Source organism: Rana temporaria, chromosome 2, assembly GCF_905171775.1.
Source record: "Rana temporaria chromosome 2, aRanTem1.1, whole genome shotgun sequence".
Classification (NCBI taxonomy): domain Eukaryota; kingdom Metazoa; phylum Chordata; class Amphibia; order Anura; family Ranidae; genus Rana; species Rana temporaria.
In genome coordinates this window covers 136,296,196-136,368,284 of record NC_053490.1, presented here as the reverse complement: position 1 = coordinate 136,368,284, position 72,089 = coordinate 136,296,196, and the positions used below count along the sequence as shown (strand labels likewise).

The 72,089-nt window shown below is 45.0% G+C and overlaps 1 protein-coding gene across 1 annotated transcript; it reads left to right on the top strand.

Annotated features, from left to right (window-relative positions):
• Positions 1-26,109: 26,109 nt before the first annotated feature.
• On the top strand, positions 26,110-47,134 carry PRPH (peripherin). The gene is made up of 9 exons (XM_040341159.1): positions 26,110-26,725; positions 32,833-32,893; positions 35,012-35,107; positions 36,679-36,843; positions 38,349-38,474; positions 38,600-38,820; positions 41,522-41,571; positions 42,390-42,472; positions 46,385-47,134. Exons 1-9 carry the CDS (start codon positions 26,202-26,204, stop codon positions 46,433-46,435), a joined length of 1,377 nt encoding a protein of 458 aa, XP_040197093.1. The 5' UTR covers positions 26,110-26,201; the 3' UTR covers positions 46,436-47,134.
• Positions 47,135-72,089: the final 24,955 nt, after the last annotated feature.

The following is a 72,089-nucleotide window of genomic DNA, read 5'->3' as shown; positions in this document are numbered from 1 at the left end:
GTAAGCAGGATGACAGGATGATCAAAATCAATGTCAAACTGGCCAAAAAAATCTATTTCAGTGGGGGTTGAATAATTTTGAATACAACTGTATGCCTAATAATATAACAATGGGCAAATAGAAACAATGCTGTATAGTATTTAAGCAGAGAGGGTTACTTTCTATAAGAAAACGGAGGTTCTGGAAAGACAGTGAGATCTTTTTTCTGGGATTGGTGACAGTAAAGAGCATGTGGCCAAATTCAGGCTTTCATCAAACTATCCCAGGAGAGTAGCTGGTGGGACGGGATACGTAAGGAAGCAGATGTGGGCTTAGGCATTCTCTGGATGGATGTGTATAGCAGAGGAGACAGAATATCCCCTATCAAGTTTCCGGGATGGCAGGTAAAGACTGATTATGTGGATTCTTCCTGTAAAAGAGCTTTGCTTGGGCTCAGGTGATGCCTGTGACAGTGGCAGATGTCCTGTGTGTTCCCTAAGGAAAAAGTAAATACAAATTTTCGACTCTACAGCAAAATGAGTAAAAAAATTAAGATGTACAACGTAACCCAAAGTTAACATTTAAAGTGTATATGAAGCCAAAAAATGTTTTAAGAAGTGATAAGAAATTAGAACCCTGGTCAGATTGTCAGAAGAGGTAGGCCCTTTAATGGGGATACTTGTTTTGGTGACAGCTGTCTGAGCCTGGGTTCAAACTAGTACGAATTAGATGCGGTTTTACCGCATCCAATTCGCATGACAGGAGATTATGACTGGCTCTCTATGGAGCTGGTTCACACATCTCCGTGGCGGCTTCAGAACGGCTGACACAGGAGTCCTGTGCGTCTTTGGCTCTGTTTCAGTGCAGAATTCAGGCAAAAATTCAGCCCTGATTTGTCCCTGAAACGAGAACAGGGACACACTGGACCCCTGCTAGGAACCGTGTCCGGCATCAGTGTGAACCCTGCTTGAAGCTCTCTATACACTAGTAGATTTTGGAATGAATGTTAGTACTGTAGTCATATTTGTTTGGCTACTCCTTTGAAATTTCTCATTAGAACATTTAACCAATTGCCGACCGCATCCTGTACTTTTACGTTGGCGGAATGGCACAGCTGCGCAAAGTAACGTGCCGCAAGCTCCGTGACGGTGCCCACAGACTCAATGTCCACTGGTGTCCCGCGATCGTGTCACGGAGCTGCAGAACAGGGGGATGCCTGTGTAAACAAGGCATCTCCCTGTTTTGCTTAGTGACAGGACACTGATCTTCTGCTCCCTCTCATCGGAAGCAGTGATCAGTGTCGTATCACAGTAAGCCCCACCCCCACACAGTTAGAATGACTCCCTAGGACACACTTAAATTGGAGGTTCACCCAGAAATTACAATTTTTAACCTTAGATGGATGCTCATTTTGTCTAGGGGAATCGGGTAGTTTTTTTAAAATCGAAGCTGTACTTACCGTTTTAGAGAGCGATCTTCTCCGCCGCTTCCGGGTATGGGCTGCGGGACTGGGTGTTTCTATTTTGATTGACAGTCTTCCGAAAGGCTTCCGACGGTCGCATTCATCGCGTCACGATTTTCCAAAAGTAGCCGAACGTCGGTGCGCAGGCGCCGTATAGAGCCGCACCGACGTTCGGCTTCTTTCGGCTACTCGTGACGCGATGGATGCGACCGTCGGAAGCCTTTCGGAAGACTGTCAATCAAAATAGGAATGCCCAGTTCCGAAGACCATACCCGGAAGCGGCGGAGAAGATCGCTCTCTAAAACGTTAAGTACCCCCTAGTGGTTAACCCCTTCCCTGACAGTCACATTTACACAGTAATCAGTGCGTTTTTATAGCACGGATCGCTGTACAAATATGAATGGTCCAAAATAGCGTCACAATGTGTCCGCCATAATGTCACAGTCAAGATAAATCGCTGATTGCCGCCATTACTAGTAAAAAATAATAATAATAAAAATGCCATAAAACTATCCCCTATTTTGTAGACACTATAACTTTTGCGTAAACCAATCAATAAACGCTTATTTGCAATTTTCGTAACCAAAAATATGTAGAAGAATACGTATCGGCCTAAACTGAGGAAAAAAAAGTAAAAAATATTGCTTTTGTTTTTCAAAATTTTCACTTTATTTTTGTTTATAGCGCAAAAAATAAAAAACGCAGAGGTGATCAAATACCACCAAAAGAAATCTCTATTTGTGGGGAAAAAAGGGCCTCAATTTTGTTTGGGAGCCACGTTGCACAACCGCGTAATTGTCAGTTAAAGCGACACAGTGCTGAATCGCAAAAAGTGGCTCGGTCATTTGGCAGCCAAATCCTCCGGGGCTGAAGTGGTTAATGACCTGATGAACATTGTTTGAAAGTACTTCAAAAACCATTTGCTTTTAGGCCTCATGCACACAGGGCATTTTTACAGCTGCTTTTACCAGCATAAGATGTTTTTTTTTATTTGCAGATTAAAAACGTCTCTCCATGTTATTCTATGGCTTCATGCAGACACAGGCTTTTAGGAGCTGTAAGTGGCATAGGCGTTTTCAAGCTGCAAAAAAAACCAAGGCCAGCGCACTCTGAGGACCAGCGTTACAGCTGTAAAAATGTTGAGCCACGTCAATCGTTTTTGTTTTTTTTTGAGATATCAAAATCAATGGTTCCCTATGAAAACCCATTGATTTGAATAGAAGTCGCATCCAAGTCGGATCATGATGATCTGACTTGTGGTGCGACTTGTGCTTTGAAGATCTTGAAGGGGAACCCAATGTCAAAATAAAAAATAAATAAAAACAGCTTGAGGGTCCCCCCCAGGATCCATACCAGGCCCTTTGAGTCTGGTATGGATATTGAAAAGGAATCCCATGCCAAAAATGGGAGAGAAAAAAAACGTTGTGGGGTCCCCCCCAAAATCTACACCAGACCCTTAATCCGAGCATGCAGCCCGGCAGGTCTGTAAAGAGAGGGATGAGCGAGCGCACCCCCTCCTCCTGGACCGTACGAGGCCACACGCTCTCAACATGGGGAGGTGGATGCTTTGAGGCAGGGGGCTTGTCCATGTTGAGTCGGAGGCCAGGAAGCTTATAGGAATATGGATGCCCGCAGTAACAAGTGGGCCCCCACCCTATGTAAATGAGTATGGGATCCATTGTACCCCCACTCAATTACCCCAAAAAAGTATAAAAAATAAATAAAAATAATACACAGGTTGATAACAGTCCTTTATTAAAGTAGCTCCAACGTGTCTTCTTCCTCCAGACTTCTCCCCTCTCTATGATGTCTTCCTCCTCCGGTTCTTCTCCCTCCGCTGTCTTCTTCCTCTGGTTCTGCTGCCTCTGTTGATAATATGACGTGATGCCTGGACTGATTCCTGTGACATCAGTAGAGAGCGGACTTCAGACCGCTCTCTGCTCAAAACGGGTCACAGGTGTGCAAAACGAATTGCACTCCTGTGACCCTTAGGAGAAGCCCAGCCAAACGAGCTCAGACTGGACTTCTCCTTTAACGGCATACTTAAACATACAGCATATTTAAATTAATTTTTTTAATAGTGGATATTCCTTTAAGGATGGCTTGAGCTGTAAATGTTTGTCAGGACTATATACTTTAATATCTAATTTCTCTATCACACCTTTCTACACCATTATAATCTCACATTTTGCTGTTGCACTGCTTAGCAACGATTGGTATTTTGGGAAAAATAACCAAAGAGATCTCTCTTCTCAGCAAAGACAGTAATAGCTCCTAAATATTTAATGCTTCCAGATAGAGCAGAGGCCTGCCAAATTACCAGTACTTAGAGGACCAGCTTTCTGGAAATAGTTTTGCTGCCTTAAATATTGACTTAGTTCTAACAGTAGATACTTCTATGTACAATCTAGATGGAAATGTATAGCATGCATTTATCTAGATTGCAACAATTTATGGGCTAGCCTCTATCTTTTGCATTCTATCACAGAATTATTTAAAGTGGAGGTCCACACAAAACGTGAACCTCCGCTTTTTGGAACCCTCCCCCCCTCCGGTGTCACATTTGGCACCTTTCTGGGGGAGGGGGTGCAGATACCTGTCTAATACAGGTATTTGCACCCACTTCCGGGAATAGACTCCCGTGGCCCTTCCCCTTCTAGATTTTTGAGATTGGGTTTACATACACTTTAAAACCAACCCTTTAAATGGACCCTGTCATTAGGTAAAACAATCCATCAATAGTTATATTTTTAAAATAAGAAGGCAAATACTGTATATACTCGAGTATAAGCCGACCCGAATATAAGCTGAGGCACCTTATTTTACCACAAAAAAATAGGAAAACATATTGACTTGAGTATAAGCCTAGGGTGAGAAATCCAGCAGCTACTGTAAGTGGAAAAGAGGGTCAACAATGCTCATCTGCAGCCTCACTGTGCCCATTTGCAGCCTCACTGTGCCCATTTTCAGCCTCGCTGCCCATTTGCAGCCTCGCTGTGCCTCACTGTGCCATTTGCAGCCTCACTGTGCCATTTGCAGCCTCCCTGTGCCTCACTGTGCCCATCTGCAGCGTCACTGTGCCCATCTGCAACCTCACTGTGCCCATCTGCATGCCTCACTGTGCCCATCTGCCTGCCTCATGTACCTGATCTCCCACTGTGACATGCAGTCTTAACTGCCGTCGGCGGCCATCGATTGTAAACAAAGCCCCACCTCCTCCTCGTTCTCGTCCGTGACAGAACACTGATTCAGTTTTCCAGCAGTGAGTCAGTGTTCAGTGTTCCATCTATCATGGACGAGGAGGAGGTGAGGCTTTGTTACACTGGACAGCTGCCGACTGCAATTAAGACTGCATGTCACAGCGAGAGATCAGGTACATGAGGCTGCAGATGGGCACAGTGAGCCAGGGAGACTAAAAAGCCGAGGGGGGCTTTTTCAGCACAAAAAAATGTGCTGAAAAACTCGGCTTATACTCAAGTATATACGCTACTTACCTTTTGCACTGCCAGGCAATGCAAAAGGTAGTCCCCTAAAGTCCTTTGAGAAAACGACCCTCCCAGGACAAGATCGCTTTATGGATGGCCATGCGCTTTTTTAAGCTTCATAATAATAGTATATTTCTTTTTTTTTTTATGAATATGATACTTTCTTACCACAGAGACAACATTTAGGTTCAATACGTTTTTATTTTTTTAAGCAGATTTCTAACAGAAAACAAAAGGAACAGGATCAGATGCCCGACAAAGGGCTGACCGATCCACAAAACATGAAACATATACATCCAATAACAATACAATACAATACAATAACAATATGTAAGCGGGTGCGTACAAATGAATACTTCATAACTATATCTGAAAGGCAAAAATAGGTATACAATGCTAACCTGCATCCAAATGGTACTTCCCTCGGCCTGGGCGCCCCTATGGGAACTTGCTGCGTCCAGAGTCCGGGGAAGTAGAAGGGAGGTAATTAACCACTTGCTTACTGGGCACATAAACCCCCTTCGTTCCCAGGCGAAATCTCAGCGTCCGGCACTGCGTCGCTTTAACTGACAATTGCGCGGTCGTGCGACGTGGCTCCCAAACAAAATTGGCGTCCTTTTTTCCCCACAAATAGAGCTTTCTTTTGGTGGTATTTGATCACCTCTGCGGTTTTTATTTTTTGCGCTATAAACAAAAAAAGAGCAACAATTTAAAAAAAATATATATTTTTTTTACTTGTTGCTATAATAAATATCCCAATTTTTTTTAAAAAAACTATTTTTTTTCTCAGTTAAGGCCGATACGTATTTTTCGACGTATTTTTGTAAAAAAAAAAAAAAAATCACAATAAGCGACTGGTTTGCGCAAAAGTTATAGCGCCTACAAAATGGGGAACAGAATTATGATTTTTTTTATTATTTTTTTTTTTACTAGTAATGGCGGCGATCTGCGATTTTTATTGGGACTGGGATATTGCGGCGGACGTATCGGACACTTTTGACACAAATTTGGCGCCATTCACATTTATACGGCGATCAGTGATATAAAAATGCACTAATTACTGTATAAATGTGACTGGCAGTGAAGGGGTTAACACTAGGGGGTGAGGAAGGGGTTAACTGTGTAGCCTGGGTGTGTTATAACTGTGTGGGGGGAGGGGGGTGACTGGGGGAGGGGACCGATGCTGTGTCTCTATGTACAAGAGACACAGATCGGTCTCCTCTCCTCTCACAGCACGTGGAGCTCTGTGTTTACACACAGAGCTCCACGTTCCTGCTGTCACCTACCGTGTCACCGACGATCGCGTGTACCCGGCGGACATCGCGGCCGCCAGGTACACGCATCGGGTCTTCGGCGATGCGTCGGGACAGTTTTTACCCGCCGCGCGCCACCCAGTGGCGCGCGCGGGTAATGCACACAAAGGCCGTTTTTAAACGGCCACTTGGCACTTGAGAGCCGCGCTGCGGACGTATTTCGTCTATAGCGCGGATCTCAAGTGGTTAAGACATGAGTGCTGTCAGCATCAAAACTTCAATGAGTTTGTACAACACACAAGTTTCTAAATTGACACATGAGACTTACAGGGTGTATATGAATACTTGGTGCGGCCAATTAGAGTTGGCCCAAAAAATAGGGACAGAAGACAAAGAAAAAGGTGAAGAGGGAAAGTGCAAGAAAGAAAGGGGGAGGGGGTAGGGAGATAGGCGAGCTCAAGTCCAATGCACAGTGGATATTTTGCTATGTGAAGACGTAGGCAAGGACCCAACAAGGGTTCAGAGGACATTCGTGGGTGGAAGTCTGATCTTAAAGGGGTTGTAAAGGAATTTTTTTTTTTCATAATAAGCATCCTTTACCTGCAGACATTCCTCTTTTCACTTCCTCATTGTTCGTTTTTGCTCAGAAGTTGCTCTATATCTTCTCTGTTCTGTTCACTTCCTGCTTGTCTGATTATTACTGACCACCGTGACGGGAGGCTTTACTGCGGTGGTCAGTAACGTGCTCACCCCCTCCTGGGAACTACATCTGTGTGGCAGGACGCTCTCTACGTGTTAGAGACTTCAAGGAGGTGTGAATTACTGGGCGTGCCGCAATTCATACTGGGAAATGTAGTTCTTACATGAACAAACGATGCAAACCAGGAAGTGAATGAGAGAACAGAAACTAAAATGCCGGAGGTGATATAGATGAAGGAATATAATAGGTATTTACTCGTTTTTTAACAGAATCATTACACTATTCTGTCTGTCTACCTTGCAGACATTAATTTTAGGCAAATTTTTTTTTTCCTTTAGTGACCCTTTAAGTTTATCTGAAGTGGAGTTAGAGACAACATTTAGCATATTGTTATCTAAATCTTTCATCATTCAGACATGTACTGAATACATCTACATTCACTCTTTGGGGTCTATTTACTAAAGCTAGAGAGTGCATAGGCAGGCTCACTTCTGCATAGAAACCAATGAGCTTCCAGGTTTTATTACCAAAGCTTAATTGAACAAGCTGACGTTAGAAACTAATTGGTTTGGTTTCCAGCTTTAGTGAATGTCATACTTTAACCCAATTAAAATTATTTTGTCAACTTTCGTCCCAGAGCTGGGCTATGTGTGTTTCTAGGCGCACACAGTGTGGATTGGCCCCGCCCCCCCACTCTCTGCTTACAGGATTTGATTGACAGCAGCAGGAGCCAGTGGCTTTTTTTTTAGTTTTGGAGTGGAGAGGGATTAGAACCCCTATCAGTTTTTATTGCTGTCTGTACCCCTGTTCAGGAGATTCACTCGCTCTATTTGTCCTGTTTACCATAATCATTGAAAGTAAAAAGAAAACCCCAATTTTTGGGTTGTCCCCAGAAAAGTAATAGAGGGGGAATCTTCCAATGGGGACACTGGTTCTGGTGAGCTGGAGGTCCCCAAAAAATTCCTTTAATTTGAAAATATATCCTCTCACTTCCTGTTTGGTTATTGGACAGGAAGTGAAATCTCTGCAATGGGACAGAGATGGCAAAAAAAAAAAAATCTGACGGGGTTATTACCCTCCCTTAGTTCTACTTTAAGGTAAAAATAAGTCTAGCCTTTAGAACCACTTCAAATGAAAGCTACAACAAGCATTTATAGACGACATGTAACATTACAAATTTCCGTACATACTAGCAATCAATTTAAGTACAGCTACAAATATAACAGTGCTGCCAAGACCATCACTCAAATCATTTTGGGATTGGAAATTTCCATTTAGATTATGTCAGGATTAATACAGAGCTAAGACATTTATAAATAATTAGCATTCTCAGTATTTACCTTTGCACTTATGACAGTGTGACCCCTTTCAAAAGACCCCTGTAACCACAGCTGCACCACTCTACTTTCATTCTCTTCTTATGATCAATGACATCCTGTACATGGAGCAGAGTAACAGATGGGCCCTGTGCATTTGCTGAACTCCCTGGAGGTATTATTGAAGAAAGGGATATGTAAATTAGTTAAGTGACTGTCAAGCTGTCATTGATAAACGCATATAGGGTTAATTATGAGAAAGCATTTTCATGTTATATGTAAAATTCAGTCTGGCCCTTTTTTTAGCCCCTTTTATTTTTTAAAAAGGCAAGAACATTAGGGCACAGATGCATTAAATAGATTAATAATGTCGCCAAACGAAGGAAAGAATAATAACACAATTTACAGTATAGAAATCTATCTATCTATCTATCTATCTATCTATCTATCTATCTATCTATCTATCTATCTATCTATCTATCTATCTATCTATCTATCTATCTATCTATCTATCTATCTATCTATCTATCTATCTACCAACTAGATCAGTGGGCCAGATCCACAAAGAGCCGGCGTAACGTCAATTTTTCCATTTAAGTTACACTGCCTTAAAATTTCTACCTAAGTGCCCGATCCACAAAGCACTTACCTAGAAATTTTCGGGTGTGTAACTTAAATTCCGCCGGCGCAAGGCGTTCCTATTCAAATGGGGGTGATTCCCATTTAAATTAGGCGCGCTCCCGCGCCGGCCGTACTGCGCATGCTCGTGACGTCATTTTCCCGACGTGCATAGCGCGAAATTACGTTACGCCGAGCTTTGTGGATCGCGTCGGGTCAATAAAGTTGCGTCGAAAAAAAAAAAAAGATACGGTGAAAAAAAAAAATTCAAAACAAAAAAAAAATTGCGTCGCTGGACAGAAGGGTCTGTTTTTACATTGTGTAAACAGTTTACACTTTGTAAAAGCAGCCCTAATTTTGCGTTTGCAAACTAAAACTTACGGAGAAAAAACGAAGCGTAAAAGCTTCGTGGATCTCCGTAAGTGCTAATTTGCATACCCGAGGCGACATTTCGACACGAAATGCCCCCAGCGGCGGATGCGGTACTGCATCCTAAGATCCGGCAGTGTAAGTCCCTTACACATGTCGGATCTTCTGCCTAACTATGGGAAACTGATTCTGTGGATCAGTTCCATAGTTAGAAACAGGGATACGACGGCGTAACAGCAGTTACGCCGGCGTATCCCTTTTGAGGATCTGGCCCAGTGTTTCTCAACTCCAGTGCTCAAGGCGCCCCAACAGGTCGAAATTCGGCCGACCAAGCCTTCATGTTGCTACAGAAAATCATTTTCGTGCCCGGGAATCTTCATTTCTCTCCGGGAATTTTCTTTTCTTGCACATGCGCATTTTTTTTCTATTACATTTTTTCGCACGATTCTTCCATCATTGATTCGAAAATCGTTGGTTTTTCAAAAAATGTCCAACATGTCCGATTCCTCAACTTTGATTGCTGCACGAAAATCGGCTGTTGCTGCAGCCCACTAGCAGGAACAAAAATTGTCTCTGGACAGCCGCACTCTGAACAAATTGTAGCCTTTATTACAAAGAAGAACAGCACTACAAGTCACAGCAAAATAAAAACCAGACTCCTTACGCGTTTCACACTGAAACTAGTGCTTAGTCATAGCCCACTAGTGCTGCAGCCCACTAACGATGCGAAATTCGTACGAAAATTCTTTGATGCGATTTTATAAAGAAAATTCTTTCGAAATTCGAACCGTGTATGGCCGGCATTAGTAATTACCACAGCCGTTTCATCTGAGGGAAACTCTGAAAACATGACCTGTTGGGGCGCTTTGAGAAACACTGAACTAGAGGATGCTAAGATTCTTAAAGGGGTTGTAAAGGTAAAAAAAAAATCCCTAAATAGCTTCCTTTACCTTAGTGCAGTCCTCCTTCACTTACCTCATCCTTCCATTTTTCTTTAATTGTCCTTATTTCTTCTGAGAAGTCCTCACTTCCTGTTTTTCTGTCTGTAACTACACACAGTAATGCAATGCTTTCTCCCTGGTGTGGAGAAAGCCTCTTGAGGGGGGAGGGGGCGAGCAGGAGGGTCAGGACGCTCTCTACTTTGCAGATAGAGAAAGTGAGCTGTGTGTTAGTGGGCGTCCTGACACTCCTGCTCGCCCCCTCCCCCCTCAAGAGGCTTTACTTAAAGCTTTGACAATAAAACCTAGAAGCTGACTAGTTACTATGTACACCAGATTCTGTGTGCACCAGTTTTAGTAAATCTCCTCCATTGTCTCTTTATTTCGGTATTATTGTCCACTTTACAGCAGGTGAACAGAAGTATCTTCCCTTTCAGAGGTACGTGAACAACAACTCGGTGGGGTTGATTTACCAAAGGCAAATAGACTGTGCACCCTCTTCAAGTGCAGTTGCTTCAGAGCTTAATGAGTTAAATCCTAATTTTGCAAAGAATATCCAATCGCGTGCAAGGAATAAAAAAAAAACAGCAGTTTTGCTTGCACATGATTGGATGATGGAAGTCAGCAGAGCTTCTGCTCATTTACTAAGCTTTGGAGCAACTGCTCTATTTGCCTTTAGTAAATCAACCCCATTGTCTCTTTCCTCCTGGCACACAATCTTTTTACCATAGCTCTCAAGAACTTAAAGCGGAGGTTCACCCTAAAAACATGTATTTAACATTCCATCTAGCATAATTCCAACATTTACACTAAGACCCGGATTCAGGTAGAATTGCGCATTATTTACGGAGGCGCAGGGCAACGTTTTTGCCCTGCGCCCCCGCAAATTTGCTCCGCTGCCCTTGATTCACGGAGCAGAAGCTCCGTAAATTGCGTGGGCGCGCCGGCACAATGCCCGGCGCAAGAGCACGCAATTTAAATGATCCCGTAGGGGGCGGGAATCATTTAAATTAGGCGCGTTCCCGCGCCGATCGTAGAACGCATGCTCCGTCGGGAAACTTTCCCGACGTGCATTGCGGCAAATGACGTCGCAAGGACGCCATATGCTTCAAAGTGAACGTGAATGGCGTCCAGCGCCATTCACGATTCACTTACGCAAACTACGTAAAATTCAAATTTCGCGATGCGGGAACGACGGGTATACGTAACATGGGCTGCCCCTGCTAATAGCAGGGGCAGCCTTGCGCGAAAACCGCTGTACGTAAACGACGTAAATTGCGTACGCAGGGCTCGCGCAACGTTGTGAATCGGTGTTAGTATGCAATTTGCATACTATACACTGAGCACAACGGGAACGCCACCTAGCGCCCACCGCAAGAATGCAGCCTAAGATATGCGGGCATAAGATCTTAGGCTGCAGTCGGCGTAACGAGGTTCCTGAATCAGGAGCACTCGTTACGCCGGGCAAGTAAGCAATTGCGCTGTGTAACCTATGGTTACACAGGCGCAATTGCTTCTTGAATCTACCCCTATGTCTTTTTTTTTTTTTTTGCTGTACATATCATCTTATTCTTATTTTCCACCCGGCTTCCGGGTTCTCACTCCCGCGGGAGTAGGCGTTCCTATGCAGAGGCTAGATAATTAACGCCTTGTGAAAAATTTCCCCCTGGCGCATAAGGCGCGTCACCAGTTTTCCGAAAGTAGGCGAACTGCTAGTCGGCTCTATACAGCGCCTGCGCCTGCCGTGTAGAGCTGACTGCGCAGGCGCCGTATAGAGCCGGCTACTTTCAGAAAACTGGTGACGCGCCTTATGCGCCGGGGGGGAGTTTTTCACAAGGCGTCAATCATCTAGCCTCTGCATAGGAACGCCTACTCCCGCGGGAGTGAGAACCCTGAAGCCGGTTGGAAAATAACAATAAGACGGTATGTACAGCAAAACAAAAAAAAAAAATGGCATCGTGTAAATGTTGGAATTATACTGAATGGAATGTTAAATACAGGCATACCCCACTTTTAAGTACACAATGGGGTTTATTTACTAAAGCTGGAAAGTGCTAAATCAGGCCCACTTTTGCATAGAAACCAATGAGCTTCTAACCCCAGCTTGTTCTATTAAGCTTTGGTTAAAAAACCTGGAAGCTCATTGGTTTTTATGCAGAAGTGAGCCTGATTTTTCACTTTCCAGCTTTAGTAAATAAACCCCAATGTGTACTTAAAAGTGGGGTATGCCTGTACATGTTTTTAGGGTGAACCTCCACTTTAAATTCCTGACTAATAGCTTCTAGACACAAACCCTTTTATTTATAAAAAAATATCTCAGAATTTAGGAACAGAGCTCACACAGTTGGGGTGTCCCCCTTTTTCACTCTACTGCCCAGACTCCGCTGAGGCACATGAAGTCTTTGCAACACAATCCAGACCCCCACTGAGCTGCCTCTTTGCATTCACAGCCGCCCACTAGGCCATTTGTCATGTGATTTTGGTCACAGGAAATCCAACCTAGCTAGCTCATACCTAAAGGCACGTACACACGAGCGGATTTTCTGACGGGAATTGTGTGATGACAGGCTGTTGTCGGAAAATCCGACCGTTTGTCCCCAAGGCTTATTGGCTGCTTTCTTAGCTGGTACCAGCCAGGTAAATGCAGAACCGATACTGGAAGTGATGAATCTTATGGCCTCAGTTATCACAAAGGAGAGGTAGAAACTGATGTCCCCCCTTCTTCTTTGTGTGCTGTCAATCTGACCAGATGGAATGCTAGAGCCTGGGAGAACGGGGTGGGGTGCTGTGTCTGAATGCAGCAGGAATAATTTTTGCTATGCAAAACGCTTTATGGCCACAGCATGTATTATCCACCCTCAGCTGATTTGCAAAATAAGGGGAAGTGGTTGGGGACAGTAAAAACATTACATTTTTAATACCCTCCCAAACACAAGTGCCATTCACACAGGGTACAGGTGTTAAGTATAAAGCGTACCTGGTAATCAGAGCCTAATTTGAAGGAGGAGACGTCTCTTACAGCCCTGGCTCAGGAGTCACTGGAGTGAGAACAGTGAGCTTGAGAGCGCAGCAAGGTAGGAGTGCCTGGATGGTGGTAGTCTGGCACAGTGGCAGGACGATGATCCTCCATTGATGGCTGGAACTGTAGACAGCAGTAGTGGTAGTAGTGGGTCAGTGACCCTGGAGCTGGCAGCCTGGCAGGTACAGGAACAGCAGCAGCTGGAGCTAGGTGAGGCAAGCCGGGTAGGGTACAGGTACAGAGCAGCAGGCAGTAGCAGGGTCAGACAGGCCGGGTCAGAGCAGGTAACCAGACAGCAGATGCAGGAGACTTTAAACGTGGTCAGAGGTTCAGGCAAAGGTCTGGCAACGGGTAGGCAGTAGAGATAAGCAGGGTCAAACAAGCCAAAGGTCGGGATCGGAGAGGTCGGATGGTCAGACGGAGCCGGGTCGGTACAGGTAGCAGATTTACAGAAACACGTATCACTGATGCAGAGCTGCAGATCAGACAGCAATGCATCACTGCAGCTTCTGGCCTTTTAAAGGCATAATGGCGCCAAACAGCGTTAACGTGCACGCGCGTGCACCAGATTCGCGCGCAACCGACGCACATTGGCGCACTGGCACAGATGGGTGCTGCTGCTTATTTTGCGCAGCAGTGTGCGCACGCAAGGGTCTTTTTACAGGTCCCTGACAACAGGCATTCATGTCTCATGCAGAGACTTTTACTGGCACAATGTTGTGTGCATCCTCCAAAAAATGCGGCTGCCTGCTTACTCCACGACCAGTGACTGCACTCACAGGAGTAAGAAATTAGAAATAGTCCCACTTGCAGCGCTGCCATTGTCCATTAGCAAAGGTGCTGAAAAGGAGATCCAGCCTATGCTCGGGAGCCTGGAGGGAGGAAGAGACTATCGGAACCTGGTAAGTGCCTTGCTGCCCAGCCACTCACCAGCGCCCCTTCATATGGCGCCCATGGCACTTGCCATGGCTGCCATACCCTAGATACGCCACTGCTGATTGGCTGCACTGATGAGGTGGCATTGATGGGCACTTATGGCCACTGATAGGGTGCACTGATGAGGTGGCACTGATGGGCACTTATGGCCACTGATAGGCTGTACTGATGAGGTGGCACTGATAGGCTGCACTTATGGGCACTGATGAGGAGGCACTGATTGGCAGCACTGATGGGCACTTTATTGGCAGCACTGGTGGGTACAGATTGGCAGCACTGGTAGTCACTGTAGTGCCCTGATTATCAGTGTACATGTGCCTTTTAGAGAAGCCGGTTATTGGCTCTCTTCTCCGTTTCTCATGCTGTTAGTATGAGGAAAAGCGTGCCTATAACCTGTTTATATTTACATCTGTGATCAGCTGTGATTGGACACAGCTGATCACGTGGTAAAGAGCCGCTAATTGGCTCTTTACCCAATTTGTGTTCAGCAGTGTCCTCTGGACACTGTGATCACAGAGCGTGCCGCCCTGGTGGGTGCGATCAGGGGAGGCCGTCATTCGGCTATAGTGCGGTTGGCAAGTGGTTAATGCTTTCTGTAAAGATCTGCAGTAGTCAGTGCTACATAAATGAGAAAAAAAGGTATAATTTTGGACTAATGTAAGCATGCATATCTCATACCTTAGGTTGTGCTGGGTAAGCTGAAAATCGTTGTAGTAGTCGGTGCTACTACTATAGCCACCATCTTTTGGTTCCTGTGTGAGCGCAGGGGTTTGCTCACTTGGCACTTCCATTCAAAGGATGCCTTGTATTTTTGTTGAAGAATACAAAGCCATTTGTGATTGGGCAAGGTAGACATCATGATGTCTCTGCCTTGTGCAATCAAAGAAAGCCTTGTATTTAGTGAAAAAAAAAATACAAGGCGTTCTGTGAATGGAGGCAGCACCAGGAGAGAACGAACCCCTGTGATCTGTATGCAAAGGGAAAGCTACTTACACAGAATCTGAGCAGGACCTGGAGGACCGAGGCAATAGTAGCAACAAATACTACAAAATATATGTTTTTGTGTTGAAGCAGTATTTATGTACATTAATAATCTTTAACATTTAGTTTGCAGTATAACATGCTTTAGCTTACTGTTGGGGTAGGCACTGATTGCATGTTGCCGGTGATCTGCCGTGCTGGTTCCATGTATCATGGAAGTTCCAGCGCATGCGCGAACTGAGGCGCAGAGATGGTTCCAGCCATCGGGAAAGTTCCTTCAAGCACTGCGCAGGTGCAAACTTGCTGACGGAAATCCCCGAACGGCGGCCGGCATCCAGGGCGACGTGGACTTAGAGGAAAGTGGCCAGTCGGCCTCACGTCCTCGCTGCGCTCGGATGGCTCGCTTCGCTCGCTCGGCCTCCTGGCTCTTTTTTTAACATCCTCCAATCCACGGGGATGTTAAAGAATGAGCCTGGATGCCGGGCGAGGTTCGGGGATTTCCGTCGGGAAGTTTGCGCCTGCGCAGTCAGTGGAGGAACTTCCCCCATAGGGGAACATTGAGGACAAGTCACCGGCAGTTTAGTTGTTCTATGTCTCTATGATGTATAAAATGAATGCCCAGTGATTGGTTCAGAGATCAATGGAAGGATGAATTAAAGTTTCTAAAAGGAAAGGGGTGTTCTCCATTAATGATGGGCAGCAGCTGTCTGTAGCTCTCCATTAGCTGGTAATTACAGTGGTCTGGCTTGGATGTTCCCCAAGGAGGATGTAATGCATTTAGGTTAGCTGCAATATAGCTGTCGTCTTCCCCCCTCTCTCCCTCCCTTTTCTCTGACCTAGCTGTCAGTCTGCTCTGGTAATATGTGTCTTTTCTCAGAAATGATGTCACACAATATCTCCAATGAGAACACAGTATTTAATGCATTATGGCTAAAGAATTCAACACAAATGATCTATTGAAGTCTAAATTGCAAGAGCATTCTTACTGCCTCCTTTAACTCAAATTTCCATCATCTCTTGCTGTCTGTGCTGCCTGCAGATGTACATCTGAAAAAGAACTTGACCAGAAATTAAAATATTTGGGCACTGGCCTACTATATGTTAGGGTATGGTGCATCCACTTGCTCCTCAGATGATAAACTTTATTGCAAGTCATAGTAGACCAGGGGTGTCAAACTCAATATCATCGTGGGCCACATCAGCATTATGATTGCCCTCAAAAGGACCGGTTGTACCTGTAAGATTAGATGTCCAGAGCATCCCCTCCCCTTTACATTAGACGTTAAGAGGCACCCCACTATCAGAAGTTGTGTCCTCCCCCACTCTCCCTTACATTACAGTGCACCCCCCTTCCCTTATGCTGCTGCTGGGAAGAAGATGGATGCATTGCTTAAAAGCAGAAAGTAAGGGGTCCTGAGGAGGACTAGAGGAGGGCTGGAGCTCGCCTGCAGCTGCAGGAGAGGTGCGGGGGCCAGATGAAATGGCCTGGAGGGCTGTATTCGGCCCGTGGGCCTTGTGTTTGACACTTGTGTAGTAGACCATGACAGCCTCTGGTATGTTTTACATATAAAGACCCCTTTCACACTGAGTATTTTTAGCTAGAAATAGCCTCTAAATAATGCCTGAAAACCGCCTCCCATTCATTTCAGTGTATCTTTTTACACTGGGGCGGCGCGCTTGTAAAAAGTCCTGCAAGCAGCATCTTTGGGGCGGGTTGGAAGCGCCGTATACAGCGCTTTCAAAATGCCCTGCCCATTAAAATTAATGGGTATTGTTTCCAAAGCACCTGAAAAGCACTTTGGAAGCTCTGCAACACGGGCATTTTTAACCCATTCTTTGGGGTTAAAAGCACCCCGCTAGCAGCTGAAAAGCACTGCTTAAACATCCCTAAAGCGGTGCTTTTTAGCGCTGACTCACGGGCGGCCTAAGTATGAAAGGGGGCTCAAGCCCTGTACACACGGCTAGGATTCCCGGCCGTATAAAGTCAGACGGGAATCCCGTCAGGAAAACTGCGGGGAGAGCTTTGGCCGGGAATCCCGTCCGTGTGTACCGGGCTTATGCTCCCTCTGCACTGCCTCGCAGTGTTTTCCATTGGCAAGCGTAGTAAATCTGGCGAAAAAAGAAAATGCTGGGAATCCCGGCGGGAAAATAGAGAGCAATTTCTCCCGCCGGGATTCCCAGCAGTTTTCCCGGGACTCCCCCACCTTGACAGAATATCAGATATTAGCATGGGGGTCAGTGATTGTGTATGTAGGTCATGTCTGTGCATGTAGGTCATATTACTGCATGTAGGTCATGTCTGTGTATGTAGGTCATGTCTGTGTATGTAGATCATGTTACTGCATGTAGGTCATGTCTGTGTATGTAGGTCATGTCTGTGTATGTAGGTTATGTCTGTGTATGTAGGTCATGTCTGTGTATGTAGGTCATGTTACTGCATGTAGGTCATGTCTGTGTATGTAGGTCATGTCTGTGTATGTAGGTCATGTCTGTGTATGTAGGTCATGTCTGTGTATGTAGGTCATGTCTGTGCATGTGGGACATGTCTGTGTATGTAGGTCATGTCTGTGTATGTAGGTCATGTCTGTGTATGTAGGTCATGTCTGTGTATGTAGGTCATGTTACTGCATGTAGGTCATGTCTGTGTATGTAGGTCATGTCTGTGCATGTAGGTCATGTTATTGCATGTAGGTCATGTCTGTGTATGTAGGTCATGTTACTGCATGCATTCTATGCAAACTTCATGCATTCTATGCAAACCTGACTAACTTAATCCTTAAACCTGGTACACACTATAGTTTTTTTCGGTTCAGCCCAGCGTGTTGTTTTTAACATAAAGCTGGCTATAGATGGGTCAGTTTTTTTCCTTCAATAAGTGAGTTCAACAAAAAATTCTGACCCAATTCTCCTATCCACAAATTCAAGGTAAATGGGGAATCGCTCCCTCTGAGATATTGTGTTCTGATGGCAGGGAAAGATCCCCGCCATCAAAACACAATGATCAGCACCGCCAGCTGATTACGGTAAGTGGCATTTATCCGACAGGTTGGTTGCACAGAAGTCGATTGATAGAACGACTTCTGTACAATCAGGGTGCCCATGCATGCATCGAAATTTGGCCAGTCCCTGCCGAACCGGCCGAATTTCGATCTACGTATGGTCTGCTTAAAGGGGTTGTAAAGGTTTGTTTTTTTTATTTTCTAAATAGGTTCCTTAAGCTAGTGTATTGTTGGTTCACTTACCTTTTCCTTCGATTTCCTTTCTAAATGTTTTTTTTACTTTGTTTTCTTTGTCTGAATATCTCACTTCCTGTTTCTCCTCAGAAAGCTGTTCTGGCTGACTAACCACCGCTCGGATGATGGTGGCAAGCTTACTGAGGAGAAACAGGAAGTGAGAAATTCAGAAAAAAAAAACATTTAGAAGGGAAATCGAAGGAAAAGGTAAGTGAACCAACAATGCACTAGCTTAACCACTTAAGACCCGGACCAAAATGCAGCTAAAGGACCTTGCCCCTTTTTGCGATTCGGCACCACGTCGCTTTAACTGACAATTGCGCGGTCATGCGACGTGGCTCCCAAACAAAATTGGCGTCCTTTTTTCCCCACAAATAGAGCTTTCTTTTGGTGGTATTTGATCACCTCTGCGGTTTTTATTTTTTGCGCTATAAACAAAAATAGAGCAACAATTTTGAAAAATATGCAATATTTTTTACTTTTTGCTATAATAAATATCCCCAAAAAATAAATAAAAAAACATTTTTTTTCCTCAGTTTAGGCCGATACGTATTCTTCCACCTATTTTTGGTAAAAAAAAATCGCAATAAGCATTTATCGGTTGGTTTGCGCAAAATTTAAAGCGTTTACAAAATAGGGGATAGTTTTATTGCATTTTTATTTTTTATTTTTTATTTTACTACTAATGGCGGCGATCAGCAATTTTTTTCGTGACTGCGACATTATGGCGGACACTTCGGACAATTTTGACACATTTTTGGGACCATTGTCATTTTCACAGCAAAAAATGCATTTAAAATGCATTGTTTATTGCAGTTTGGGAGTTAACCACAAGGGGGCGCTGATGGGGTTATGTGTGACCTCATGTGTGTTTACAACTGTAGGGGGGTGTGGCTGTAGGTGTGACATCATCGATTGTGTCCCCCTATAAAAGGGATCACACGATCGATGACGCCGCCACAGTGAGGAACGGGGAAGCCGTGTTTACACACGGCTCTCCCCGTTCTTCAGCTCCGGGGACCGATCACGAGACTCCAGCGGCGATCGGGTCCGCGAGTCCCGCGGTCACGGAGCTTCGGACCAGGTTGCGCGACCCCGCGGCTGGGCTTAAAGGACAACGTACCTATACGTTGATGTGCCCAGCCGTGCCATTCTGCCGACGTATATCGGCGTGAAGGGGTCCTTAAGTGGTTAAAGGAACCTATTTAGAAAATAAAAAACGAACCTTTACAACCCCTTTCAAATTTTGTAGAGACTAGACATTACTAAACGAAAACCACATTCACTGTTAAAAATGTATTTCTTCCAGAACAATTTCCCATACTGTTCGTTAGAATTTTCTCATCACTGTGGTAAAAAACAAACATTGATTTGATTGCACTAATGATTAGAAAATGTAATGCATTTGCTTATAACATATGATTTCAAAAGAAATTCCACTAGAGTAGCTAGCCTAATCCTTTGTTTTTTAACTAGTAGCCGACCAGCCACCGTCATTATACGGCGGCAGGTCGGCTCTCCTGGGCGAGAGCCCGTAGCTATACGTCCTATCGTATAGCCGCCACTAGGGGGCGCGTGCGCGCCGCCGGAGGCGCGCACGCGCGCTCCCCGCTCGCCCCCGACTCCCGTGCGTGTGCCCGGCGGGCGCGATCGCCGCCGGGCACACGCGATCGCTCGGTACAGAGCGGGGAACGGGAGCTGTGTGTGTAAACACACAGCTCTCGTTCCTGTCAGCAGGGGAAATGCTGATCTTCGGTTCATACAATGTATGAACAGAAAATCAGTGTTTCCCCTAGTGAGGCCACCCCCCCCCCCCACAGTAAGAACACACCCAGGCATACTTAACCCCTTCCCCGCCCCCTAGTGTTAACCCCTTCACTGCCAGTGGCATTTTTATAGTAATCTAATGCATTTTTATAGCACTGATCGCTATAAAAATGCCAATGGTCCCAAAAATGTGTCAAAAATGTCCGAAGTGTCCGCCATAATGTCGCAATACCGAAAAAAAAATCGCTGATCGCCGCCATTACTAGTAAAAAAAATATTAATAAAAATGCCATAAAAATACCCCCTATTTTGTAAACGCTATAACTTTTGCGCAAACCAATCAATAAACGCTTATTGCGATTTTTTTTACGAAAAATATGTAGAAGAATACGTATCGGCCTAAACTGAGGAAAAAAAATGTTTTTTTATATATTTTTGGGGGATATTTATTACAGCAAAAAGTAAAAAATATTCATTTTTTTCAAAATTGTCGCTCTATTTTTGTTTATAGCGCAAAAAATAAAAAACGCAGAGGTGATCAAATACCACCAAAAGAAAGCTCTATTTGTGGGAAAAAAAGGACGCCAATTTTGTTTGGGAGCCACGTCGCACGACCGCGCAATTGTCTGTTAAAGCGACGCAGTCCCGAATCGCAAAAAGTACTCTGGTCTTTAGGCAGCAATATGTTCCGGGGGGTAAGTGGTTAACAGAGATAGCCTAATCCTTTGTTAGCTGCCTAATTTTCAGCACAATGAAATCAGCAAGCAGTTACTTGTGGCTACGATTTTGTGCTTAGAATAAAGATCACGATTCTCTCACGATTCTCGGCATATCATCATCATCTTTCACATTATACAAAAAACTGGGCTAACTTTACTGCTAATACAGTGTGACATAAAATAAAATATAAAATATAATACGACCGCCATTTTATTTTCTAGGGTCTCTGCTAAATAAAAATATATAAAAAAAATTGGGGTTCAAAGTAATTTTCTAGCAAAAAATACTGATTTTAATTTGTGAGCAGGAAGTGTCAGAAAAAGGCTTATGCCCTGTACACACGATAGGTTAGTCTGATGAAAACGGTCTGATGGATTTTTCCATCAGTTATCCAATGAAGCTGACTGATGATCAGTCGTGCCTACATACCATCGGTTAAAAAAACGACCGTGTCAGAACGCGGTGAAACACAACGACGTGCTGAAAAAAATTAAGTTCAATGCTTCCAAGCATGCGTCGACTTGATTCTGAGCATGCGTGGATTTTTAACCGATGGACGTACCTACAGACGATCGTTTTTTTCTATAGGTTTTTTATCCATCAAATAATTTTAAAACAAGTTCCTATTTTTTTAACCTATGGATAAATAACCGATGGGGCCCATACACGATCGGTTTGGTCTGATGAAAATGGTCCATCAGACCGTTTTCATCAGACTAACCTATCGTGTGTACGCAGCATTAGTCTTTAAAGAGGAACTGCAGTCTGCTCACATAATTTGTAATAAAACCTCTTTGCCATTTAGAAGCTTCCCTCCAACCACTTTGCATATTATTTTATATATACTGTGATTCTGTACTTGCCAAATATGCTGCAGAAATCTCCCTCCACTAAGTTTGGCTGCATCTATTTTAACTGTGGAGACACACAGAGGCACACCTCCAGCTCTGCAGCCCTCATTGACCCTCTTATGACTCATCCCCCTCCCTTCCTGGCAAACTCTCACGAGAGTGAGAGTGCATGATCTCATAAGCCTAGGCTAATGACCAGACAAGAAACAGGAAGTGGGCTCTATAAGGTATTTACTGGAAGAAAAAAAATGTTTTACTATCCAAAGTTAAAACAACAAGGCAGAAAATGTAATAGATGGAAAGATGAAAAAATTACTGAAGGTCTGCTTTAAGTGGTTAAACTACCCTCATTTGCAGACTGAAGTTCATTCCATTGATCTAAAAGAACCAAATGATACAATGTTTCTTTTTATCTCTGCACTAAGCAATGTTGTCATAAAAAAAAGAAAAAAAAGGCAGCCGGCAAAGTTTGACAGCTTTGAGCACAGAACGGCTCTGCACTTGTTACATGAATCGTGGAAATGTCGGATTAAGATTGTAAGGGGGGTTGAATCAAGATTGCGTTTTTTTAATGATTAATCATGAAGCTCTAGTACACACTGGCCGAATGTCGGGCGGCATTGAGCGGTTCAATTGAAACCGGCCTATATTTGGCACGTGTGTACTACAGCCGGTTCGGCTTCTGTCGAATGGGCATGACCGAAAAAAGCCTGGCTGAGAGTGCTGACCGCAGAGTTCTGGCAAGGCCCCCCCCCCCCTGTCAGAACTCAAGAGAACAGCAGGGCAGATCGCTGTACTAACATTGCATATTTAGTTAATCAGTAAAACGGCTCTGACCTGAGCTATCAGGTTTTTTTTCAGTTCAGCCTCATGGGTTGAATGAAACAAAATAGTAGTGTGTACCAGGCTTAAGTGTCATGAGCCTTGCTAAAGAAGGTGCCTTAAATATGCCTGTAATATTCATGTAAAGGTAAGGTCATGTGTTGATTTTACCTGAATGAATGGTATATCTGCTTTGTAGGTGATCCTAGAGAAGATAGATTTGGAAATTGCTCACCTTATTCCTGTGATGAAGCTGATTCATCTCCATTGTCTTTATACCATGTGACCATCAGCTACTCTTGGTTGCTAATTTCTTTAATTTTCTTTGACTTTCTTACCTCTGACAAAGCCCTATTTGAAGAGTGAAACATGTTAGGTTTGGGTGATTTGATTTTGGGAGCACCTCCTGACTTTATTTTCATTTAGGTTTGCATGTTTTAATGTTCTCCCCCCATTTTGTGGGGTGAGATATGCCTTGTGTCAATGCAGTTTTGATTAATAGAGAAGCTTTTATGTAGATATGGTGATATATGAGGCTCATCCATTAGTGGTGGTTTGTGTCCACATGGATGAGTGTATCCATATTGCATATCTGAGAGATAGATATTTTTATAGGGCAGAAGACAGATAGCTCACATCTTCAGTGAGATAGTGTTTACTAGAATACTTTCTCTTTTTCTTGTTCATCCCATTTTTATATGTGGCTAATAAATGGGAGGAGAGACAGATGTACACCCATTTCTTCATACCGGCTGGTGTTGGTCAGTAGACCTTGAGTTTACATATCCTCTAAATAGCCTGGAGCCTTTAAATTGAATGTAAGAGGATATTATAACCCTCATATTGTCCATATGTGTATATCAAGAGAAGTTTCACCAATTAACTTGGTAGGTGTAAATATTATGAAAAATGGAAGAGATCGCGCTAAAATATAATACAGTGAATAATGAATATGTGAAAAGTCCAAATTCAGTTTGAAAAATCAGTCCCGCCACAAAGCAAATTCATATGAACAATCTCCCAAGTGTCACACCGAATCCACATAAGAAGAGTGCTTGAAAGCAAAGATCCTCCACCAAGGTTATAAGGGGCCTCTTACCGGATGGAAATGATCTCCAAATTAAAGGAGATCAAACAAAGCGTGATAAGAGACAAGCATGGATGATATCCCATAGGAAGCCACAGTGCTGTAATCCTGATAGACTGTATCCTTATGTTAGATAGGAACTCCCGATAAACCATCCACGAGTATGTAAAAACAGAAGGGGCTCACATAGTGTAAAACCTTCTTTAATTAAATAAAATAAGTGGAAATACACTTACAGAGTATCAGCAAATATGGAGCATGTAAAAGCCGGCCAGCTTAACAAACGGCCCGTATCCGGGTAGAAGATGCGCGGTGACGTCAGAACGCCGCCTCCCTAGGTTTCGTCACGACAGGACTTGGTCATGGGATACGTGTAAATATTACAACATAGGGATAGAACTTTGGTTCACATATAGTGCCATTGACCTCACCATATACTCACCATATAGGGATACCTGTTATGGTCATTTAAAGCGGGAGTTCACCCAATTATGTTTTTTTTATGTTTTCCCCTTAGATGGATGCTCGTTTTGTCTAGGGGAATCGGCTAGTTGTTTTAAAATATGAGCCGTACTTACCGTTTTCGAGATGCATCTCCTCCGTCGCTTCCGGGTATGGGTCTTCGGGAGCGGGCGTTCCTTCTTGATTGACAGTCTTCCGAGAGGCTTCCGACGGTCGCATCCATCGCGTCACTAGTAGCCGAAAGAAGACGAACGTCGGTGCGGCTCTATACTGCGCCTGCGCACCGACGTTCGGCTTCTTTCGGAAAATCGTGACGCGATGGATGCGACCGTCGGAAGCCTCTCGGAAGACTGTCAATCAAAATAGGAACGCCCAGTCCCGCAGCCCATACCCGGAAGCGGCGGAGAAGATGCATCTCATAAACGGTAAGTACGGATCATATTTTAAAACAACTAGCCGATTCCCCTAGACAAAACAAGCATCCATCTAGGGGGAAATAGTGTCATGTGCGGGTGAACCTCCGCTTTAAATACCTTTTATGATTTATAATAAAGGTTACATTTGAGATAAGTGGCCTTTTGGTGCGTAGGGAAGCGCACCCTCGTCTAGTTATAGTTAATTTTTGCCACAGTCAAATATTATCAATATCTCAGGCTTTTGTATATTCATATCCATTTATTTTTGTGCTCAGACATTCAGCACTTCTCTATGTGAGTATTTGCTTAAACCAATTAATCAGCACAAATTAGTACAAATGTGCATAACTGTACAAATTCATCTATATAATTTACTCCAAATGTTATAATGCTATAACTTAAACATCTGTTAGCATTATTATTATTATTCGGATAAAGCTTAATAATGCTATAACTTAAATATCTGTTAGCATTATTATTAATATTTGGATAAAGATTAATAATGCAATAACTTAAACATCTGTTAAGCTTTATCCGAATAATAATAGTAATGCTAACAGATGTTTAAGTTATAGCATTATTAAGCTTTATTGGAATAATAATAATAATGCGAATAATGCTACAACTTAAACATTTGTTAGCATTATTATTATTATTTCGGATAAAGCTTAACAGATGTTTAAGTTATAGCATTATTCGCATTATTATTATTATTCCAATAAAGCTTAATAATGCTATAACTTAAACATCTGTTAGCATTACTATTATTATTCGAATAAAGCTTAATAATGCTATAACTTAAACATCTGTTAAGCTTTATCCGAAAAATAATAATAATGCTAACAGATGTTTAGGTTATAGCATTATTAAGCTTTATTCGAATAATAATAGTAATGCTAACAGATGTTTAAGTTATAGCATTATTAAGCTTTATTCGAATAATAATAATAATGCTAACAGATGTTTAAGTTGTAGCATTATTCGCATTATTATTATTATTCGAATAAAGCTTAATAATGCTATAACTTAAACATCTGTTAGCATTACTATTATTATTCGGATAAAGCTTAACAGATGTTTAAGTTATTGCATTATTAATCTTTATCCAAATATTAATAATAATGCTAACAGATATTTAAGTTATAGCATTATTAAGCTTTATCCGAATAATAATAATAATGCTAACAGATGTTTAAGTTATAGCATTATTAAGCTTTATCCAAATAATAATAATTCTAATAATGCTATAATTTAAACATCTGTTAGCATTATTATTATTATTCGTATAAAGATTAATAATGCTATAACTTAAAGATCTGTTAGCATTATTATTTTTCGGATAAAGCTTAATAATGCTATAACTTAAACATCTGTTATGGCTTTCAATATGTTTTTATTTACAGTAGGCTTTTATTACTATAATTGATGTGGAGAGCAGGTATTTTATATTATCAAGTTATATTACACAGTACTAGTTACTGTAAATTTGCTATATCATCTGCCAGGCTTCCTAAATGTAGGATAAAGAAATTCACCAAGTTCTGTCTCAGCAGCACTGGTACTATGGGGTGTGGTAGGATGGATGCAGACACAGCCTCCCCTCCTCCCTCATCTTTACATAATAGAAACATGGTCCCATAAGGAGGGGCAGTCACCGCACAATCAATGATCCAGGCTGCCTTATAAAGGAGCTCACTGGAGTCACAGTCTTTCTATTCAGCATCCCAGAACAAGCAATACAAAGCATCTTTCCAGAGTACTAAGGGGCAGAGAGAACATATCTCAGAATGAGTCACTCTGGATTAAGATCAACATCATCCACCTCATACCGCCGCACTTTTGGGGCTCCTGTTCTGTCTCCTGCATCCTATTCCTCTTCCTCTAGGTTCTCAACTGCCAGGCAATATGCTACCCCTTCTCCTGCTGCCTCTAGCCGTTCCTCATCCTCAGCCTTCAGAGTACGGTCCAGCACTCCAGTCCGAATTGGTCTGGACCGAATGGACTTCTCAGTGGCCGATGCCCTCAATCAAGAGTTCCTGACCACCCGAAGCAATGAGAAGGCTGAAATGCAGGAACTGAACGACCGCTTTGCCAGCTTCATAGAAAAGGTTCGATACCTGGAGCAGCAAAATGCAGTGCTGGTCACAGAGATCAACCAAGCCAAGTCCAAGGAGCCCACCAGGGCAGCAGATCTGTGCCAACAAGAGCTCAGGGAGCTCCGCAGACAGCTGGATCTCTTAGGCAAGGACAGGGACCACATTCAGGTGGAGAGAGACAACCTGGCAGAAGACCTGAACCTGCTTAAGCAAAGGTGAGAGTTTCTGGGGTGGGCAGGGTGTGTGGATAACACTAGGCTCTTCAAAGACATCAGCAGACCAATTCCCATGTGCTGTGTCTATTATTATGGATACAATTGATGTTACTATTTATTTGAGGTACTTATATAGCACTGTTAGTTATTATATATTGCACATCCACATCAGTCCCTTCCCTCAAGGAGCTTGCAATGTACAGTCCTTACTCTTATTCATACATACACATACTCGAGGCAATTTGGACATGATTCATGCTAAATGGATGTAATTTACACCAGTTAGATGTGAAAATTACAGCTGTATGAGCATCATCTGTTATGCTATTTTTCTGTACACTCCAAGTTTGCTTGGACTGCTGGGATATGCTGTTCCCTAAAAAAAAAAAAAAAAGGTTTTTTTTTTTTTTAATGAAATTTTTGAATTTTTTTTTTGTCCTGTTTTAGTCCTGTGTCTAGCTTTTGCATGTAATTAGTCTCTAAACTTTCCTCTAAAGGATATATACTAAATATGAACTGATAGTAAAGGTGCTTATTTAGATGTCATCATTTTTGGTAATTTTCCGGACAATATAATTGATACAGATGTTTTTAAGACTAAAAACACTAAAGACATACTAAAATGAGTTATCCAGGCTAAATTTTAATTCCCAAATGCTGTGTTTCTTTTTTTTCTTTTTTATGTTTCAATTATTTTAATTTTTTTCACATAGAAAAAACTTTACAAACTTTCTTAAAAAGTTTTTTTAAAATCAGCATCCATTATAAAATTCATAAGTTCTTCATACATAAAACATATTCATTGACATATACATAATACATAAATACGAAAAAGATTTGTGTGGGTACAGAGTTAGGTCCATCCTTATAATCATACATCTATAGTGGGACTCTTTATACCATGGTACCTTATTTTCCTTTCTCCCTTTTCTCTCTCTCTCCCATTAATCTCAGGGAAAGGAGAAAAGAAAGGAAAAAAATAAAAGCAAATGCTGTGTTTCAAACTATAATGTTCCAGCATCCTAAGTTTCATAAATCTTCTAAAGTGTGTTTTGTATTTGTTGGAAATAAGAAGTGTCTTTTGGAGGTCAGATCAATTCCTAACATCATTATTAGATAATTAGAATTAGCTAGTATAACTAATAGTACATGTAAAGCGATAGGATATATTATTGTTTCTCAAAAAAAGACTGTAATTTGCTCATGTAAAGAGTAATGTAATTTAACCTATGGTTTGGATCTGAGATATTAGAATATGTAACAGGAGGGCACCCAATCATGCAACTGAAACAAAAATTAGGTGCAAAAGCAAACTAAGGGGAGATATAAATCAGTAGTATCAGTCCTAAATGTAAAGATATCAGGGGCCAATATATAATAAGCATGGTTTGGCCTTTATCATCTCTTCAGAACAAAAAACAGGCATGTTGTATTGATGTCTCTTCAGATAATACAGCGCTTATGTATATTTATTTTTGAAGAGGTGCATTGTGAGAGAGCTTACACTGTATTGCATATAATTTCTAGGCTTTTCCTTCAGTAGCATTTCACCAGAGTTGATTTATTCATGGACCTAATACACAGGTCAATGTGAAAATGCCACTGGTGAACAACAACAACAACATTACTAAGTTGCTAAAAGATATAAAAGTAGTATTATCAGAGTATAAACACAGCTGTCTGGCACCCTTGTGTGAAATGTATAATTTCAATATAAAAAAAAAAAAGAATAGAAGAGAATGTGAAAAAACAAAAGTTGTCAGTCTTCCCTCCTGAAGCCTCGTACACACGACCGAGGAACTCGACGTGCGAAACACATCGTTCTCCTCGTCGAGTTCCTTGTTAGGCTGTCGAGGAACTCGACAAGCCAATTTTCTCCATTCCCGTCAAGGAAATAGAGAACATGCTCTCTTTTTGGCTCGTCGAGTTTCTCGACAGTTTCCTCGGCAAAAATATCTCCAGCAAGTTTCTTGCTGGTTTTTGCCGAGAAACTCGGTCGTGTGTACGAGGCCTTAGCGTTCCAGCCCTGAACTCCTGGCAATAAGGTTAGGGAAATAAAATGTTTATTCCTTTATTGTAATTTATATAGTTTCTTCATTAAATCATGCACCAAGTATAGTTACTCTAGTACAGCAAGCATTTTTTTGTATTCAAATTATTTAATTTTCTTTCATGGATCCTATAATTAATACAATAACAGTCTAATCTAACTTGTTACAAATGATCTGCTAAATTACCTATTCTGATAACTGAGAAGAGGAAAATGAACAACCTTGTCACATCCCTGTCAGACTATGACCATGTGATGTAATGTATAAGGGAAAGAGCGCCCCCAACAGGTTAACCACTGACTGAGCAGAAACCTTCTTTATAAGGGTGTGGTTCTTCAACCATATTGCAACAAGTGGAAAGTTGCTGTGTATGTACAGTATATTACTTTCCCATCATCCAATCTAGCAGAGCTTGTTACCATTTATGGCAAACAAATCATTTATGGCCATTTATGGCAAAAAAATGTATGGTTTGTAATAAAATATATATTTGTTTTTAAAGAAGTTTTACTTTATGCCTTACATACTTCTTTTATGGGAGTTAAATTCCTTGTCTACTTCTGTAGTCATATCATAGCTAACATAAGCAGTATATCAGTGGAAAGTGAACATCTTAACACGTAAAATATAGACTGGATGTTGGTTTGTCTCCATCAAGCCGTCAGAGAAGAGTTTTTCATAGATAGGAGGGGTCTGGTTGCCAGGCATCCTTTATCTCTTTGTTCTCCTCTTTTTCCCAGGGAAATGGTCTATCCTGGACCACCAAGTGGAAAGCTTTGCAGCACTAGTGCAGTTTCATTACAAAATATGAAACAAATGACTTGGCATTGGTGGTGAGCACAAGGGGGTGTAATTATTTTATTGGAAGGGTTATAATGTGCAGATATCCAAAGACACTAATCCTCTGGTCCAGTTCTTTAATTGCATCATAATTACAATTCATGTTTAATTGTGGTAACATTATCTGAAAATCATCTACTAAAGATGAGCTAAAACAAAGACAGATTACATAAATTGAGGATGACAGAATAGTTGGCATGCATCCATTTCTCTGTGTAGACTCTCCTTTTGTAAAGTTGGACAGTTGAGGACATGAGTGGTTTTCAGTGGACTTTTTGCATTAATGAAGAAGAAAATAATAGTGCATTGTCTGCACTGTTGTGTTCAGTCTATTGCTAATAAGAGAGTTGCACATGCATTATGATATTCTTATAGCAATACAACTTGTGAAAAAATGAAAAATATCCATGGCAACCAATGCACTAAAATGCTTTCTGTAAGGTTCAATAAACGGCATTGCGCAAAATACTTTTTTTGTAAGAAAAGGACAGTTATTTACTTAATAAACCAAACCACGTTATTCCAATAAATGCCCTGAATGTTTTTTTATGTTGTATAGGTCCACCTCGCTGATTCACAGCTCTGCACCAAAGCCACCCAATGGCAGGATGAACATTGACCTAACCATAGCATTTTATATCTTTAGCAGAGATAAGAATTGGAAAATTGTTGGAAAGTCATTTTAGATCAAATAAAGGAAATCATCTCTTCCTTTGTTATTTTCTTTCTCATCTTATCAACGTGCTAATGAAATAATTCAATAAAACCTTTCCATTCCATTCCATACTTTATTTTATTTATTGCATTGCATGATTTGCCTGAATCGCAGGGAGAGGTGATGACGCCACTGGGTGTGTCTATGAGCAATTCGGACAAATCATTAAATTCAATGAACAAAAGGGGCGGGCGGGGCAGAAAAGATTGGATGATAATGGATTTCCTCCAGCCAGGAAAAAAAGAAGTTTACAGTGTGCAATGAATAAGCAATTTCAATATAAGTCTGTGCAATTGCGTAAGACTTAAAACTGAAGATCGGCTAAAAATATATATTTTTTTCGCTTCAGCTAACTTAGCTGTAAAAAAAATATGTCCCACTGGATCCAGGAGAAATCTTATGTGAAGAGATGACAGGTCCTCTTCCTGGCACTAAACTTCTGGAGCTGAAGGAGTTAATAGCTTCAGGTTTCCAGGCTAAACTCAATAGAAGAAGCTCCCATTGAGGACTTACCCCCTCCATCCCTCTTATCCATGGAGAAAAGCCTGTGCATTGTTTGCGCTGCATATAACACAATCTGTGAATAAGGGTAAGAATCTTTTCATTCATCAGACTTTATCCCATTCACAGATTGTGTACAGTGTGATCAATGCATAGGCCTTTCTCAGTGGAGAAAGGTGGGGACGGGGTCCTCGTTGGGAGCTTCTTTTATTGAGTTCAACCTAGAGAATCAGTGCCAAAAGTTCAGTTCCAGGAACAGGACCAGATATCACTGCACAGAGGATTTCTATAGGATCCAGCAGCCTGCATATCATGGGACATACTTGATTACAGGTACGTTAGACCGTCAAAGTTGCAGAGAAAAAAATATTTAAAGCTAAAGTTCAGTTTTAACAAAAGACTTGAGGAAATCATCAAGTTCAACCTCATAACGCCTGCTGCTTTGGTCCAGAGGAGGGCTAAACCAAACCGTCTGGGTACCAATTGTGCCACAAAGTAGCTCTCCTTCAAAAAGCAATTTTATTAATCCCAATGGATCAAAAAAATCTTGAAAGAACTTGTGATGAGCCATGCTGGATATTTTCAAGTGGAATTTTGATGTACATTTAAACATTTGTAAGAAGGAAGTTTTTTTTTTCTAATGCAGAGGGGATATACTATGGGGTTAATTTACTAAAGGTAAATAGGCTGTTTACTCTGCAAGATCATTTCTATTAGCATGAACAGCTTAGGCCTCGTACACACGACCAAGAAACTCGACGGGCGAAACACATCGTTTTCCTCATCGAGTTCCTTGTTAGGCTGTCGAGGAACTCGACAAGCCAATTTTCTCCATTCCCGTCAAGGAAATAGAGAACATGTTCTCTTTTTGGCTCATCGAGTTTCTCAACAGTTTCCTCGACGAAAATGTTACACACGACCGGTTTCCTCGGCAAAAAATATCTCCCAGCAAGTTTCTTGCTGGTTTTTGACGAGAAACTCGGTCGTGTGTACGAGGCCTAAGACTGTACACATGGGCCGAGCATTGGCCTCTATTGACTGGTTCAACAGAAACCAGCTGACATTTGGCTCATGTGTACACCAGCCTGTCCGAGGGCCTGGTTCTGTTGAACAAGCATGCTTGAAAACCAGCATCCAATCGGCATTCGATCAGCGCTGACAACCAATGGCTGCCAGTGCTGATCGGTGTGTTTGAGTGGAGAGGCAGTTACCCTGTCAGAACACTGGATTGTTAGTACAGCTTATTCCTCCTGAGCTCCTCAGCTTTTTTTCACTGGATTGTTAGTACAGCTTATTACTCTTGAGCTCCTCAGCTTTTTTTCATTCGGCCCTCTAGGTTGAACGAAAAAAGACTGATAGTGTGTACCAGACTTTGGGTTGGCTCCGCTCTGTATAAGAGCAACAAAGCGACCCTTTGACAGCAGCATTGTCAAACTGGGGAGAGGATAGTGTTGGAGGTACTAGCAGATTTATATGGACTTTACTAACAAATTGAAGCTGGACTCCAACTAACACTTTCTATGCAGTTACAGCAACTGTTTTTCTCCTTTTGGGATAAAAGTTTTACAATACATAAATGAGTAAAAGCTGACCATTGTCAGTGTTAAATGGTTTGTTTCTGCTACTTTTTCTGGCCATCTTGTTCTGTTAAAGGAAGTTGAAAAATATCAGATTTTCTGGCCAGATCAACAGGTGAAAGCAAAGCAAAAATGCCTTAAAAAAAAAGCAAATGCCACCAACACATTTAAATGTGGGAATCTTTTTTTTTTTTCTAGAATTATACTTGCCTAGTTGGATATAGCATCGGTCCGATAATGCATCTGTCCCCTGCCGCCTCCAACACTGATAACTGAGCGATTAAACACTGCTAATTGCTTGAATATCAGAGCTCCCTGAAAACACATTTTTCGTATAAAAAGTGCAAACATTTGTGGGTCTAAAAATCAGAACAAATCTGGGTAATGTGATAATCATCATTGTTTGTTCATTTATGTTTACAGGCTGGACGAAGAAATGCACAAAAGAGAAGATGCAGAGAATAACCTTGTTCTGTTCAGAAAGGTAAGTCATATCTTAGAAGACTAGAGATATCAGCCAAGCAGCTCCTAGGTGGCTGGGGGCTCTATATATTTGATCTCTCTCTCACTCACTATATATATATTGTAAGATTGGGGTTATTAGACTCCAGTGATAGATGCGTTTTCCAGTGAGTACGCCAATCCAGAACTGAGTTTTTAAGGGCCTGGTAGCCCACTTTTATTTAAAAGCACAAACGTTCACAAATACAATAGCAGCCCTCGCAGGGGGTTCCACCATTCCTGTATCTTGCCAAATCAACAGTTTAGCCTCCTGGCTGTCACACTTGCTATCCGGCTGTTTCAGGCCTTTAGCTTAGGCCTAAGTTCTGTTCCTCAGAACAAACAGTTTCTTAGAGTTAAGCACACACCTAGCTTACTCCAAATGACATCTGCCTCCTGCAGACATGCACACAGCCCCTGACTCCACTCAGAGGGATTTGGGAATCCACCTGATTCCCGGGACAGACTTCCTGTCTGTGGGGTGGGGCCCTAAGCCATAGTCAGGTCACAACTAAATAGCCTAACACACAGCTGTGCAATTAGCGTGCCTTTCTCTCTAAAATCTGGCGTAAACCAGCAAACTTTCCCATAGCACAGAGTCCCACCCTCACAATATATATACACACACATACTCATATACAGTGCATCTGGTTTTATACGAGAAGAATAAGGAACTGTTATTAGCGTAAGCTCCTCTCTCTCCATCCTCACTGGTTACAGGTTGTGTACAGCGATAAAACCTGAATATGTTCCTATGTCAATTTGTTATATTCCATCACAGCTTACAAACATTTATGCACTTAAAAGAACAAACAAAAACAAAATACTTGCAAAAATTCTATAACAAGAATTTAAAAATGTGTTTTGATCCCATTTAATTCCATTCAAGGAAAAATCGTGTTAGCAAATCAGGCTTGAATAATAAAATGTGGATTTTATTAAATAATAAATCAATGCATGCTGGGGGGGGGGGGGGGGTTAAATAATACAATTATATGAAAATGTAATACACAGAAAATATAGAGAGATTTTCAGATTTCAGGCAATTTTACATCAGTATTCTTATTGTTCATTTATGTTTTCTGTTTTGTTCTTAGCACCTTTAATAGGTGGCATCCTGAAAATTTAGCATGCTGTATATATCTAATATCTAATCCATAGACAGTACTATAATACAGGGAGGATTTTCTTTTGAGGGGGCCAATTCTTTCATCTGCAATGGAGCAGAGGAAAGATTGGGTCGCTGCAACAAAAAGAGTTTTCCCAGATGGGGTTGTTGCGCAGCTCTGATAGAGAAAGGTGTAAACCATGTAGTAAAAAATATATATTTTATTTGATTCACATGTAAAAAATGGGAACAAGGAGGGATGGCGCAATGGATGGAACATGAGTTATAGCAGGTACACAAACAGCGTTTACATGAGTGTGTAAAACGGTACACAAATGGTGTTTATACGATCAAAAATATGCATCATAATATAAACAATTCTAACGAACGTTTCGACCTGTTAACAGGTCGAAACGTTCGTTAGAATTGTTTATATTATGATGCATATTTTTGATCGTATAAACACCATTTGTGTACTGTTTTACACACTCATGTAAACGCTGTTTGTGTACCTGCTATAACTCATGTTCCATCCATTGCGCCATCCCTCCTTGTTCCCATTTTTTACATGTGAATCAAATAAAATATATATTTTTTACTACATGGTTTACACCTTTCTCTATCAGAGCTGCGCAACAACCCCATCTGGGAAAACTCTTTTTGTTATATTTTTCGGGGTGAGCAGCCCCATTCTCTCCACTTCAGTGTCTAGTCCTTTCTAGATTGGGTCGCTGCTTGTACTGAGGAAGGAATAATACAAGTTGTGGTGCAGATATCTTTATCCACGTTGTATATGCCATTCTGTAACAAGGCTGAATACAAAATACATACCTTACAGTATATAGAAAGCATACTGTATATCAGCAAAGTCATAAAAATGCAAAACAAAATGGGATTAAAAAGATCACTATCAAGTTGCCTACTACTTGTCCAAGCAAGATAGAAGCTTACCAGTATGGTAGATAAGTAATCTCTTTGTTGATTATCTTGTAGGATGTGGATGATGCAACCTTGTCTCGTCTAGAGCTAGAAAGAAAAATTGAGTCCCTAATGGATGAAATTGAATTCCTGAAGAAACTTCATGAGGAGGTATGTATGAGAACATGTCAATATGAGTACGGCTCGGTATACACATTCTGTTTTTTTCCATTCAATCAGCAGGCTGAACAAAAAAACCTGACAGATTCCTACATCAACAAAACAATTTGTGATGCTGGGATCTATCCTGCTGTGCTATTATATTACCTCCTCCAGAATACACTGATGAATACTCAGGCCTCGTACACACGACTGGATCGATCCGCTGAAAACGGTCCGCCGGACCGTTTTCAGCGGATAGATCTGTTGCGACCGCTGCCGGATTTCTGTCTGATGGTTGTACACACCAACAGACAGAAATCCGTGCGTAAACAATACGCGGGGTGTGGCCGCGCCGTCGCCGCGACGATGACGCAGCGACGTGGGCGGCCCTGGAAGTTTAATGCTTCCACGCATGCGTCGAATCAGTACGACGCATGCGAGGGATGGCGGTCGGTCGGACGTGTCCGGTGAGTCTGTACAGACGACCGAACACGTCCGATGAACGGGATTCCAGCGGACAGATTTCTTAGCATGCTAAGAAATTTTTATCCGCTGGAAACTGTGCGATCCGCGGGACAATTGTCCGCTCGGGCCTACACACGACCGGATCTGTGCGCTGGAACTGGTCCGGCGGACCAGTTTCAGCGGATCGATCCAGTCGTGTACGGGGCCTTACAGTCATTGGCTGCAAGCACTGATCGAATGCTTGTTTTCCTGCAAGACTGTTCGAGAGAAGCCGGTGGGTAGACCGGCTTTTGTTGAACAGAGAGAGGTCCACTTGTCCACTTGGTTGTCCTCAAAAAACACACGCACACACCCAGCGAATCTGGCATTGTCCTGCTGTAATCTGCTTCTCCTGATCCTGCTCCACCATCTTCCTTTTTGAGATCATCAGGAATCGGCTGTCTCTTCCTGGTTCAGGCAGCAGGCCACCGGATGATGATGTGCCAGGTTTGCCCTCCACCAACCATTATGTTGAATGCAATTGAAGCTGATGGCTACTGTGGTGTGATGTACATGTACCAGGAAGCTTCAGGAGAGTAGAGGTGGGGGAAATTGGTCAGAAGTGTAAAAAAAAAAAAAAAAATGAGTTAATGTATTTTTTAATATGAATACTATTATAGTACTGAAGAAGACTGGCAAGGCAAGACAAGTTTGACCAAATAACTATTTGGTCAAATGGTTATATTCTATTTTTTTTTCGATTTTTTTCTACTATGTACTGTTGCTTGTACATACATACAGTAAAGACATTCATAAATCAGGCATACCAGAGAAGTATTATTCTTACCAATGCTATAATCGGGCAAGGTTTCAAGAATTGCAATACAAACAGTGCAGACAAGGGGAATCAGCAAACATTGTAACTGAGCTAAAGCCAGAAAGTCCAGGTCCAATAACCTGAACTTTCTGGAAGTCCAAGAACCTGTTGCTATGGCTTGAAAGGCAAAAGCTCAGGTTCACTTTAAAGATACAATGATTTAACAGTCATTTAAGATAAAAAAAAAAAATTAAAGACGATATTAACTGTTACATTCTATAATCTCATGTTGTGTATTAAATTTGTTTTTAATATGTAGGAACTTCAAGATGCGCAAGTGTCAGTGCAGACTTCAACCGTACGCATGGAAATTGAAGCTACAAAGCAGCCAGATCTCACATCTGCGCTTCGTGATATTCGTAGCCAATATGAGAACATTGCTGCCAAGAATCTACACGAATCTGAGGAATGGTACAAATCTAAGGTATGAGGGAGAAACCAAACATGAGAGATAGATATAAACACAGGGTAATATAGGTTTTCATTTATGACACTGGCTCAAGTTCTCTGGCAGAAAAGTGTCCTTGGTGAATATTTTAAAACAATCATAACCATAAGCAGATTGCCAAAAGTAAGCCTGCACTCACAAAATACGTAGACTGGCATCACTATCTTTTCCTTTAGACTTCAATTTCAGCATACTTGCTCCAGGCCACTGACTAAAAAAAATTTGAGGCTAGCTAGAGCTCTTTTGCAGGCCTGCAGATTGATTTTAAGGCATTGGAACTCCACGGATCCCCCTACAGTAAAATAGTAGATATCTCAAATGGGGGACACCCTACGTCTTGAACGGTATATATGGCAACACAAGGGCTGTTATGGGAAATTTGATAGATTGTGGGTCCCTTGGCTTGATACCCCGGGTCTAGCCCGGTTGAACTTGTGTTAAATCATTTATTGATTTGATAAAATGTAAATTGCTATTGCTTCTACCAATACTTGTGGGGGTGGACGGGGCGGTCTTTTTGTTTCACCGAACTCTCTGACATGTGTTAATCTGCGGAGATGGCTTCTGCTGCCTTGCATGTAGTCTGCTGAATTGGCAACATTGATTCTATCAATATGGTGAAAAAACTCTGGAATTAATGCCGTTATATTTCTCTGTTCAATAAAGTTTTCTTTCTCAGAAAAAAAAAAGGTTTGAGGCTAGAGACAGCCAAGCAACTGGCATTTTCAGAGGGGGACAACAAGCCTTGATCTTTTATTCAATTTCAGGACATGTTTCCTGTAATTAAGATTTTATATAGTATAAATGTTTGTCAGCCGTAGATAATCTCAAAATACAGCCATTGTGTGGCACTGTAGCTTAGTGATCACTAATCAGGGTATACATTAATTAGTATGTTGCGTATCATAGTACCAATGACGCACTCCATGGGGTGCATTTATAAAAAAAATGTGGATGGAAATCTGCCTGGTAAAAGACATTCATTTTGTGGGAATGGGGCCAAAAATTTTTATAAAATAGTGTTATTAGGCAATTTCGTATGCTTGACAATATTTTTCGATGATTTAAAATGGAAAATACAGCACTTGGCCACTAGATGGAGCTAAGTATTGTAGGAATTTCATATGATTTTTAGTGCCATCGTGTGGCCAAATTCATTTTTTTTATTTAAAATAATAGAAAAACATTCACCAGCACAGGTAATAACCTGATAACATATTTTTTTGCTCCATATGCACAATAAATGTATATGCACTTTCCCTCGTGAATTGCTATGCATTTAAAAAAAATAAGAATAAAAAAAATGCACTTTGTGTATGTTGAAGTGTTTTATTACTACAGGCTCACTGACGGCTCTGAATAGACAGCAATACCAGTGATGACATTAGTGAACACCTCATAGACATCAATACTTTTCAAATACTTTATCAAAATCACATTAATAATATATTGACATATATTCTTTCTCTCCTATGGAACAGTTTACCGACCTGTCAGATGCTGCAACCCGCAATAATGAAGCATTGCGTCAGGCCAAGCAGGAGATGAATGAATCACGACGACAGGTCCAGAGATTGACTAGTGAGGTCGATGGGCTGAAAGGAACAGTAAGTAATCTTTTGATAGAAGTTAAGTATTGTGTAATTAATGGTGACTAACATTCCCAAAACGAAGTACCCAAAGCTTTGATGATGGATATCTTCTCTCTCACATAACCTATCACCCTTTGCAGAATGAAGCTCTGCTGCGTCAGATGAAGGACATGGAGGAACAGTTTGGGTTTGAAACAGCAAATTACCAGGATAATATTGGACGACTAGAACAGGAGGTGCAGCATTTGAAGGAAGAAATGTCACGTCACTTGAGGGAATACCAAGACCTGCTCAATGTTAAAATGGCATTAGATATTGAGATTGCAACCTACAGAAAACTCCTTGAAGGCGAAGAAAGCAGGTGAGATGAAGTGTACAACCAACAAACACCTAAAAAGTATTCTACCTAATGATGTCTCTACTGGTATAGTCTGCCTACTTATAACATATGTGGGACACTAGATCCGATGCTAGAAGACCACAATTGCAGTATTTAAAGAGTGTATATACTGTAGTATATTTTTGATTATTTAACTTTTTGTTGAAAAGCGAATCTAAAAAAGAAAAATGGTGATGTGACTTTAAAACCTGTAGATGCCTGCTGTACAATATCTAATGATCTTATTTCACGTATAGATTTGTAGGCAGTTCCTTTGGGGGCTTCTTTCCCCCCAGACAGTGCATGTTGCATTCCTGCTGACCAATGAATCTATTTCAGAATATATGATATGCAGGGGCATTATGTGAATTAATTCATATAGGTCTGAGCTTGCTTAGAAAACCAGCAAACTTCAGAAGAATGGGCAGGCATAAAAAACTGTAAGCTGATCTTGCTTAAAGTGGAAGTAAACCCTCCCATCATTTACAGCCAAGGAAGCGGCCATCTTGGCCTCGGTTTGATCTACAACTGCCATGATGCTGCACATGTGATCAGTTATGACACCAGCCATTGGATTATTTAACAGTTTGGTTGAGAGCGCAACCAATAGGAGTGTTGCATTCCCGGCATGTGCCGGAAATGTAACTGTTTTTTGAAACTGTTAAATGAATGGGTTTACTTCCGCTTTAAGTTTATTTATTTATATACACATACACACAGTCGGAATAAAAGCGATTTAAAAAATAAAAATAAAAATTTAAAGCACCCTTATCCCTCAGCAAATGCATACATAAGTAATGCCCACATATGTAAACAGTGTTTGCACCACACGTGTGAGGTACCGCCACGAATGTTAATGATAAACGGCTTTCATTTTGAGTTTTTAAAAGTTAAGATCTTACCTAAAACTGAACATAAAACTTACTTGCTATTACCTATAATATTATTACTAGTCTTGAAAAGCCTTGTTTTGCTAGTTAACATTAACAAAACATAAAAAATATTTTTTTAGAAGAGACCCTAGGGAATAAAATGGGGATTGTTGAAATTTTTAGTCACACAGTATTTGCGCAGCGTTTTTTCAAACGCAATTTTATGGGAAAAAATACACTTTAATTAATAAGAAAAAAAAAAAAAGATATGCCCCAATTTTTTTGTAACGTATGAAAGATTATGTTACACCAAGTAAATAGATATTTTAACATGTCACACTTTAAAATTGCACACTCTCATGGAATGGCCACAAAAATCTTCATAGGCAATGCTTTAAAAAGTTTTAGAGTTTTTAGAGTTACAAAGCTAAAATTATTATTAACATTTGTGGCGATATCTCACACGTGTGGTGTAAACCACGTATGCATGTATGACTTATGTATGCATTTTCTGAGGGAAAGCAGAGCTTTAATTTGTATTTTTTAAATCACTTTTATTCCTATTACAAGGAATGTAAACATCCCTTGTAATAGAAATAAGAATGACAGGTCCTCTTTATGGAGAGATCTGGGGTCAAAAGACCCCAAATCACTTCTTTACTTTTAAAAGCAAAGATAAAAAAAAAATTTTAAAGCAAAAGATCAATGTGTTTATTTCCACCCTCGACCAGAAGTAACATCACAACATCGCTCCAGTTCTCCAAGGTCATAGAGGCAATCAGAGACAATCTGGTCTTTCATTGCCTCTGTGACCAGCCGGCCGCACTGTCGGATCGTTTCTCTGGCGCGCACCCCTTCGGAAAGTGATCTAGGGGTTAATGATAACCCTGGTAAACCAATTGCAAACAACTTATATACACTGTACATATAGCGGTCGGCAGGTTAAATAACATTTCAAGTGTGATAGTTTTGCACAATCAGTCCTGATCTTCTGGGATTCCCCTCTAATGAGTGCCCCCATTACAAGCCACTTCTGAGCCGCACTCTGTATGTTTATTGACACACACAGCGGCTCAGCCCCCCCCCCCCCCCCCAACCCAATCTCTCTTCACTAGCTGTGATTGACAGCAGAAGGAGCCAATGACTCTGTCTGCTACCTCTAGCGTGCAGCTCTATTGTGTCCTGTCACTTATGACAATGATGAAGAAATTCAGGTTAAAGCGGAGCTCCACCCTCCACCTTTACTCCTGCAAATCCGAAGCCTCTGGCCACACAGTCTGCGGGTAGACTGCAGGCAGGAAGTCACCTCCCTTCCCCCCTGTTGTGTTCTGGGAAACACTCAGCTCTAAGAACACAGCGGGAGCCAGTCAGCACGGCGCATCGTGACTCATGCATGCGCCGTAGGGAACCGGGCAGTGAAGCCGGAGCGCTTCACTTCCTGGTTCCCTCACCGAGGATTGCGGGGGGGGCAGCAGAGTGACGAGCGATCGCTGTGGACGGCGCTGGACTCCAGGACAGGTAAGTGTGCCGATATTAAAAGTCAGCAGCTGCAGTATTTGTAGCTGCTGGCTTTTAATACTTTTTTCTCAGCAGACATCCGCTTTAAGCAGCATGGCAGCAATACTACATAATTGGTTGCTATATAGGCTACTACACAATAAAGATGTTTTGTACTTTTATTAAAGATATCTATATATATATATATATATATACATATATATATTAGTAGAAATGGTAAACTGTTTATAAATCTTTATTCATACAGATATAAAAAAAATGCATCTTCTAATGACACTTGTCTTCTATTTCAGGATTACTGTCCCCATTCACTCAATGACATCTTATAGTATGAGAAGTCCAGGTTAGTAATTCTGAATACACTAATACATCTCCATGTATATTGTCGGGATCCACTGGGATGTCTGATTAGCAGCTGGCCCAGCCTTTTAGAATTCTGCTGAGAGCCTGAGCAAGGTGCTCCTAACCCCTCTCCAGCCTGGCACACCAGTGAGCACTGGAAGGGCTGTTACCGCTCTCTGCTCCAGAGAACTGAGCAGTAGCAGTCAGCAGTCATTTGATCGCTCAGTTCTCAGGCTTAGGCAGGCCATACACAGTTTCAATCTCAGACAGTTTAGCAGGAACGATCGATCAACTTGGGTACAACCAGCATGCCAGGTTTTACCTCTGATAGCCGCTAGCAATAATCACAATCTTTTCCCGGCAGGGACGCCCCCGCCACCGGGAGAAGACAATTGCCTGGCAGGAGGGATTCCCACATCAACACTGTCTGTGTTGATGGGGGAATCAATCAAGTTTCTTTCCTGCAACCCGTGGTTGATCTGGTAGATCAGCTTATCTGTTATGTTCTTGGTCTTCAATTCTATCCAGTGGTGTTATTTTTTTTTTTTTTTCATACACTAGCTTTTCTTCACTTTTAGGGGCACCAGTAGTGAAATCTCCCTGCTAGAGGGACAGCTCTGCCACCTCGGTCATTCTAGGTGGGTGACACCAGTAACCTGAGAGCTCTGCCCCTAGTCTGCACCAGAGCGCCCAAAATATATATGATGCTGGTGGCCGATTCATCCTAGCAACTTTTATTCATGACTTTTTAGGTAGACCAACGCTTTAAGTAAGCTCAAGTTCACACATTGATCATATGTATCTTCATGTATCCTTCAGGACCTGCTGAATTAGATCACAGCTCTGAGACTCACACCAGGAAAACTGTTGTCATTAAAACTATCGAGACAAGAGATGGAGAGGTAATCTAGGCTGCAAATATTTATTGGCAGTAATATTATTGTGTGACTGGTAACAAATAATTAGATTAAAGATATTTCATCATGATGCTAAGTAATGTGCCATAATTATTTTTATACAAATAAGTGACTTATAAGTATCATTTGCAAATTGTAAAATAATCCTTATGCCTCGTACACATGTTTCCCGGCTGACTTTTTACCGCCGGGAATCCCGAGGGGAAAGCCGAGAACCTGCTCGGCAGCTTTTTCCCCCTACACACGGCCGGGTTTCCTGGCAGGAAAACTGCCATGAGAACTTTTGCCGGGATTCCCGGCCGTGTGTATGCTCCACCGCAGTGTTTCCCATAGGAAAACTGCCAGGAAAAAGACCGCTGGGAATCCAGGCAGGAAAAAAGAAAAAATGTTCCATGGGAAAACTGCCATGGAGCATACACACGGACAGTTTTACCAGCCAAAAGCTGTCATGGCAGTTTTCCAGATGGGAAAACTGGTCATGTGTACGAGGCATCAGAGTGGGTATTGTGGGAGATGCTTAGAAATCTAGTGTAAGCTAAAAACTAGATAGAGATCTTTTCTTTGAGTGTTTGTATTTTTTCACTTATTTATGCAATAAGGCCCCATTCACACTTTGCATTGTGGGGGGACTGCCCCCCTGCCAGAACACTCCGGTCAGTGCTCTCAGTTTATTGGGAGCCGATCGGCAGACCTATTTCGGTCATGCATCTTCGACAGAAAGCCGGCAAAACAGCTTCTGTCAGACCGGCTGCAGTACACATGGGCCGAATGTTGGCCAATTTATATTGAACCGGCCCATCCCGCCCGACATTCTGCCTGTGTGTACTAGGCTTTATAGTGTACAGTGTACACCATTCCCAGGCTGATGCAGAGCAGCAAGACAGAATGGTGTTTGGCTCCTTTTTTATCACATGGATAAAGTTGATGGATTTTTAAAATAGCTTTAATGCATTGAAAGATTGCTGCATATAATTTGGTTACAACACCACTCTGCGTTATTACATTACTTTACTATATGCCTAGAGCCTGATGTGTGGGGATGCGGATATAGGTGTGACAACAAACACCTTTTTCATATGAGAAAATGGGAGAGATTAAAGTGGTTGTAAAGTCTGAGGCCTAGATTCAAGTAGGGCGGCTTTACGTTGTGCGGGCGTAGCGTATCGTATTTACGCTACGCCGCCGCAACTTAGAGAGGCAAGTGCTGTATTCACAAAGCACGTGCGTCCTAAGTTACGGTGGCGTAGCGTAAATGGGCCGGCGTAAGGGCGCGGAATTCAAAGTAGGCAGGTTGTGGGCGTGTTGTATTTAAATGAGGCTTGACCCCATGTAGATGCATGGCTGAACGAACGGCGCATGCGCGCGCATGCTCAGTATCACGTCGTATTTACGCCCAAAGATACGCCGGCTCAATGCCTGTGACGTGAATGTAACCTACGCACAGCCCCATTCACGTACGACTTACGTAAACAACGTAAAAAGATACTCTTGTTCCGAAGTCCATACTTTGCATGGGCTGCGCCACCTAGAGACCTACTTTATCTTTACGCCGGCGTATGTCTTACGTAAACGGCGTAACTAAACATATTCAACGCGGAAGGCAAGGGAAGCGCCAACTAGCGGCCAGCGTAAATATGCACCCAAAGATACGACGGCGCAGGAGACTTACGCCGCTCGTATCTTGGCCAAATCTATGCGTAACTGATTCTATGAATCAGGCGGATAGATACGACGGCGGCCATTCGGACTTACGACGGCGTATCTGGAGATACGCCGTCGTAAGTCTTTGTGAATCTGTGCCTGAAAGTTTTTCTTACCTTCATGCACTTATGCATTAAGATAAACAAAAACAAAAAAAAAAACTGTGTGCCTCCCACTACTGTCAATCACAGCCAGTGAGCTAATGGGGACAGAGTGGGGGCGGAGCCAAGCCACATTATGTGAGAGTTGACACACAGAGCAATGGCTTGCGAGCAAGCCTGTCTAGGTGCCCCCATTGCAAGCTGCTTGCTTTGAGGACACTCGGCAGGAGCCAGGAACGCTGGTAGGGGACCCGAGAAGGCTGCTCTTTGCAAAACCACTGCACAGAGCAGGTAAGTATGACAGGTTTATCATTTTAAAAATAAAATCTGCCTTCAATATCACTTTAAAGTGTTTATTACCCTAAGAAAAAAAAATATCCTGTCCCTTCAAAGCATGAATAACCGCACAGAGCTTGTGCTGTGTAATTTGTCCCCTTGTATCACCAGAAATTCCTGTATGATCCTGTCAGGATTTCATTTGGAGCCCTAAAACTTGCTATACACTAGTAGATTTCCAAATTGATGTTTGTATGAACGTTCATATGAAAATTCTGATCAGTACATTTGAAAACTTGACAAATGTCGCTCAAAAGTACTTCAAGATTTGTTTTGCTTTTAAAATCGATTTTTGAACATTTACATTGGTTAGGTTAGAGCAGTGGTTCTCAACCTTTTAGTTCCGTGACCCCTTGATAAAATTTCCCAAGTTTGGGGGACCCCAACAGTAAAATTATTTTCGTTGCGTGTGTTGTCAGCACCCAAGGCAAGACAAGTAATTTGCGCCCCTAACCCATGGAAATGTAACGCTCCCTGAGTCCTCTCCACTCGTACAGTATTAAAACCTCATATGGTAGATTTTAGGATGTATCACTCTTTCTCTTTGTTCTCCTTTCTTTCCCTTTTATCTCTCGCTATCCTAATTTCTTGTTTTTTCCCCCCATCCCTCTCTCTAGCCGTCTTTCTTGTTTTTTTCTCATATTCTTTCTCTCCCTTTTTCTTTCTTCCTCCCCCTTTTTTCCTCTCCCTTCCATGAATTCTCTATTTGTATTCCTTCTCTTACTCCTTGGTGGAGGGGGAATGGGATGAGTGGCAATGCTAGGGGTTCTGATCAGCCAACTTAGGTGCTCTTGATCAAGGTCATCTGCTGATCTGAGAACTGTAGTGGGGACTTTTAATGGCAACTATAATCACAGTTAGTGTTACCCAATGTGTCTCCGACTTTGTGGTGTCTCGTAGCATTGACCCCTAGGCTAAAATCAGGAGATAGGGTCTCCTCCAGCCCCTCCCACCTCACAGTCCTCACCAGTCAGCGGACCTCTAGTCTCTGCCCCCCCAGCCATGCCGTGAACTGAATAGGCGGCTGCGAAGAGGCCCAGTGGGCGGCCATGGGCTCCAGAGACAGCCCTGCTGGGAAGACGCAAGAAGGCTGGGAGAGTGGTGCAGGGTTTAGTAAAAGCCCAGGATTTGGTGACCCCTGGCAAATCATCATTTGACCCCCGAGGGGGTCCCGACCCCCAGGTTGAGAACCACTAGGTTAGAGACTTATGGACTTTTTAGGCACATAAAACAATTATTCATAAAAATTTATCATTTTATTCAACATCGTTTAGAACATTTTCTTGTCAAAGTAGCAATAGAATATTGCCAGTTCACCCCTTCTGTTTCCTCGTGGAAGGGCCCTAGGCCCTCAGGCTGGTTTCATGACTTCAGAAGCTTACAATGTGCATCTGAATAAAATGAAAACGTAATCAGTACAGTTTTTTTTTATTCGATTTTCGAACATATGGACCTTCCCTCATAAAACTACTCAGATTTTAGAAAAATTTAACAAAATCTTGTGAAAAGGAGTACATTTCTACTAGTGTATGGCCATTCAAAAAGGATTTGCACCCTCATTCCATCATCCTGTAGTCTTCCAGAAGTACACATAGTGGACCATCTGACTTTAGCAAAGTAATGATGTCTTTTGAATAGCTCTTACAGCAAATGATTTACAAAATGAAATGGGTGCAATTGGTATCTTGGTGGTGGGCTTATTACGTTAATGTGTGATTTTGTAGTATTGCTTCTATACCTTGTCTACTTTTCCATACAGCAGGTGGTGACTGAATCCAGGAAGGATCAACCATCTGAGGATGAGAAGTAAAATGCTACTTGTCAGTTAAAGAGAAGAAAGGTCCTAACACCTCTAAATACCCTAAGCCTAGACCAAGGAGCGGCCTGTGCTATTTAAGTGACTTTCATTTTGGTTTGAGTATCTTATGTACAAGGTTCAGGTTTATCAATATCCATTCACTTACATCATGGTAAACCATCTCTTAAGTGCCTGTGTCCCAGACTGTGATGTTACCTATTACCTATTTTCTATTCAAATGCCTTCTGAAACTTTGTGCAAAAATGTAATATCTTCACAATCAATATATTACCTAGGCCTGTACCATCATAGTGAAATAACCAACCATTTGATCAGTCTACATATATTGACACGTGTGGAGTGATATTCTGTTGGCATATGTACTAGGGAAAAGGTAATCATTTGCCATTTGTTAAATTATACAAACATAGCAGGTTGTTCTGTGATTAGCATTATTATTTACCTGTGCTGGCCTTTCCTGCCCCCTTGTTGAAGTACACTTGAATGTCAAGCTTGCTGGTCAGTTTTGAGCTATAACTGCTGCTCAAGACAAGAAAATTGTTAAAGATATGATAGCTGTAAAGCGACTTTGGTGCTATACAATCCATGCCCGTTTGTACTGGTTGGGACACTACCCGTATGCCTTGTAGCAGTGTACATGTGCCATGTCTGCTTAACCAGCTAATAAAATAATTGCAGCAATCAAACAAAGCATGTATCTTTACTTATTGAATGTGTGTACATTTTACAAAGAATTATCATCAATTAAGAGTTCAGCAAAGATGATTTTTGGTTGGTGGAAAAAGAATGACTAGTGGTTATGAAAAAAAGGCCTTCCATGGTAACTAGTCAGTTAAAGACAGGTGGTCATGTCTATCTTTTCATTACAGAGCAGATAAGTAGGTACAGTTTACTATACATTGGTATACTAGCATCGCTCATTTTTAAATATATATATATATATATTTTAGCGCAGAACAGAATAAATGGTATGTATACAGATATCTACATATATAGTCATAGCTTATAAAAATTGCTTTGACTAAACAGTATGGATGAGCCGAACACCCCCCAGTTCAGTTCGCACCAGAACCTTCGAACGGACCGACCGTGATTTTAATGAGCAGTGATTTTAATGATGCTTAAAGTAAAAAAAAAAAAAATCCTTAAATATCGTACCTGCTGGGTGTCTATAGTATGCCTGTGAAGTGGCGCGTGCTTAGAACTGTCCCTGCACAAAATGAGATTACTATAAGAAAAAAGTAATTTAAAACTGCTTGCGACTTTAATGTAATGTCTGGTCCCTGCAATATGGATGAAAATCATTGAGAAAAATAGCACAGACACAGACAGTACACACACCACGTAGCTTTAGGTGCACACTGCAGAGGACACGGGCAGTACACACACCACGTAGCTTTAGGTGCACGCTGCAGAGGACACAGGCAGTACACACCACGTAGCTTTAGGTGCACACTGCAGAGGACACAGGCAGTACACACCACGTAGCTTTAGGTGCACACTGCAGAGGACACAGGCAGTTCACACCACGTAGCTTTAGGTGTACACTGCAAAGGACACGGGCAGTACACACACCACGTAGCTTTAGGTGCACACTGCAGAGGACACGGGCAGTACACACCACGTAGCTTTATGTGCACACTGCAGAGGACACAGGCAGTACACACACCACGTAGCTTTAGGTGCACACTGCAGAGGACACAGGCAGTACACACCACGTAGCTTTAGGTGTACACTGCAAAGGACACGGGCAGTACACACACCACTTAGCTTTAGGTGCACACTGCAGAGGACACAGGCAGTACACACACCACGTAGCTTTAGGTGCACACTGCAGAGGACACAGGCAGTACACACCACGTAGCTGTACGTGCACACTGCAGAGGACACAGGCAGTACACCACGTGAGAATACTGCAGCTAGCACAATCACCTGCCTGCCAGTAAATTAGGAAGTGCGGATATAGCTAAACTATACAGTGTATAAATATATATACAACACCTGGGACGCATATATATCCTCTACACACTGTAACTTTAACTGACTAGCCTGCCTGCCTGCCTGCTCTATCTACCTACTAAAAATGACACTCTCTCTCTCTCTGTCTTCTATCTTTTAACCACCGCAACACACTACTCAAGGCCGACCTGCAGGCAGCCTTTTATAGTGTGGGGCGTGTACTAAACCCCCTGAGACATAATTGGCCAATTATGGCTCTCCGTTTTTTGCAAGCTGTGATTGGCCAAGCATGCGGGTCATAGTGCATGCTTGGTCAATCATCAGCCAGCAATGCACTGCTATGCCACAGTGAATTTTGGGCCGTGAAACGCCACTCGAATTTGGCGCGAACGGCCCAAAACCTTCGCAATTCCACGAACGATCGAACATACGATGTTCGAGTCGAACATGAGTTCGACTCGAATATGAAGCTCATCCCTACTAAACAGTGTCACTATATCAACAGTCATAATGACTGGTACAAAAATGAGAGACTAGTGGGTAGAGGTTGTGCAATATTTTACTGTAAGCTTTTTCTCATCGATTTCAATAGAGCAGGGAAGAGTTTAAGCCTCTGATTGTGGGTGGTAACGCTCCTGAAATGAAAACATACCAGGAATCAACTGCCCGGGCACACACACTAGAACCCAACCAAGTTAAAGGATAGAGTCAACGCATCGGAAGTGTGTGTCCCCCCCTCTCCATTAGGGCCACAAAAAATGATCTTTCTTTTTTAGCCATGACATTATAAGTCCTGATATCATCATCAAAGCCTCAGAAACACACTTTGGGGTTGATTTTCTAAAGGCCAATCCGCTGTGCACTAGAAAGTGCAGTTGCTGTAGATCTGAGGGAAAGATCTGAATTGATGGGGAAGCTCTGTTGACTTTATCAAACAAAAATCTATTTTTTCCTTGCATGTCCCCCTCAGATCTACAGCGACTGCACTTCTTAGTGCACTTGCAGTGCACAGTGGATTTGCCTTTAGTAAATAACCCCCTATATCCAACTAGCTTCAGCTGGTTGCTAAGGATTTTGCGTTGCCCATGTCAGGAGCCTCGCGCACACAAGGGTTTAAGGATCAAGGCTCCTTGTATTCAGAGGTTGGACCACTGTGTATCCTTGTGAAATTTTTGTACTGTGATTTTTACAGTTCACTTTTTTGGTGCACAGAGTACTGACAAGCTGCACAATGGAGCTCCATAAAAATAAAATGACAATAAAGTTGAGCAAGTCCTCTGAATTGAGTTTTATTGGCATTCTTGTAAAAATTGATTTTGGGTTTACATACACTTTAAAGCACAACTAAACCCAGTGGGGTGTATTCAGTAAGCAATTGCGTCTGCATAACCATAGTTACGCAGCGCAATTGCTTAGTTGCGCCGGCGTAACGACTTTTCTGTATTCAGAAAGCTCGTTACGCCGACTGCAGCCTAAGATATGACTGGCATAAGGCTCTTATGCCGTCGTATCGTAGGCTGCATTCTTACGATGGCCGCTAGGTGGCGTTCCCGTAGTGGTCAGCGTAGAGTATGCAAATTGCATACTAACGCCGATTCACAACCGTACGCGCGCCATACGTACGCAGTTTACGTCGTTTACGTTCGTCGGGTTCCGCGTAAGGCTGCTCCTGCTATTAGCAGGGGCAGCCAATGCTAAGTATACCCGTCGTTCCCGCGTCGCAATGTTTGAAAATTACGTTGTTTGCGTAAGTGAATCGTGAATGGCGCTGGATGTTCACGTTGAAGCAAATGACGTCCTTGCGACGTCATTTGCCGCAATGCACGTCGGGAAAGTTTCCCGACGGAGCATGCGCACTATGTTCGGCGTGGGAACGCGCCTAATTTAAATGATCCACGCCCCCTACAGGATCATTTAAATTACGCGCCCTCACGCCGGGCAGTTTTAAGGAGCGCTCGCGCAAATTACGTAGCTACTGCTTCATGAATGAAGCGTAGCTCACATAATTTACGGAGGTGCAGCGTTAAAACGGTACGCTGCGCCTCCGTAAGAGGGCGCAAGTCGTACCTGAATCCACCCCAGTGGCGTCACTACGGTTGGTGTCACCTGGTGCAGTAAAACATTTTAGAACTGACCTGCTAACACGGTAACTGATGGCCGCAGGGAAGATGGCAAGATGCTGTGGCCTGCTGACAACAAGGAATGTTGCTACAAGGCCCTGTAGTCAGCAAGAAAAAGACAGTAGCTGAAATAAAGAAACACTCTGCAGGGGATGAGAACACATGACGTAATTGGTTTCTAGCATGCTGGCGGTCCTAGCAACCAATGACAGCTCTCAGCAGAGATGTGGCTTGTTGACAGAGGAAAGCTGGACTGGTGGAGCGGGACACAAGCTCAGTGCCCCCCCATAAATGCTACATTCTGGTAGACAAGGTGTACAGTGATCTGTATGTTGCTGCACAAGGTATACGGCTTACTTCTAATCCAGGGTTCCGCCTTGAAGCGGTAGTAAACCGCTGTGTTTTTTTTTGGAACCTGCAAGGTAAAGCCATAATGTGCTAGTAATGAATCGCCTACTAGCACATTATGTGAAACTTACCTTAGAATGAAGCATTCCAGTGACAAGCTGTCACTGCTGACAAGACTTCCATCTTCACCCGGTATTCCTTCTGGGTTGTGTGAGTGGCCAGAACCGCGATGACGTCATGCTAGTCTCCGTTTATAGCACAGGACTCTAAAAGAAGAGCCCACGTGGCCGTTCCTTTAGAGCACGTGCGCTGGTGACGTAACCACCTGCATGTACCGTAAATATATCCTAAACGATGCACATTTAGGCCCAGATTCTCAAAGAAGTTACGCCGGCGTATCTCCAGATGCGCGGCGTAAGTGTATATGTACGCCGTCGTATCTATGCGCCATACCCACAGAACCAGATACGCCTGAAAATAGGCTTCTTCCGACCGACGTAACTTTTCTACGCCGACGTAGCGTCGGCGCATATTTACGCTGGGCGCATCTGGCGCTCACATTGATTTCCTATTCAAATATGCAAATGAGGGAGATACGCCGATTCCCGAATGTACGTACGCCCGACGCAGGCTACGCACGGTGCGTGTAAGCTGTACGTCCGGCCTAAAGTTACCCCCCATAAAGCAGGGGTAACTTTGCACCAGACGTGTGCAGGTCAGCTGGAGAGCAGCTTCAGCAGCACCGTTACGGACGAGCTGAGCAACCACACTTGCAGGACAACACATCCGTATGCCAACATGCCAGGGGCAGGCATGGTCAAAGCACTACTAGTGTGTGCCCAGGCGCGTAGAAGGAGGAGGGCATGGGAGAGGATATACCGAACGCGCATGAACGTCTTTGGCATGGGGGATTCGGAGGTGTATCGTATCTTCAGATTCAACACTGCTGCCATCCTGGAATTAGCCACAACCCTGCAGGATGACATCACCAGCCAGACACACCGCTCACATGCAGTGCAGCCACTGGTCAAGGTACTGGCAACACTGCATTTCCTCGCCAGTGGATCTTTTCAGCGTACAAGTGGAGTTGTGGCTGGGATGTCACAAACCAGTATGAGCAGATGTGTGCACCAGGTTGTCCCCGCAATCCTCAGACCCGCATGTCCCACCACATCATCAGACCCACCCAGGAGCACCTGCGGAATAATGCAATGGCGGATTTTGTCAGAATTGCAGGATTCCCACGCACCGTGGGGGCCATTGATTGCACACATGTGGCACTACGGCCCCCCGTGACACAGAGCACATATATCGCAATCGGAAGCACTGGCATTCCATCAACGTACAGGTGATAGTCGATGCCCAAGGCCTCATATGGCACGTCCCTACCAAACACCCAGGGTCCAGCCACGACAGCTACATATACCGTCAAAGCAACATCCCAACGGAATTTGAACAGAACGTGTATGGGGACAGCTGGCTGGTTGGTGAGTGACATGGGAGTCAGGCATGACATCACGAGGGGCACATGCACGACTAACATCCTCCTGTCTTTTCCCTTCCAGGTGACTCTGCATATGCACTTGGGCCCCATCTCATGACTCCATTCCGGGATCCCCAAACCACAGGAGAGCAAAACTACAATGTTGCACACATACGTACCCGTGCAGTGGTGGAAAGCACATTTGGCATCCTGAAGTCCCGTTTCCGATGCCTGGATAAGTCCGGGGGGACCCTGTTGTATTCCCCAAACTTTGTGTGTCAGATCATCGGGGCATGTTGCATTCTGCACAACTTTGTAGAGAGAAAGGGCCTGGAGATTGACATACGTGATGACCTGACCCCCCCCCCCCCCGCCCGAGGCTACCCCGTCTGCTGAGGGAACAGCAGTCAGGAGTTGTCTTGTGGAACGTATCTTTGCACGTTAAACACACACATTCATCATGGCACAAGGAGAATGCACGCATGCACACCACTGTGGTCCCTAGCTCACACACACCACATCCACATCACATTGGATTAGCCCAAGTCCACCATGCAGGACTTGGGAGCAGCCACGCCAAGGCTCCAATTATGTCGCTGACCATTCATACCACATTCACGCGGTCGTGGGGATATCTTCTCCCCAACGACCAAGGGTGACACCCCTTTGCTGGCAGGAGTGTCACCCCCCCATTCACACACCAGTCACACTATAATCTGCACGCCTCACTGTGTGCAGTAATTGTAACAAAACAAAAACGCTCTTCACCAGAGCACAACTAAAAAAAAAACGCCCTTCACCAGAGCAAAAATAAACAAAAATGCTCTTCACCAGAGCAAAAAAAAGGCAAACCCAAAAAATCAGTTGCCCTGTTGTGGGCCAAGCCTGCTGCCACAGCCACGGCTCCGTAACTGCCTGGTAGAAGGCACAGGTGGGGGGGGCATCAGGTGGAGGAGCATCCCCTGGTCTCTCCCAGGCTGGAGGCCTACACTCTAAAGCCACGGCAATGCGGGTGAGGATGGTATTAGTCTCTGCCTTCACCTGCCGCGACTGTCTCCCCTCCGCCTCAATGGCAGCTGTGTTGCCTTGGACGGCCTCAGTCAGGGACCTCACCTCTGCCACGAGGGTAGCCGTTGTGGCCTGCAGCTCCCCCAGGCAGGTGATCACAGCTGCAGTGTTGCCAGACACATCTTGCAGGGCGTCATTGATGTGGCCCGTGGAGGCCAGGCTGTCTGCCACACGCCTCATCTTCACGGCCATCTCACCCATATGGCGGGTCTGAGAGTCCTGTGCCCTGGTTAAATTTTCAGGCAGGAAGTCAGGAACTCCCCTGGTCTTCCTGGTTGCCTTCCTGGGGCCAGGAGAGGCTTGAGGCCTGGCATAGGGGGAGGCACTTGAGGGAGTAGGTGTGATGGGGATGGATCCTGAAGGGCTGGAAAAGATGGGGCTTGACGTCCGCGAAGGATCAGCCGAGAGGGAGGACTCCTCCAAATACAGGGACACCTCCTCACCCATATGGAGCGCATCCTCCTCAAACACCTCCTCAGTGGAGGTCTGAGAACCACTCCCCTCCACCAATGCCTCTTGGCTTCCCAGGGGGTCAGGGGCATGATGCTCAGGGGATGAAGGTGTGGGACGGGCAGAGACAGATGATGGCCCAGCTCCCTCCTGGACATCTGCGGATGACACAAAACATTCACATGTTGGTGGACCCACACACTTGTCACATGTTCCCTTCCACCCCCTCACATGCTACACACCAGATAGGAGAAAAAACACACTTACCTGTCCTCAAGGCCGGCTCAACTGAGTCATAGCCCTCCACTCTCTCCACTTGCTCCCTCTCAAGGCACCGGGCAAACACCTGCTCCTCAGGAGTCAGCCGAATGGTAGAGGCTGGTCCACCACCAGTGCCCCTGCCATGCCTTCTCATATTGCCCAGCTTCTCCTTGACCTTCCTGCGCAGGTCTTTCATTTTTTTGGCAATGTCCTGGGGCCTCCTCACCTCATTCCCTAGGATATTGACCTGGGTGGTTATCCGCATCAGGATTTCATCCCTCTTCCCCTTGCTGGTGTCCTTACTTTGTGCCCCATGGAGGCGAGCATCATATCTCTCCATGGCCGATATTATAATGGCCCTCTCCTCTGGGGAGAAGTTCTTCTTCCTACTACCACTACGCCGAGCAGACATGGCACACAGGAAGATAGCAAAAGTACTTACACCACTAACAAACAGACGGGTGTACTTTTGCACTCGACGGGCGCATGTCTGGGCATATTTATGCCCTGGGCATAAACGGTGGGCTGGCGTTTCTCAGGGTTTACGCCGGGAGTAGTTGTGAGCATGCGCAGAGGGGCGCGGGACATACGATCACGTCACGGCGCATGCGCCGTTCGTTCGGCCCTTCATTTTCATGGGGTCACGCTTAATTGAAATGGATCACGCCCACTTCCTTCCTACTTTGAATTACGCCAACTAATTTACGTTACGCCGGCGCAAAATTGGACGCATTTGATTTGAGAATACAGACCTTAGTGTGGTGGTGTGTGGGTTAGTGGTCAGTGTGCAGTGTGGTGGTGTGTGGGTTAGTGGTCAGTGTATAGTGTAACCTTACTAAGTTACGTCGGCGTAACGCATATGAGATGCGCTACGCCGGCATAAAGATGCGCCGATCTACGTGAATCTGGGCCTTAGGTGATATTTACAGTACCTATAGGCAGTGGCGTAGCGTGGGTTGTCAGCGCCCGGGGGAAGGCAAGACATTTGTGCCCCCCCTAACCTGCAGACTTTTTGCACTCCCTGAGTCCCTTTCCTTCTTACAATAGTACTGACCAGCCTGATTCCTATACTGACCACTACACTAACCTCTACATGATTCCTAGACTGACCATTACACTTACCTACCTGTCCACTGCACTGACCTACCCGATTCCTACATTGGCCACTACACTACACTAGTAAGTAAACACTACACTAGTAAGTATGCAGTAAACACTGACCACTACACTATACACTGACCACTAACCCACACACCACCACACTGCTCACTGACCACTACACTGACCACTAACCCACACACCACCACACTGCACACTGACAACTAACCAACACACCTCCACACTGCACACTGACGACTACCCTGCACACCACTAACCCACACACCACCACACTGCACACTGACTGCACACTGACCACTAACCCACACACCACCACACTGACCACTAACCCACACACTGACCACTAACCCACACACCACCACACTGCACACTGACCACTAACCCACACACCACCACACTGACCACTAACCCACACACTGACCACTGACCGCTAACCCACACACCACCACACTGACCACTAACCACTACACTGACCACTAACCCACACACCACCACACTGCACACTGACCACTACACTGACCACTAACCCACACACCACCACACTGCACACTGACAACTAACCAACACACCTCCACACTGCACACTGACTACTACCCTGCACACCACTAACCCACACACCACCACACTGCACACTGACTGCACACTGACCACTAACCCACACACCACCACACTGACCACTAACCCACACACTGACCACTAACCCACACACTGACCACTAACCCACACACCACCACACTGCACACTGACCACTAACCCACACACCACCACTAGGGTGACCACGTGTCCCGGTTTGCCCGGGATCGTCCCGTAATATACATTTTTGTCCCGTGTCCCGGGAGCCTTCAAACCGGGACAATAGAGAGTCCCGGAATCAACTGCCTGCCACACTCACTGCCGCTGCTGCCGCTGTAATTAAATCATTCTAAATCACTGGTTGCTAGGGACGCCCCGCTTGGCGTGTAGCAACCAGTGACGTCACCGTGTCCCGCTCTCTCTGCGGCTCCGACTCCACCCCCACCTCCTCCTCATCCAGCGGCCAGCCGCGGTTCTTGCTGCAGAGAGAGCAGCAGCGTAACAGGCAGAGAGACAGTGAGTCACTCACCGTTACCGTCACCTACCGCGGCACAGACCAAGACCTCCTCCTCCTCCCCTCCAGGCCTCGGTTGCTCAGCTGGACTCGATCCGCCGTCCGTCCTGAGTCCCGACCTCCCGCGAGTCCCGACTTCCGCTGCGCCGCGCCGGCCATCCTTGGAGCAGGGGCAGAAAAGGTAGGTGCAGGGGGGTTGACCATGCAATGGGGGGAGATATTATACAGTCCAGATTACAATTTGCAGGGGCAGCAGAGGTGACAGTGAGAGAGGGGGGGGGTTGCATGGTGCACCCCCCTTTCTCTGTCACCTTTGCTGCCCCTGCAAATTGTAATCTGGACTGTATAATCTCTCTCTACCCAGTCCTCTGTCACCCAGTCACTCTGTCACACAGTCCCTCTGTCACCCAGTCACTCTGTCACCCAGTCCCTCTGTCACCCAGTCACTCTGTCACCCAGTCCCTCTGTTACCCAGTCCCTCTGTCACCCAGTCCCTCTGTCACCCAGTCCCTGTCACCCGGCTCTCCATCACCCAGCTCTCCGTCACCCAGTCCCTGTCACCCAGCCCTCCGTCACCCAGCTCTCCGTCACCCAGCCCTCCGTCACCCAGCCCTCCGTCACCCAGCCCTCCGTCACCCAGCTCTCCGTCACCCAGTCCCTGTCACCCAGCTCTCCGTCACCCAGCTCTCCGTCACCCAGTCCCTGTCACCCAGTCCCTGTCACCCAGCCCTCCGTCACCCAGCTCTCTACGTCACCCAGCCCTCCGTCACCAAGCCCTCCGTCACCCAGCTCTCCGTCACCCAGTCCCTGTCACCCAGCTCTCCGTCACCCAGCTCTCCGTCAGACATGGCACCGAGGAGAGAGAGGGAGCTGTACCCAGATATGGCACCGAGGAGAGAGAGGGAGCTGTACCCAGATATGGCACTGAGGAGAGAGAGGGGCACCCAGACATGGTACTGAGGAGAGAGAGAGAGCTGTGCCCAGATATGGCACTAAGGAGAGAGAGGGAGCTGTACCCAGATATGGCACCGAGGAGAGAGAGGGAGCTGTACCCAGATATGGCACCGAGGAGAGAGAGGGAGCTGTACCCAGCTATGGCACCGAGGAGAGAGAGGGAGCTGTACCCAGATATGGTCCTGAGGAGAGAGAGAGGGAGCTGTACCCAGATATGGCACCGACGAGAGAGAGGGAGCTGTACCCAGACATGGCACCGAGGAGAGAGAGGGAGCTGTACCCAGACATGGCACCGAGGAGAGAGAGGGAGCTGTACCCAGATATGGCACTGAGGAGAGAGAGAGGGAGCTGTACCCAGATATGGCACCGACGAGAGAGAGGGGCACCCAGACATGGTACTGAGGAGAGAGAGAGGGAGCTGTACCCAGATATGGCACCGACGAGAGAGAGGGAGCTGTACCCAGATATGGCACCGACGAGAGAAAGGGAGCTGTACCCAGATATGGCACCGACGAGAGAGAGGGAGCTGTACCCAGATATGGCACCGACGAGAGAGAGGGAGCTGTACCCAGATATGGCACCGACGAGAGAGAGGGGCACCCAGACATGGTACTGAGGAGAGAGAGAGGGAGCTGTACCCAGATATGGCACCGAGGAGAGAGAGGGAGCTGTACCCAGACATGGTACTGAGGAGAGAGAGAGGGAGCTGTACCCAGATATGGCACCGACTAGAGAGAGGGAGCTGTACCCAGATATGGCACCGACGAGAGAGAGGGAGCTGTACCCAGATATGGCACCGACGAGCGAGAGGGGCACCCAGACATGGTACTGAGGAGAGAGAGAGGGAGCTGTACCCAGATATGGCACCGAGGAGAGAGAGAGGGAGCTGTACCCAGACATGGTACTGAAGAGAGAGAGAGGGAGCTGTACCCAGATATGGCACCGAGGAGAGAGAGAGGGAGCTGTACCCAGACATGATACTGAGGAGAGAGAGAGAGGGAGCTGTACCCAGATATGGCACTGAGGAGGGAGAGGGAGCCGTACCCAGATATGGCACCGAGGAGAGAGAGGGAGCTGTACCCAGATATGGCACCGACGAGAGAGAGAGGGAGCTGTACCCAGATATGGCACCGACGAGAGAGAGGGAGCTGTACCCAGATATGGCACCGAGGAGAGAGAGAGGGAGCTGTACCCAGACATGGTACTGAAGAGAGAGAGAGGGAGCTGTACCCAGATATGGCACCGAGGAGAGAGAGAGAGGGAGCTGTACCCAGACATGATACTGAGGAGAGAGAGAGAGGGAGCTGTACCCAGATATGGCACTGAGGAGAGAGAGGGAGCCGTACCCAGATATGGCACCGACGAGAGAGAGGGAGCTGTACCCAGATATGGCACCGACGAGAGAGAGAGGGAGCTGTACCCAGATATGGCACCGACGAGAGAGAGGGAGCTGTAAACAGATATGACACTGAGGAGAGAGAGGGGCACCCAGACATGGCACTGAGGAGAGAGAGGGAGCTGTACCCAGATATGACACTGAAAACCATGAAGGCGCTGATTGGTTTTTGGGGTCCCGTACGCGGCTAGGCTCCCAAAAAGTCCCAATCATGTGGTATCCCCGTACTCAGGAGAAGCAGCAGAATGTATTTTGGGGTGTAATTCCACATATGGATTGATCGGTGGGTATGCCCACCATTAGAATACCTCCCTTCATCCACCCACTTCTAATGATGGGCATACATGCACCATTTATATATGCCGAAGCATGGGGGCATCCTCCCGCAAAAAAAGTTATGCCGCGTACACACGGTCGGACTTTTCTATGCCGCGTACACACGGTCAGACTTTTCTATGCCGTGTACACATGGTCAGACTTTTCCACGGGAAAGCCTCCGTAGGAATGTCAACCGTATGTACGCGGCATTAGGAGCAAAATCGCTCCTCCGCTCCTAATGCCCCCATGCTTCGGCATATATGCTCTTTTTTGAACTGTGGTGGTGAAATCACCTCCTACAGCGTTGGAGTCGCGGCTTTATATATCGTGGGAGCAAACGATGTTGCTGTCACGCTAAATAAATCTGCACTGCAACTGAATGGTGTACCTGCTAAGCAAATGATGGTTAACATTAAAACAAAGTAACATTACAGTATAACAGTAAGATCATACCATACCTGCAAAGCAAATACCAATAAAAAAAACATAGTAAAAATAAAACTTTTTTTAACGCAACCTGTGCCTAAAATATATATATATATATATATATATATATATATATATATATATATGCCGAAGCATGGGGGCATCCTCCCGCAAAAAAGTTATGCCGCATACACACGGTCGGACTTTTCTATGCCACATACACACGGTCAGACTTTTCTATGCCGTGTACACATGGTCAGACTTTTCCACGGGAAAGCCTCCGTAGGAATATAAACTGTATGTACGCGGCATTAGGAGCAAAATCGCTCCTCCGCCCCTAATGCCCCCATGCTTCGGCATATATGCTCTTTTTTGAACTGTGGTGGTGAAATCACCTCCTACAGAGTTGGAGTCGCGGCTTTATATATCGTGGGAGCAAACGCTGTTGCTGTCACGCTAAATAAATCTGCGCTGCAACTGAATGGCGTACCTGCTAAGCAAATGATGGTTAACATTAAAACAAAGTAACATTACAGTATAACAGTAAGATCATACCATACCTGCAAAGCAAATACCAATAAAAAAAACATAGTGGCCCGGATTCAAGTAGCAATTGTGGCTGTGTAACCATAGGTTACACAGCGCAATTGCTTACTTGCCCTGGCGTTACGAATGCTCCTGATTCAGGAACATCGTAACGCCGACTGCAGCCTAAAATCTGCGTGGCATAAGGCTCTTATGCCACGCATATCTTAGGCTGCATTCTAGCGATAACCGCTAGGGGGCGCTCCCATTGTGCTCAGTGTATAGTATGCAAATTGCATACTAACACCGATTCACAATGTTGCGCGAGCCCTGCGTACGCAATTTACGTCGTTTCCATACGGCGTGTTTAGCGTAAGGCTGCCCCTTCTACTAGCAGGGGCAGCCAATGCTAAAGTATACCCGTCGTTCCCGCGTCGCGACGTTCGAATTTTACGTAATTTGCGTAAGTGATTTGTACATGGCGCTGGACGCCATTCACGTTCACTTTGAAGCAAATGACGTCCTTGCGACGTCATTTGCCGCAATGCACGTCGGGAAAGTTTCCCGACGGAGCATGCGCTCTACGCTCGGCGCGGGAGCGCGCCTAATTTAAATGATTCCCGCCCCCTACGGGATCATTTACATTAGGCGCCCTTACGCAGGGCAAGTTTACACAGCGCACACGCAATTTACGGAGCTACTGCTCCGTGAATCGCGGGTAACGCAGTAAATTTGCGGGGGTGCAGGGCAAAAACGCTGCCCTGCGCCTCCGCAAATAAGGGGCAAATCTACCTGAATCCGGGCCAGTAAAAATAAAACATTTTTTAACGCAACCTGTGCCTAAAATATATATATATATGCCGAAGCATGGGGGCATCCTCCCGCAAAAAAGTTATGCCGCGTACACACGGTCGGACTTTCAACGGGCAAGCCTCCGTCGGAATTTCGACCGTATGTACGCGGCATAAAAAGTTATGCCGCATACACACGGTCAGACTTTTCCACGGGAAAGCCTCCGTAGGAATGTCGACCGTATATACGCGGCATTAGGAGCAAAATCACTCCTCCGCCCCTAATGCCCCCATGCTTCGGCATATATGCTCTTTTTTAAACTGTGGTGGTGAAATCACCTCCTACAGGTTTGGAGTCGCGGCTTTATATATCGTGGGAGCAAACGCTTTTGCTGTCACGCTAGATAAATCCACGCTGCAACTGAATGGCGTGCCTGCTAAGCAAATGATGGTTAACATTAAAACAAAGTAACATTACAGTATAACAGTAAGATCATACCATACCTGCAAAGCAAATACCAAAAAAAAAAAAACATAGTGAAAAATAAAACATTTAACGCAACCTGTGCCTAAAATATATATATATGCCGAAGCATGGGGGCATCCTCCCGCAAAAAAGTTATGCCGCGTACACACGGTTGGACTTTTCCACGGGAAGCCTCCGTCGGAATTTCGACCGTATGTACGCGGCATAAAAAGTTATGCCGCATACACACGGTCAGACTTTTCCACGGTAAAGCCTCCGTAGGAATGTCGACCGTATATACGCGGCATTAGGAGCAAAATCGCTCCTCCGCCCCTAATGCCCCCATGCTTCGGCATATATGCTCTTTTTTAAACTGTGGTGGTGAACTCACCTCCTACAGGGTTGGAGTCGCGGCTTTATCTATCGTGGGAGCAAACGCTTTTGCTGTCACGCTAGATAAATCCACGCTGCAACTGAATGGCGTGCCTGCTAAGCAAATGATGGTTAACATTAAAACAAAGTAACATTACAGTATAACAGTAAGATCATACCATACCTGCAAAGCAAATACCAAAAAAAAAAAAACATAGTGAAAAATAAAACATTTAACGCAACCTGTGCCTAAAATATATATATATGCCGAAGCATGGGGGCATCCTCCCGCAAAAAAGTTATGCCGCGTACACACGGTCGGACTTTTCCACGGGCAAGCCTCCGTCGAATTTCGACCGTATGTACGCGCCATAAAAAGTTATGCCGCATACACACGGTCAGACTTTTCCACGGGAAAGCCTCCGTAGGAATGTCGACCGTATATACGCGGCATTAGGAGCAAAATCGCTCCTCCGCCCCTAATGCCCCCATGCTTCGGCATATATGCTCTTTTTTAAACTGTGGTGGTGAACTCACCTCCTACAGGTTTGGAGTCGCGGCTTTATCTATCGTGGGAGCAAACGCTTTTGCTGTCACGCTAGATAAATCCACGCTGCAACTGAATGGCGTGCCTGCTAAGCAAATGATGGTTAACATTAAAACAAAGTAACATTACAGTATAACAGTAAGATCATACCATACCTGCAAAGCAAATACCAAAAAAAAAAAAACATAGTGAAAAATAAAACATTTAACGCAACCTGTGCCTAAAATATATATATATGCCGAAGCATGGGGGCATCCTCCCGCAAAAAAGTTATGCCGCGTACACACGGTCGGACTTTTCCAAGCCTCCGTCGGAATTTCGACCGTATGTACGCGCCATAAAAAGTTATGCCGCATACACACGGTCAGACTTTTCCACGGGAAAGCCTCCGTAGGAATGTCGACCGTATATACGCGGCATTAGGAGCAAAATCGCTCCTCCGCCCCTAATGCCCCCATGCTTCGGCATATATGCTCTTTTTTAAACTGTGGTGGTGAACTCACCTCCTACAGGTTTGGAGTCGCGGCTTTATATATCGTGGGAGCAAACGCTTTTGCTGTCACGCTAGATAAATCCACGCTGCAACTGAATGGCGTGCCTGCTAAGCAAATGATGGTTAACATTAAAACAAAGTAACATTACAGTATAACAGTAAGATCATACCATACCTGCAAAGCAAATACCAAAAAAAAAAAAAACATAGTGAAAAATAAAACATTTAACGCAACCTGTGCCTAAAATATATATATATATGCCGAAGCATGGGGGCATCCTCCCGCAAAAAAGTTATGCCGCGTACACACGGTCGGACTTTTCTATGCCGCGTATACACGGTCCGACTTTTCTATGCCGTGTACACATGGTCAGACTTTTCCACGGGAAAGCCTCCGTAGGAATGTCAACCGTATGTACGCGGCATTAGGTGCAAAATCGCTCCTCCGCCCCTAATGCCCCCATGCCTCGGCATATATGCTCTTTTTTGAACTGTGATGGTCAAATCACCTCCTACAGCGTTGGAGTCGCGGCTTTATATATCATGGGAGCAAACACTGTTGCTGTCACGCTAAATAAATCCGCGCTGCAACTGAATGGCGTACCTGATATGCAAATGATGGTTAACATTAAAACAAAGTAACATTACAGTATGACAGTAAGATCATACCATACCTGCAAAGCAAATACCAATAAAAAAAACATAGTAAAAATAAAACATTTTTTAACGCAACCTGTGCCTAAAATATATATATACTGTATATATATATGCCGAAGCATGGGGGCATCCTCCCGCAAAAAAGTTATGCCGCGTACACACGGTCGGACTTTTCTATGCCACATACACACGGTCAGACTTTTCTATGCCATGTACACATGGTCAGACTTTTCCACGGGAAAGCCTCCGTAGGAATGTCAACCGTATGTGCGCGCCATTAGGAGCAAAATCGCTCCTCTGCCCCTAATGCCCCCATGCTTCGGCATATATGCTCTTTTTTGAACTGTGGTGGTGAAATCACCTCCTACAGAGTTGGAGTCGCGGCTTTATATATCGTGGGAGCAAACGATGTTGCTGTCACACTAAATAAATCTGCGCTGCAACTGAATGGCGTACCTGCTAAGCAAATGATTGTTAACATTAAAACAAAGTAACATTACAGTATAACATTAAGATCATACCATACATGCAAAGCAAATACCAATACAAAAAACATAGTGGCCCGGATTCAAGTAGCAATTGTGGCTGTGTAACCATAGGTTACACAGCGCAATTTCTTACTTGCCCCGGCGTTACGAATGCTCCTGATTCAGGAACATCGTAACGCCGACTGCAGACTAAAATCTGCGTGGCATAAGGCTCTTATGCCACGCATATCTTAGGCTGCATTCTAGCGATAACCGCTAGGGGGCGCTCCCATTGTGCTCAGTGTATAGTATGCAAATTGCATACTAACACCGATTCACAATGTTGCGCGAGCCCTGCGTACGCAATTTACGTCGTTTCCGTACGGCGTGTTTAGCGTAAGGCTGCCCCTTCTAATAGCAGGGGCAGCCAATGCTAAAGTATACCCGTCGTTCCCGGGTTGCGACGTTCGAATTTTACGTAATTTGCGTAAGTGATTCGTGAATGGCGCTGGACGCCATTCACGTTCACTTTGAAGCAAATGACGTCCTTGCGACGTCACTTGCCGCAATGCACGTCGGGAAAGTTTCCCGACGGAGCATGCGCTCTACGCTCGGCGTGGGAGCGCGCCTAATTTAAATGATTCCCGCCCCCTACGGGATCATTTACATTAGGCGCCCTTACGCAGGGCAAGTTTACACAGCGCACACGCAATTTACGGAGCTACTGCTCCGTGAATCGCGGGTAGCGCAGTAAATTTGCGGGGGTGCAGGGCAAAAACGCTGCCCTGCGCCTCCGCAAATAAGGGGCAAATCTACCTGAATCCGGGCCAGTAAAAATAAAACATTTTTTAACGCAACCTGTGCCTAAAATATATATATATATATGCCGAAGCATGGGGGCATCCTCCCGCAAAAAAGTTATGCCGCGTACACATGGTCAGACTTTTCTATGCCACATACACACGGTCGGACTTTTCTATGCCGTGTACACATGGTCAGACTTTTCCACGGGAAAGCCTCCGTAGGAATGTCAACCGTATGTACGCAGCATTAGGAGCAAAATCCCTCCTCCGCCCCTAATGCCCCCATGCTTCGGCATATATGCTCTTTTTTGAACTGTGGTGGTGAAATCACCTCCTACAGCGTTGGAGTCGCGGCTTTATATATCGTGGGAGCAAACGCTGTTGCTGTCACGCTAAATAAATCCGCGCTGCAACTGAATGGCCTACCTGCTAAGCAAATGATGGTTAACATTAAAACAAAGTAACATTACAGTATAACAGTAAGATCATACCATACCTGCAAAGCAAATACCAATAAAAAAAACATAGTAAAAATAAAACATTTTTTAACGCAACCTGTGCCTAAAATATATATATATATATATATGCCGAAGCATGGGGGCATCCTCCCGCAAAAAAGTTATGCCGCGTACACACGGTCGGACTTTTCTATGCCGCGTACACACGGTCCGACTTTTCTATGCCGTGTACACATGGTCAGACTTTTCCACGGGAAAGCCTCCGTAGGAATGTCAACCGTATGTACGCGGCATTAGGAGCAAAATCGCTCCTCCGCCCCTAATGCCCGCATGCTTCGGCATATATGCTCTTTTTTGAACTGTGGTGGTCAAATCACCTCCTACAGCGTTGAAGTCGCGGCTTTAAATATCATGGGAGCAAACGCTGTTGCTGTCACGCTAAATAAATCCGCGCTGCAACTGAATGGTGTACCTGATATGCAAATGATGGTTAACATTAAAACAAAGTAACATTACAGTATGACAGTAAGATCATACCATACCTGCAAAGCAAATACCAATAAAAAAAACATAGTAAAAATAAAACATTTTTTAACGCAACCTGTGCCTAAAATATATATATGTCGAAGCATGGGGGCATCCTCCCGCAAAAAAGTTATGCCGCGTACACACGGTCGGACTTTTCCACGGACAAGCCTCCGTCGGAATTTCGACCGTATGTACGCGGCATAAAAAGTTATGCTGCGTAGACACGGTCAGACTTTTCCAAGGGCAAGCCTCCGTAGGAATGTCGACCGTATATACGCGGCATTAGGAGCAAAATCGCTCCTCCGCCCCTAATGTCCCCATGCTTCGGCATATATGCTCTTTTTTTAACTGTGGTGGTGAAATCACCTCCTACAGCACTGGAGTCACGGGCTTTATATATCGTGGGAGCAAACGCTGTTGCTGTCAAGATAAATAAGTCCGCGCAACAGCTGAATGGCGTACCTGAAAACAGTAAAGTAAATTACATACCTGAAAAGCAAGCATGAAAAAAACATAACAATAAAACTTTGCAGAATAGAATACAGTAAAAAAGAACAGAACAGTAGAGAGAGAATAGAGAGGGAGAGAACAATAAAACGACAACTATTTATTTTTTTTTAATATATTTTTTTTTGTGTTTTTATTTTTTACTTTTTTTATTTTTTTTTTAAAACTTTTTTTTGTAACTGTAACTTCAACTTTTCGGTTCCAGGTTTGGGTCTCTCAAAATGTGATGGCATCTTGGGAGACCCTGTGTAAGTGTGCCTAGCCTGTGAAATGTTTCACCCTACGCTAATAATTAACTTGTGTGTGGAAGCGGGGCCGCCATCATCGGGGTACAGGCATTACACCTGTAAGGGGCCCGATGGTCCCCAGGGGCCCAGCTGACCCCCCTCCCATTTTTTTTATTATTATATATTTTTTTGCATTACACCTGTAAGGTGCCCGATGGTCCCCCAGGGCCCCTTACAGGCCTAGCTGGCCCCTCTCCTGTTTTATTCATGTATTTATTTATTTTTTGCATTACAGCTGTAAGGGCCCAATGGTCCCCAGGGCCCCTTACTGGCCCAGCCGGCCCCCCTTCCGTTTTTTTTTGTAAAAATTGCTGTTTATATAAGTATGGGGGACCTACATGCATGGTTACATTTGTGCATGAGCATGGGTGTATGGGGGGCGCTTAAAATTTGTTTGTTTTTTATCTGTACCTTTCTCACCCCTTCCCTTTCTGTCACCCCCCTCCCCCTCCATCTCTGTCTCATCCCCCTCCATCTCTGTCTCACCCCCTTCCTCTGTCACCCCCTCACCCCCTCCCTTTCTGTCACCCCCCTCTCTGTCACCCCCTCACCCCCTCCCTTTCTGTCACCCCCCTCTCTGTCACACCCTCACCCCCTCACTTTCTGTCACCCCCTCTCTGTCACACCCTCACCCCCTCCCTTTCTGTCACCCCCTCTCTGTCACACCCCCTCTCTGTCACACCCCCACCCCCTCCATCTCTGTCTTACCCCCACCCCCTCCATCTCTGTCTTACCCCCACCCCCTCCCTTTCTGTCACCCCCCTCTCTGTCTCACCCCACCCCCTCCATCTCTGTCAGACCCCCACCCCCTCCATCTCTGTCTTACCCCCACCCCCTCCCTCTCTGTCACCCCCCTCTCTGTCTCACCCCACCCCCTCCATCTCTGTCACACCCCCACCCCCTCCATCTCTGTCTTACCCCCACCCCTCCCTCTCTGTCACACCTCCACCCCCTCCCTCTCTGTCACCCCCCTCTCTGTCTCACCCCACCCCCTCCATCTCTGTCTCACCCCCTCCATCTCTGTCTCACCCCCACCCCCTCCCTCTCTGTCACCCCCCTCTCTGTCTCACCCCACCCCCTCCATCTCTGTCTCACCCCCTCCATCTCTGTCTCACCCCACCCCCTCACCTGCACTCTGTACCCACCTGCACTCTGGCCCACCCTTCTGGAGCCTGAACGGCCCACCCTTCTGGAGCCTGAACGGCCCACTCTTCTGGAGCCTGAATGGCCCACCCTTCTGGAGCCTGGACGTGGTCGGGCCCACTCTGGTAGTGCCTGATCGGTCCACTCTGGTGGAGCCTGATCGCCCCACTCTGCTGGAGCCTGAATGGCCCACTCTTCTGGAGCCTGAACAGCCCTCTCTGCTGGAACCTGAACGGGAGTATCGCATTCCACTGGAGCCTGAACAGGGGTGTTGCACTCTACTGGAGCCTGGACGTGGTCGGCCCACACTGGAGCCTGCAAGGCCCACTCTGGTAGTGCCTGATCGGTCCACTCTGCTGGAGCCTGATCGCCCCAATCTCCTGGAGCCTGAATGGCCCACTCTTCTGGAGCCTGAATGGGAGTGTCGCACTCTGCTTGAACCTTAACAGGAGTGTCGCACTCTTCTGGAGCCTGAACAGGGGTGTCGCACTCTGCTGGAGCCTGAACGGGAGTATCGCATTCTACTGGAGCCTGAACAGTCCACTCTGCTGGAGCCTGGACGTGGTCGGCCCACACTGGAGCCTGAAAGGCCCACTCTGGTAGTGCCTGATCGGTCCACTCTGCTGGAGCCTGATCACCCCAATCTCCTGGAGCCTGAATGGCCCACTCTTCTGGAGCCTGAATAGGAGTGTCGCACTCTGCTTGAACCTGAACGGGAGTATCGCACTCTTCTGGAGCCTGAACAGGGGTGTCGCACTCTGCTGGAGCCTGAACGGGAGTATCGCATTCTACTGGAGCCTGAACAGGGGTGTTGTACTCTACTGGAGCCTGAACAGTCCACTCTGCTGGAGCCTGGACGTGGTCGGCCCACACTGGAGCCTGAAAGGCCCACTCTGGTAGTGCCTGATCGGTCCACTCTGCTGGAGCATGATCGCCCCAATCTCCTGGAGCCTGAATGGCCCACTCTTCTGGAGCCTGAATGGGAGTGTCGCACTCTGCTTGAACCTGAACGGGAGTATCGCACTCTTCTGGAGCCTGAACAGGGGTGTCGCAGTCTGCTGGAGCCTGAACGGGAGTATCGCATTGTACTAGAGCCTGAACAGGGGTGTTGCACTCTACTGGAGCCTGAACAGTCCACTCTGCTGGAGCCTGGACGTGGTCGGCCCACACTGGAGCCTGAAAGGCCCACTCTGGTAGTGCCTGATCGGTCCACTCTGCTGGAGCCTGATCGCCCCAATCTCCTGGAGCCTGAATGGCCCACTCTTCTGGAGCCTGAATGGGAGTGTCGCACTCTGCTTGAACCTGAACGGGAGTATCGCACTCTTCTGGAGCCTGAACAGGCGTGTCGCACTCTGCTGGAGCCTGAACGGGAGTGTCGCACTCTGCTGGAGTCTGAATGTGGGCGACACACTCTTCTGAAGTCTGAATGTTGGCGACACACTCTTCTGGAGTCTGAACGCGGGCGACACACTCTTCTGGAGTCTGAACGCGGGCGACACACTCTTCTGGAGTCTGAACGTGGGCGACACACTCTTCTGGAGTCTGAACGTTGGCGACACACTCTTCTGGAGTCTGAACGTGAGTGTCACACTCTTCTGAAGTCTTAACAATTTCTTCCAACTTTTTGGCAATCTTCGCTCCCAAAAAAGCTGCACCCCTCCCATTTAAGTGCAGTCCATCTCTTCTATAGAGCCGGTAACCAACTGCAAAGTCAGACCAGTTCTCCATGAATCCAAACTTCTCTTCTCTGCACCAGTTCCTCAGCCACTTGTTAAGCTCTCTAAGCTCCTGCTGCCTTTGTGGTGTGGCTTGAGGTGCAGGCAGTATTTCTGAAAATACTGCCTTGGAGGTCCTTTTTTTCAACATAGTCCCTATGTCCCTGAAATCATTTTGTAGAATGCTCAATCTTCCTCTAACTTTGTCATGGGTACCAATATGTACCAAGACAGCTGGGTCCTCCCCAGCCCCACGCAACAATCTTTCCATCCGATCTGCAATGTCCCGAACCCGAGCGCCTGGTAAACAACATACTGTTCGGAGGTGACAGTCTTTGTGACAGATTTCCCTCTCTGTCCCTCTAATAGTTGAATCCCCTACCACCAGTATCTGCTTATCCTTTCTTGTAACCTTGCTCCTATCTTTACCAGGGGAGATGTTTCCAGGGTTCCCCTGGCATTTTGTTGGAGTCGCAATGTCTGGTACAGCCCCAATGTGCACATCACACTCTACTGGAGTTTGCACATAAGCATCATACTCTGCTGGAGTCTCAACATTAGCGTCACACTCTTCTGGAGACTGAATGTGAATGTCACACTCTTCTGGATTCTGTACGTGAGCGTCACACTCTTCTAGAGTCTGAATGTGGGCGACACACTCTTCTGAAGTCTGAACGTGGGCGACACACTCTTCTGGAGTCTGAACGTGGGCAACACACTTTTCTGGAGTCTGAACGTGGGCGACACACTCTTCTGGAGTCTGAACGTGGGCGACACACTCTTCTGGAGTCTGAACGTGGGCGACACACTCTTCTGAAGTCTGAACGTGGGCGACACACTCTTCTGGAGTCTGAACGTGGGCGTCACACTCTTCTGGAGTCTGAACGTGGGCGACACACTCTTCTGGAGTCTGAACGTGGGCGACACACTCTTCTGAAGTCTGAACGTGGGCGACACACTCTTCTGGAGTCTGAGTGTGAGCGACACACTCTTCTGGAGTCTGAATGTGGGCGACACACTCTTCTGAAGTCTGAATGTGGGCGACACACTCTTCTGAAGTCTGAATGTGGGCGACACACTCTTCTGAAGTCTGAATGTGGGCGACACACTCTTCTGAAGTCTGAATGTGGGCGACACACTCTTCTAGAGTCTGAACGTGGGCGACACACTCTTCTGGAGTCTGAACGTAGGCGACACACTCTTCTGGAGTCTGAACGTGGGCGACACACTCTTCTGGAGTCTGAACGTGGGCGACACACTCTTCTGAAGTCTGAACGTGGGCGACACACTCTTCTGGAGTCTGAGTGTGAGCGACACACTCTTCTGGAGTCTGAGTGTGGGCGACACACTCTTCTGAAGTCTGAATGTGGGCGACACACTCTTCTGAAGTCTGAATGTGGGCAACACACTCTTCTGGAGTCTGAACGTGGGCGACACACTCTTCTGGAGTCTGAACGTGGGCGACACACTCTTCTGAAGTCTGAACGTGGGTGACACACTCTTCTGGAGTCTGAACGTGGGCGACACACTCTTCTGGAGTCTGAGTGTTGGCGATACACTCTTCTGAAGTCTGAATGTTGGCGATACACTCTTCTAAAGTCTGAATGTTGGCGACACACTCTTCTGGAGTCTGAACGTTGGCGACACACTCTTCTGAAGTCTGAACGTGGGCGACACACTCTTCTGGAGTCTGAACGTGGGCGACACACTCTTCTGGACTCTGAACGTGGGCGACACACTCTTCTGGAGTCTGAACGTGGGCGACACACTCTTCTGAAGTCTGAACGTGGGCGACACACTCTTCTGGAGTCTGAACGTGGGCGACACACTCTTCTGGAGTCTGAACGTGGGCGACACACTCTTCTGAAGTCTGAACGTGGGTGACACACTCTTCTGGAGTCTGAACGTGGGCGACACACTCTTCTGAAGTCTGAATGTGGGCGACACACTCTTCTGAAGTCTGAATGTGGGCGACACACTCTTCTAGAGTCTGAACGTGGGCGACACACTCTTCTGGAGTCTGAACGTAGGCGACACACTCTTCTGGAGTCTGAACGTGGGCGACACACTCTTCTGGAGTCTGAACGTGGGCGACACACTCTTCTGAAGTCTGAACGTGGGCGTCACACTCTTCTGGAGTCTGAACGTGGGCGTCACACTCTTCTGGAGTCTGAACGTGGGCGACACACTCTTCTGGAGTCTGAACGTGGGCGACACACTCTTCTGGAGTCTGAACGTGGGCGACACACTCTTCTGAAGTCTGAACGTGGGCGACACACTCTTCTGGAGTCTGAGTGTGAGCGACACACTCTTCTGGAGTCTGAGTGTGGGCGACACACTCTTCTGAAGTCTGAATGTGGGCGACACACTCTTCTGAAGTCTGAATGTGGGCGACACACTCTTCTGGAGTCTGAACGTGGGCGACACACTCTTCTGGAGTCTGAACGTGGGCGACACACTCTTCTGAAGTCTGAACGTGGGTGACACACTCTTCTGGAGTCTGAACGTGGGCGACACACTCTTCTGGAGTCTGAGTGTTGGCGATACACTCTTCTGAAGTCTGAATGTTGGCGATACACTCTTCTAAAGTCTGAATGTTGGCGACACACTCTTCTGGAGTCTGAACGTTGGCGACACACTCTTCTGAAGTCTGAACGTGGGCGACACACTCTTCTGGAGTCTGAACGTGGGCGACACACTCTTCTGGACTCTGAACGTGGGCGACACACTCTTCTGGAGTCTGAACGTGGGCGACACACTCTTCTGAAGTCTGAACGTGGGCGACACACTCTTCTGGAGTCTGAACGTGGGCGACACACTCTTCTGGAGTCTGAACGTGGGTGACACACTTTTCTGGAGTCTGAACGTGGGCGACACACTCTTCTGGAGTCTGAACG

Coding starts and splice junctions, on each gene's coding strand:
- PRPH (XM_040341159.1), top strand. CDS start 26,202: ATGAGTCACTCTGGATTAAGATCAACATCATCCACCTCATACCGCCGC. Junction 36,844..38,348: donor AGGAATGGTACAAATCTAAG/GTATGAGGGAGA, acceptor CCTATGGAACAG/TTTACCGACCTGTCAGATGC. Junction 38,821..41,521: donor CTTGAAGGCGAAGAAAGCAG/GTGAGATGAAGT, acceptor CTTCTATTTCAG/GATTACTGTCCCCATTCACT.